At 34.3% G+C, this 72,089-nt stretch overlaps 2 pseudogenes; both read left to right on the plus strand.

Annotated features, from left to right (window-relative positions):
• The first annotated feature begins 39,999 nt into the window (after positions 1-39,999).
• Positions 40,000-40,418, plus strand: LOC149572557 (uncharacterized protein At4g15970-like; annotated as a pseudogene).
• Positions 40,419-40,867: 449 nt separating this feature from the next.
• Positions 40,868-43,278, plus strand: LOC149572558 (uncharacterized protein At4g15970 pseudogene; annotated as a pseudogene).
• The last annotated feature ends 28,811 nt before the right edge of the window (positions 43,279-72,089 follow it).

Below are 72,089 nucleotides of genomic sequence, written 5' to 3' on the forward strand. Positions count from 1 at the left end.
CTATGAATTTTTAAGGAACTCCTTAGAATTTACACTATGAAGGAAAGAAAACAATATTCAAAACTAAAATGAAAACCATTTATTTGATTGGTAAATAATAGGGAACACAATCCTCTAATGGTAGAAATGATAGCTCAAGGTGAAAAAGGCTTCTAAGGAGATGCAAGCAAGATGATTAAAGAATTTTTTCATTCTTGATAGATAGAATCATACCTCAAAAATCCATCCACAAGTTCAATGAGAGGTTCCCAAAAGTCATGCTTTTCATTGTATGACCTTGTCACTAATGACAGATTTATTGTTGAATTTAAGTAATCGAGTCTTCCATGTAAACTAGACATGATGCCAGTGAAACAAATGTTCAACAATGGAACCATCTGCATGGACAAATAAAAAGTGAAAACAAATGTCAAACCACTGATGGATTCCATGATTTAATCATCATCATATAGATCAAACTATTGAGATATAAGATTTACATAGCCATTTTCTTTACTAAATTGTGAGAGTACATGCAAGAAAAGTGTCACATCGCAACATTCCTGCCCATGAAATGCTTACCAGACCCCCAAAATCATCAAAAAGTGTTGTTGAAATCCTTTGTACTTGGGCATCAATCACTAAGTCATCTAGTTCATGGGAATTGGTCTGATCAGCTAGTCTAAGGGCAAACCTTCTTGGTGGCCTTTTTATTCCAATTCTTACAAGCAATGTACTAGCCTATAAATTGCCTCACATGGTCAGATTCTAGAAAAATAAAAAAAGAATCTCAATTATCCTTCTGCAAAAGTGATTAACAGATTATACCTCACTATCTAGCATCCATATGCTAAAGTCTTCTCTTCTCTGTTTAATTTCAGTTGCATCCCAAATAGTGTTATCAAAGAATTGAGCTCCAGTTACTAAATCATTGCGAATACAATGCAATGAATTGAATTCACCTAGTTTTGGGGGAGATTTTCTTGCAATACATCCTCTGCATTTTAACGACTTCCCCTTTGTTCTTTACATGAGATTGAACTTTGACTATGCATTTTAAACTCCCCTATTTATAATCCATGGCTTGGTCTTTGCTTTGGCCTTTTATAGCGTAACATTCTTGCTTTTTAACATACTAGTTCCTCTAACCCTACCATTTCACTCGACACCTACGTATCTTTTCATGGTGATGTGTGGGTTCTTTTTGGTCACAATATGGATTTCTTCTTTTTAATGCATTGGTTCCTGCTTAACACTGGTCTTCCTTATGATTTAGCACAGAAACTTACTTCTTTGTCTGGTCAAGTCATCCCTACAGCTTGTTCCCTTTTGTTTTCATGTAGTGGGTTTGCCCTGCTTCCATTCTTTATGTGAGATTCCTACTTTTTTTGCAGCATATTCCTATGACTTCAATTGGTGATTGCTCACGGCTTTTGCCTCTTTCATGCCTTCTCTTTTTTACCTACAACTTTTCTTGAGCATGGAGTTCCCTGTTCTTTGGAGGTAGTTTTCACACTTTCAATACATGAGTTCATTTGTTTGACTATGATGTCATGCTCCTTTGATCATGGCATTTCCATCTGGGCCCACTGGTGACTGAGGACACGTGTCGACAAGTCGCTACTTCTCTATACATATAGAATAAGCACCTTGCCATAGTGAAGTAGTGACATCCATTGATTTGATCTTGATCCTATGGATGACAATTACCGCATTGCTTAGAAGAATAGTGGTGGGCCCTTATTCGCTACCTTGCTATACATATCCTCCGAGCAACTCTTCATAGCAAGCTAACGATAACCATTGATTTTACTTTGGTCTTGTGGTAGACATTTGATACAACCCTTGAGAGAAAAATGGTGGGTCCCTCACTAACTACCTCACTATACATAACTTTCACACATCTTTCCATAGTGAGTTAGCGAGTATCATCAATTTATGCTTGATCTGATGATTTAGGATCCCTTATATGCTTTATAAATGAGTGATGAGTCTAGGGCATTGATGATGCAGGAAATTCTGCACTGTTGGCAACAAGAAAAACCCTTTTTAATCTTAGTCATCTTTCCATGTTGCTTGAGGTCCCACAATGTGTTCATTTCATGGTGCCTCGCTATGACATGCGAAACGAAGGCACATTCTCGCATTCCTTAAATTTTGAGTAGTTCTTTATTATGAGCTTGCACTAGCCCTTGATCTTTGAAGGATCTATGGCTGACCAAACTTCGATCACATCTGGCAGGGAAACCTCCTTAACGGAACAACTAGCAGTACATGTCAGCAATCACTTTTCAATTTGGTACACCATAGCATATACTAAGAACTCCCAACCCCACCTTGCTACGTGTCTAAAAAACCACTTGCCCATTTTATTTAAAAGCCTTGCATCTCAATATTGCGGGAATGTGGTACCCGTTGATCTAAAGGAGATCAACGGTTACACAAAATTCATATCACATTGGGCTTTTCTGAATAAAATAATATGGTCAATAAGTTTTTAAACAAGATTTTAAATAAAACCATGCTCGCATAAGCTCGACCTTAGGGTAAAATGATATATTTTCAAAACTATTTTTATGAAAAACTATTTCGAGGGCTTTTCAAAACTAGGGTAAAATAAGGCATGGTACTAGGGTTTCTGAGAAATTCTCTGAAGACAAACCTTGAGAATTTAATAGGATTTCAAAGACACAGAGACTAGGCTATGAACTAGGGCAATCTAAGGGTTTGAAAAATACAAGGAACAAAACCCTAATTTGCAAGACATAAAGACTCAAATGATTTTTCACTAAATTTTTTCAAAATTTCTGCATTGTGAAAAATCAAACTCAAGTGATACTTGGATAGTTATGCGAAGTTTTGGTTATGATGATGAGATTAAGCTAAGAGATGAACTCCTTCCAACTGCACAATTCAAGCAAGCACCTGACCCGATTTTTTTAAAGATTATATAATTTTTTAGGGTCCTCATTCATGTTTGACTATTACCTCATATAAATCAATAATCCACTTGGATATAGAAACTGAGTGACTATTACTTGCCAAATAAGGGTTTAGCAATAATAGCGACTAAGAGTTGTGCAACATAAACAAGATATGGATGGAAGTAAGCATTCATGTATTTTGTGTAGCTGGATAGTCTACAAATGTCCCAAAAGGGATTAGACATATGTCATAAACAAAAACAATGTTGTATGGTAAATTTCAAAATGATATCCAATATGATGAAGCCTCCTTCATGATGTTCCTAATTTTCCTATTTGAATATTGCCACTTTTTTAAATGCAAGGTAAATACCATTCAATCACCTTTGATTACTATATTATCCATATTAAAAGCTTTGATCATTTGGAGGACAAGAAGCGGAGCTTCAACACCTATTTTTCTAGGACGAAGTACCAATGGTGGTCAAGTCTTAATTTCATAATTAAGAGAATGTTGAACAAAAAGAAATAACTTTATATATATATATATATATATATATATATATATATATATATATATATATATATATATATATATATATATATATATATATATATATATATATATATATATATATATATATAATGATAAGCTAATACAACTATTCTTAAAAGACTAGATAAAATTTTGTATTAAGAGAAATTACAAAAAGTTTACCCATAGACTGGTTTGCATAAAATGTCGCATGGCCTGATTTCCTTGATCTCTTGTGGGCTCCATTTGGAGAGGAATTTGATTTTCCTTTGTCTGTTGCAGTTGCACTCCTGTCTCATGAACCAATCAAGGATCTTTTAGAAGTTGATTTAAATGCTACCACAACCATCACTGGTTTGAGCACATGCGAACCTAATTGAAAAGAAACAACACATATAATATCAGCTTACACATAAATTTGGTAATTCCCCAAAAAGGCACTAGAGGATGTAAAAGGCACTAAAAGTGCAATATTGCAAGTTTCTTCTAACAGATCTATTTGAAGTTCTCTGTTGTCATAGAAATTTTGAAGAAATTTAAGGGAATAAGCCTCTCCCACTTTTTGTGATTAAAATGTAACTTGTGGGAGAGGTACTTAAGCCTGTAAATATGATGTTTTTACTATGATTTAGATGCAGGTGACAGTGAACAAAGAAAGGAACAGTGGGTGATTGATGAACAAATAGTGAGGGTGCACTTAGAAAGCACCACATGGTGAATATAGTGATCTAAGGGTTGGAGTGGATAAATGAGTGTTGGGAACAATTGAGGGAGTGTATTGTAAGGTGTCTAAACCATTAGAAAGGTTTTGTGAAACTGTTAAGGGTCTTTTCTAGAGAGCCCTAGGCTAGAAACCCTTAAAACAAGGGTTTGATGACAGAATGCTTAGATGTGAGTGGAAGTTCAAAAAAATTTAGGAATCCTTCTATTTAATATATTCCTTAAGACTATGTCAAGGTTTGGAATGTTGGAAGTAAGAGAAAAAAGGAGTTGCTTTGTAAATGGAGGGCTAATTAGGCCTAGTTACATGTAGGAGCAGTCATAAAAAGGTTCATTAGTCACAGGATGAAAGGATTGAGATTTATAGGGTTTGAAGAACTCAATAAAGGGAATTTGAAAAGGTGAAGGGGTTACTAGCTTGTTTGAGAAGTTTGGAAGTAAAGTGCAGATTACTTGTAGGACAAGGCTAATAGGACAAGCCTATTGAAGGTAGTTTTAAGTTTGAGACAAAACTAATGTTTGGTAGGATTTGGAACTCCTTAGTTATGTTATTTGAAGGGTATTGAAGAATTGTAAGGATTAGGGGAGTATTTGAGTACAGAGATCAAGAGTTGGTATTGAAGTATTGTGATCCTTAAGATTTCTAAAATTACAAGAAAAGGTGTTAAACATGGCATTTTTGGAATATGGAAATATTTGTTTTTAGGGCATTGTATTGAAAGCTTGAGCCGACTCCTTGTGATGTTAGTCATCATAAGTATGGTGCTCAAATGACTTCAGGTATTGAGTGTTCTAGCATTGGTCATTAACCTCATTTTATTTGAAATTGTTTGGTGAAGATTTGCACATGAAATTGAATTTAACCCTAGCTTACCTAGATGGTAGGGTTCTAATTTTTGCAAACCTGGAAGAAGTTTTATTCTTTGAATTGGACATAGGGTTATTCAACATAAATTAATTCAATTGGGAAACACCTTTTTTCTTTGTAAAAGGAATGACCATCAAAGAAAAAATAGTCCTATTTCAAAGTAAAAATGTAATGGCCTAATCCTAGAATTTATATACATTCTAAAGTCTCAATTTTTTTGTCAAGAACAGGATAAAATGTAGGCAAGGTAAGCACATACTTTAGAGAACTGTAGCTTCTGTTGAGTAGCCTGAACAAAATCATATTATATTAATGGGGAGTCTAAAAGGCAAACACCTACCTTAGAAAAACATACTTTTAAGATGAATCCAAGAATAAAACAAGCTACATGAAATGTGATGATAATGAAGACAATTAGAAGAATAATAAACTCATAGAGATAAAAGAGGAAACCCTCTAAATCTAACATCATAACCCAGAATCTGGTCAAATAGTTAAAGGGAAAAATAGTGAGTTACTTTGAAACAATACATATGGATGCCAAATCCTCTCCTCTTCTACCCCATAAATGAAGATAAATTCATTTTGTTGAAATGTCGAAGGCCTTGGTCGATTGTTACTCATATAAACATTTTGCAACTCAAGAGACAATTTGGGTTTAATATGCTTTATCAAGTAAAACTTGCTAGATTTTCTTTGGAGTGTACTCTGGAATTTATTTTGAAAAATATCATCTTTTGTAAATATATATTATACAAAGAAAAGGGGGTCTACTATTTTTTTGTCTTGGTTTGTTGACATTGGCTGCTCCCCATGTAATGAAGCCATGTGGGTCATTATTGAGTGTCAAGGTTATAAATTTGGGATCTGTTCTTTATATTTTGTCATTTTGTAATGGCTATTATAGAGAATGGATAGAGGAGAGGAGTCAATTAGCCTCTAGCCTTCCTAAAGTTCCTTGGATTCTTGATGGGCCAAAGATGTGGAATTTCTTAACCTATAAACTTCCTAAAGTTCCTTGGATTCTTGATGGGCCAGAGATGTGGAATTTGTTAACGTATAAACTTCCTAAAGTTCCTTGGATTCTGGTGAGGACATCAATATGATAGGAAAATAAAGATACATCTTTTTGTAACAGAATACACTTACTTTTTAGACTAAAATGAAAAGGGTTCTTAGCTTTTCTGACCCTCTTGAACATGATGAAAAAGGGTCCTTAGTTTGAGCTTCACTTGGTTTCAAGAACACTATAATATTCTCTACTTAACAAGGCCAACCACGTGAAGGTGGAAGGTCATTTGGCCTCACCCCCCTCCCCCTAACATCAATCTAAAGTACCCATTATCATCTAATTACATACTTCATTCATTCATTCATCCATTTATGAACTATAACATTCAATCAATACAATCACATAACATTCATTAATACGATATAAAATTCATTAATACACAATACTAATCAAGACTTCATTAACACATAACAATATTCATTAACATAAAATAAAAATTTGTATTAATATGCATCATTCATACATAATTACTTAAAACAAAGTTCTTTCATTATCCAACAAGGTTTATTAAAGAAGATTTTTAAAACATAATTTCTTTTATTTGTTTTTCTGAGCTCTCTTAAGAAAAGTGCTCATAGGAGCATCCATATCTGCATCATTCTCCTCCTCTTTTGGCACATGTGATGTCAAATTACGATGGCTCCTTCTCTTTGGAGGAGCAGGAGGCTGCTACACTAAAGGGGGCTCTATTGCAAGAACAAGTGAATGGGATAAATTGACATACTCTTTTTCTTTTTCTAACTATTACAAGTCTGTAATTAAGTATGAATACAACGTAACATGCATTTTTCTTACCTGACAATGCCACATCATGTACATTAACATTTTGATCCGCCATCGCATCAACATGTTGAACACTTGGAACATGGTCCACTCCTTCAACATGATCAACATGCTTTGAAATATTCAAAAAAAGGATAAATGTAAAATTGCAATTGACGATGTTAAATTGTATTCATAATTTCATAATTAATTTCCAATAGCAAATTAATACCTCCATCACTATAATGCATATCATGGCCTTCATCATGAGCAGGTTCTATGGTAGGATATGAAGGCTGCAGTAAAATGTTATGCACATTGTTATGTAGTCAATTTATGTTTAAAACTAATACCAAAAAATAATCTTCTCAACTATTCAATTTCATTTATTTTTCATCTAACCAATTTTCTTATGAGATATCATTTGGTGCATTGGATTCTTGGACAAGGCTTATAGATTCTTCACGTAGGCATGTAGCCACAACTTTGTAGCTTTCCTTCAAGGCAAATTTTCTATCTTCATCTGTGACCTCCACATTGAATTTTGTGCCTTGTATTTTTTGCTTGATAGCGTTAGTTTTCCATGTATGGTTTCATTAAACAAAACTGTTTGCAACATTATATTAAAAAAAAAAAATTTCATTGCTCTACTTACAAGTTGAGACTGGAGATTCATATAGCCACCAGAGCCAAGTTTGTGTTGGCCAACCTTTTCTACTCTCGCTTTTGTAGCCACAGATGTGTCCTGCAACCTATGAACAATTTCAAACATCTTAGATTATATATTTACAAATATCAATAATTAGTGCATGATTACAATGCACTCAATACTATAATGACATACCTCTTTTTTCCCTGTGCTGCTTCATTATCTCTATCTTCACATAGCCTTTTCTCCTTTGCATCTTCTATTATTTCATTCCACTCCATCGGTGGAATCATAAGAGGACATTCATACTTTGGGTTATCCTTAAGAGCCCTTCTATATTGATCCCTCACAATCTTTATATGCTTTGTTGCTCTTTTCAGAAGTAGGCCAGTGTCAAAAATGTTTTTTCCAAATTTCTCCTCAAAAGATGCAATCAACTAATTTTTTAATTCCACAACATGTACATTCCACCTTTTTAAAAACAAATAGATTGTTCGATCAATAACATTAATATATTACAATAAATGGAAGAAAAGAAAAATTATGTAGCAATGATATGAAACTACATACCTTTTACGTATGGTGGGTCCAAATAGTCTCAACGTCATATGAAAAAGATGTTCAAAGAAAGCATTATTACCTTCAAAAACATAAAGGATTTATCAGTCCAAAATGAGTAATGTGAAAGTAAACTAAATTTACACTTTAAATAATAACAATTTTAAAGCACCTGGAAGCTTTTGTTCTTTTAACAGAAACATAGTTTTCTTATTCAGCAATAATGTCCCTTCATACAAACCATTACTAATTACACGAACTACTCTAGGAAATGGATCAACTTCAGTACTACTGCTATGTGTTGGTCTATCAACTGAAACATCATGACAATTAAATGACAATTCTAGTACTGCTCTCTGTGGATCTACCTCCCTACCTATCTCCATGTCTCTCTATGTGTGGGTATATATATGTATGTATGTATGTGTGGTGTGTGTATGCATGTGTTTGTGTGTATGCAGGCTTCTATAGACATCATTTAAGCACTGATATGCTACTTTGTTGTTCATCAACTTGTAGAGATACATTACAAATAACACATTACAAAATATAGCAAAACAAGGTTTTACCAGTTCTAGTGGGCATAGACGAAGATGTGTGCATGGTCCTTGTTGCTGACAATGCACCAGGCAATACTGGACCACCAACCAAAGGAGGAGTCCGCACTTCATCATGAACTGAAGAATAGAATATTGTTAGCAAAGACATTTGCAATGGATAAAGATCAAATGGGATACTAGCGAGAAATGTCCACAAAAAAAGAGGTAAGAGTTATAATGTTGATCAAAACAAACAAAGTGTTACTTACACGAAGGTTGTGCACAACAACGCTCACCATGTTCACCGTGTGATGTCGCAACTGGCACATATGTCTATACAAGAACACATAAAATTAGAGATCATGATCCATAGGATACTATAAAATATTAATATCTATTGAACTTATATTATTGCTTTAGTCGAGTTACTACTTACTTTCAAAGATTGGATTCTATAGTCCAATTCTATTCTTAGTGCCTCTTTCTCCTCACTTCTGTCACCCTCGATGATAATGTTAACAAGTTCATTAGTGTATCTTTGCTTAATTTTCTGGGTGATGAATATAGGATTAGTACTAAGGGCAATGTCATGTAGATATGATGCCTGTATTTCAGATTGCATTTGATCAGTGATCATTCTAGCTTTTTCCTATCATTTGTGACATCAAATATCAGTATAATTTCATCAAAATAACTCCAAAGCCATAAAGAAAAGAACATAATAATATGACATTTGTTTCTATATTAATATTAAAATTTATAATAATTAATGTTTACCTCTATTGAAGGTGTTTGAGATGGTGCATCTATATCACCCTATGAAAAAAATTAGTAAGTCTTAGAAATCAGCAGCGAAATTAAAGTAATAGACTTACCAAAAAAAATATTAATAATAAAGTAAATTGTATATGTAAATCATTTGTCTTAAGTTAAAAATTTAGTGTAACTAATGTTTATATCTAAAAAAAAATTTGACATGTTCTACTTAATGTTTATATGTGCACATATGGTTTGAAAAGAAAAATTTGGTCATACAAAACCCCATCATAGTTGACATTGATCCTATCTAGACATTTAAATTATCATCATGATCTTCATCCATGTCATCATCATCATCATCACCATCATCGTACTTTTCACTTTGATCATCGTTGTCACCACCACCATCTTCATCAGCATCATCATCATCTTGACCACTATCATCATCATGACCATCATCACCATGATCATCACCATCTTCATCACCATGATCATGATCGTCATCAGCATCATCATCATCATTATCACCATTATCATTAAAATGACCAAAATCATCACGATCTTCTTCTTCTTCATCACTGGGTAACAATCGTTCCTGATAATCATTTACTTCCTCTTGTGCTTCTTCAATATCTTCTTCTTCAATCACATTATACTTTACCGGCTTTCCTCTTAGGTCATGTCTAACAACAAATGACCAACCTGGTTTGTGTGGAACACCAAAGTAAAATACTTGCTCACATTGGCTTGGAAGAACATATGCTCATCTCCGACTGGGTCAAATGACATTGTATTAGTCATAGTAAATCCACTATCATGTTCAATAACAGTCCTATCGGGATCATTTCAATTTAGTCGTAACCTAAATCATTTGATGACAAATATAACTATTTTGAATGAATTAAAGTTGCACTCAAGTATATCATCCAAAATTCCATAGTATCGATTTTCAGATTGTTGAGGATGTATATTAGTTCTAGATGAAATATTGGTGACTGCAAAGACAACACTTATCCCAAAATCACACATTTTCTTTGTTTCATCTAACTTTTTGTACAGAATTTATAACCATGGTAGTACATAGCTTTGTGGTGTTTGACCTATAATTATTCAAACATGTCAAGAATCTTCTCATTGATATGTGAGTTGATATTAAACTTATGTCTCATGATTAGTAATCTTATGCATACCTTTGTATCTCTTAAGCCATATATTAGGTCAAGTACCATTGGCATAACATTGGGATCTCCATTACGATGAGCTTCTTTAACCAACAATGCAACACCATCCCATGTCAATGAGCGACCATTTTCTTGAGACTGTTCAATCCATACTGTCATCCAATCAAGATTGTTTGCAATATACAAGTGCAATGCATCCCACTCATGACCAACTATAAAGAAGACAATTACACCAGTTAGAAACAACTTATATATATTGATGATGGATAAGAATTATTAAATTATAAAAAAAAAATTATAATTACAACTCACCCTCCTCAATCTACCTTTCCTCGTCTGGTACTCCCCTTTGAATTTGTCATTACAGTTGGGATCCCAAATGTGATCTACATGGATATTTGCTACAAACTTTGGAAGATATTCACTATTATACACCATGGTCTAGTATATCATATATCCCTCTATCATAGAACCCTCAGGATGTGCTCTTTGTCAAACTGAGGCATTCATAAATTTCAAGTGCCTCTCAACCATCCACATTGATCTAGCTTGTACAGGTCCACACCATTCAATCTCCTCAAATTGATGTATGAGATAGTGTTCTTGAGCATTGAAAAATGTTAGAGGTAAAAACTTTTACATTTCACACATAAGTTGTGGAATTTTTTTCTTCCAATAAATTTTATATCTTTTTAATCAATTTCTTTAGATGATAACCACTTAAAAGAGATTCAACACACAAAAACACATAAAAGAGATTTCAAATAAAATTATATAATAGATTTTAGATAAAAAGCTACAAATCTAAGAAAAAACACTTCTAACCTCATGTATTTTCCAAGATTATATATAACTTGTTTAATACTGTTGTCAAACTATTGTGGAAGGGATAGAAGTAGGACAAACTGCAATCATTAAAAAATGATCATTTCAATATATTATTAAATAATGCAATTGGTACTACATTCAATCTTACAAATATACTATAAATAGAGAGTATGTCAATCATGTATTTTCAACTTTGGCCAAAAATCACATTTCTTTGATAGAAGAGTGCTTATATTTGTAGCAAATCTTCTTGGAATTTTTTCTTTTTTTATGACTTCTTTTAATGCATCACTTTGTTACCCCATTAATAACCAAGAAAGAGCACTTGTATTTATGCGGTCTCCATTGCTATTTGATTCAATGAAAATTTTTAGTGCATGATTGTATTCATGAATGTTAGTACAAATTTTGGCAATTTGTTCTCTATCATGCCTTCCATCCAACATTTTCCATAGTGTCTCTGTTACATTCTTTCCAATATGCATAGCATCAAAAAAAGTGCGATTGGGAGATTCTTATAGTATGGTAACCTACTAAATTGAGTAGGATAAATTTACATTCCTCTAGGAAGTTGGTCATTGATGCCTTGATGACCTTCACGATCATCAATTAAAGCACTAGTAAATATAAGACAATATCAAAATTTAAATTTTAAATTTCGGATGACAAATTGGACATTACATCGATGATTTAGTCAATTGTATTCCAACTTCCATAAATGAAGTGTCATTCTTCATGGCCTTGATGATGTCTCTTCTTTCCCATTGAAAAGATATTTTTCAGCAATTTGATACCTATGATTATTGTGGAGAAAGTGTCTAAACTCATCAAACACCTACTTTCCTAAACTTCTTGAATGATGACATTTCATCTTTGGACCACAAACTGGACATGCAAATTTTCCCTTTGTCTGAAGACCTAAAAGATCGTGTATAATTGGATCATGTACAATTATCATGTGCAGCTTAAGCATTCAATAGTAATGTGTAAGCACTATAACAGACCAAAAATATGTGATCTTAACAATATAACATATCACAAAAATGAGTTAGCCCAGGGGCATCATGTATTGTCCTTACAAGCATTGCATGGAATTGAAATTGTCAATGTCCTATAAGTCTAGAGATGTCATACATAGTGATGTCATTCTATAACTTCAACAACTTGTCAATTAGGGGTTCAATATATGCATTCATATCTTTAACTTGGTATTTACCTAGCGATTGAATGAACATAAATATTATGTAATTATTATAACCATTTTCATGCACTATTTATAAATTAATTTAGATAACTATAAAATAAAAAAAATACCTAGCACAATCATTGACAACAATATGTGCTCCCTCTTTATGGACATCCAAGGAGGAATGTTATTGTTAATAACAAAAATAGGCCACACTGAGTAAACAGACCTCATATCTCCATATGGATAGACATCGTCCACTGCCAATGAAAGCTTCAAATTATGAGGTTCTTCTTTAAAGTGTGACCATGTTTCTTCTATCTCTTTAAATGTAGAACCATTGGCTGACATTCACATAATGTCATCCTGACTTTTATTGTATGCATGGTAATCCATAAATTGTGCCAAGCCAGTGCACCTGAATAACCGTTGAAGACATGGAATAACGAGAATGTACCGAAGAACCTTGTGAGACACTTTTTTTGTTATTTGATCTAACCGATATCTACTAACATGACAATCAGGGAATTTTGTTGCAAATTCATGTTGTTTATATAGAATGTGATCATTAGGAAACGCATGTATTGTCTGATACTTCATTCCAATCTGATCCATACTGTTAGATAATTCTCGATATGAACAAGGCAAAATGTTTGATGGTGGTAACAAAAACTCACTAATCAACCTATAATAATAAATATGCATTGTTAATATAATGAATAGTAATTGTATGCTAACACTGAAGACGACAAAAAATGACATACTTTAGCATACGTGACATTGCTACATTGGATATACCATTCATAACCTTTAAGTTCACCAACAACACTATAGCCGAGAGTAGAGTTGTTTGGGAGCCTTTGTATAAGGGCTCATGTGCCTTCTTAAGTAAAGGTATATCAAGACCATCTTCATCATCATTATTAGATTTTCTAGTACCATCATTGTGAGCCTCTTCATCACCTACCCCAATACCATCTTATTTAATCGTGTCCTCTAGCACATTATCATCTTCTTCCATGGGAATGTTATCCTCAGCTTGGATATTCACACCTCCATGTTCATCCAATAGGAAATCCACATTCAGCAATGGACAAAAATTGTGGCCCCCTTCAACATGACCATATTGCCTACAATGACTCTGGGTTGTTGTGATTAGAATTCTTTGATTCTTTAAGCCCTTACACTTTTTGCAAGGACAATAATATTTATTAGGTTTTCTTCAGAACTAAGCCCACAATGTAGCCATTGTCTCATTATTTTTTTCTGGGTTCATATTGTTAGGCGTGGTCTTTCTTCATAGGAAAATATACCTGCAAATAAATTGGACATGTTCTAGTTAATGTTTATATATGCACATATGGAAATTGTTGATTAATATTTTCAAATGTAACTAAAATGATCCTATAATTTCTAGAAGGCCTAGATGTTTGCAAAATGTGGATTTATAGACAATGTATCTTAGTTATTTGCAAAAGGCCTCAAAGAGATGTCACAAGGTGAAAGTTACTTAGGTGCTAACAATAGCATGCCATGACTAATCCTGATAGCAATGATTAATGTGATTAATGCATCAACTAATGAAGATGAATAAAAGATTGAAACATATTAATGCAATCTTCAATCAAGACCATGTGAGCTCAAAAGATGGGTAAATCTCAAAAACTTGTGAGCCTAAGATCATTACAATTTCAGCCATGAAATAATTGAAATTGAAATTTGTTGAAAAATAGGCCTAAGTGGGTTGGCCTAAGGGTCAAAAGAAGAAATCAGATTTCACTTAATTAGAAATCAATTAGCTTATGCAAGTTTGGCCTCATGGTGGTTGTACAATTTAAAAAAACTTAATCCTTAGACCATTTGAGCCTAACATCAAGGGACATGAATTTAGGACTCAAACGTCTATAAAGGTTGGATGTTGAAATTCTTTGGAACATCCAAAACAATTCCATAAGCATATAAGAAGAGTAGATTGGCGAGTTCCACCTTGGAGGATGATTTTGGAAAAGAAATTAGAGATCAAAATATCTAAACTCAAATGGATTTAGTGTTTAACTTAGATTTTATAAAGGAATATTATATTTGGAGGGTTCAAATTCTTGTAGATTTGAGTTTAGAAATGCAACATTTTGTTACAAGCAACAAGGTAAGTGTTGATAAATATTTTGTGGGAATCATAGGTCTGGAGGTGTTACTAGGTGTTGGGAAAATCATAGGTCTGGAGGTTCCATCTGAAGGAGGATTATATTTTATGACAAGGAAGGTCATGTGTTGGATCCATTGGAAGGATTAGGAAACATTTGGAAAGGTGAGTTTGGTAAAACCATTGGTTTAGGCACCTACGAAGGAGGGTTTGTTGGTTGGGTGTGTAAAACTTGATGGAATCTCCTATGAATTTGAAAATCCTTTGTTTTGGATGATAAGAAAACTCTATTTGAGGTTAGATGGTTTGTGAGATGAGATATGTTAGTGGTTGCTTTATAACAGAAGGGCTAAAAGAGGGTTAATTATGGGGCCACAGTGTTGGTTTGGGCATTTGGTCCAAGGGAGTAGCATGAGAATTTGAAGTATGTTTTATAGAATCCAAAATGGTATCTGGATATGGTCTTATTTTTTTGAGAGTTTTGGGAAAAGTGAGAGAAAAGTGTGAAAAACCGATTAGGCAGGGCTGATTAGGAAATAGGCCTAGTGAAGGGCTTGTAGTGGGTTTTTGGTATCAGATAATAAGATGATCATTTGGAAACCTTGGAAATAGGTTAGTTGAAGTTGTTTGAGATGTGTGAAGGTGACAGAAACACCTACTTGAAGTGAAGTCAAGATTGGAGCCTATTGAGGCATTGTGGGCATTTGATGGTTGTTGAACAAGATTGCTTGGTGAATCCATTTGAGGGACATGGGGTGATTTCTAAGATGTAGAGCCTATGGTGGCACAAGAGAATGGTATGTGCACTCTAATAAGGTTTGGAGTTGATTGGATCAAGGAGAGTGATCCTATGAAGAAGCTTGATTGTGTTATGAGAACACTAGGAAAGTCCCTCTTATTGTGAATAACTAAAAGTCCACATAGGTCTCTGTATCAATGTCGAGAGATAAAGGTAGAATGATTTCAAGGCAAGAAAGCAAGCTCCAATAATTCCTCTTTAGAATTGCAACAAGAGTCCTAAGCATTCCAATCCAAATGATTGTGTATCAACAAGATTTAACATAAAATAATCCTAAGAACATTAAGTAAGTTAAGCTGAAACATATAAGAAACTGATGAGAGAAATTTTGTTACTTTTTACCTAAAAATAAAACTAGTTGAGGAGGCAAGGGTGCATGAGTTGTGAAAACTTAATGTGCTTCTCAATTAGTTTCTGTGGATAACAGGCAAAGTCTTCACATACCCTCATACATTTTAATATTGAAACACAATCAATATTTTGTTGATAGTGAATGTTTAGTAAAATGAAGCAGAGAAAAAGAAACACAGTTGTAGTAGAAAAATAAGGTTAAATGTAGTAGTGATCATTGAAAAAATTCCAACAAGATCACCATGAACCATCTGAGAATCAAAAAGATCAAACATAGAGGCAACCCAGTGTGCCATCATGCTCTTACAATCTTATCTTGATTTTCTTCCTATATCAAGATAACCACATTTTCTCACTGTGATGTTGACATTCTGATCTGATACAAGCCACAAGAAATTGGAATTTTTTTAGTGTTTTCATTTGGGAATCTTGTTAAGGAAAATATATGGTAAAGGTGATGATGAAGCAAGAATGATGAGAATTCCATTAGTTTCCTAATTTCCTTTCTTATTCATGTGCACTATGTTGTAATGTTATTATATTATCTAATCTACTATCCCCTAGTTCTTTATTTTATTCATCTCCAGCTAGTCAAACCTCTTGGACTATTATATCCATTACATATTTCCCTCTTTAAATTTTAATAAACCTTCATCCTATATAAATGCAACTATATTTTCTAGGTTTTTGTCACAAAACATCCAACTACTCTTTGGTGATTTGCTAGTTTACAAAAATTGGTTTTGCCAATATGGCAAAACAATCCCAAATTCAGTTTGGTTGGGTTCACTGTACAATATAATATATAATTTGATATTCCTATATATATTTATATATAACAATTTATATGTAAATACAATAATGAATAAACTAATAGGAAGATATATATTTCACATCCCTCCTATATATCTTTATAGGATTACAAGAATATTATATTAATTAATCATTTTACTGATTTATATATAAATTTGTTAAATAACATGATTTTGGGTTGCACATATTACACACATGTCATTGGCTGTCCAATGGGGAGTGTAGATTATCCAAAACATCCAATGCTATTGCTGTCAACACAATGAAAAATTCCTCTGCTTCGGGTCTATCCTACCAAACTCTAGCCCACTTGAAGCATTCAAACATGGTTGTTATGAATTGGAGAACCTTCAATAAAATTTTAAACAATGGGCACCCAAAATTTTTTTATTAACAACATTTTGAGCTCCTATACCTACAACATTTTCTCCTTCACACTCTCCATGCTTTCTTTTTTGTAGATGCAAACAAATTTGTACTGGTCTTGCAACAACAACACCAAATAAATCTCAAATGCTTCGAATGTATGAGGATCACATGGATGCAATGAGTGCGAGGTGGACTATTTGTAATCACTAGAGATGAGCTCTTGTAAACCACTACTCTTGCTATTGTTTCAAGATCGGTACTAATTAAACATCACATAATTTGACATGACGAAAAATACCACCTAGTTGTTAATGAAGGAACTGATAAAATCTATGATCAATGGTTCATAGGGCACATAATTTGTTGAAGGTTTTGCAAATGGCATGGCAAGCTAAGAAGGCTTAATCTTGGGCAAAACTTTATGGTCAAGGAAAGTTGGATCATCACGGAATTGAGTAGGCAGAACTTCTAGGAAGCTACAATACTTCAACCTTGTAAGTGTCACCTCAATGCAATGTGTACTAAACAAACAATTTAAGTTGATGAGAAATGGTTGTTATGAATTCAACTTGTAAGAGTCACATCAATGCATTGGGTATTAAACAAACAATTCAAGCTGATGAGTATGGGTTTTTATGAACGACAACTCATGAAATATGCATTAAGTCCTAATAATGCATCCTAGTTAAAAGCAAACGATTGGTATTTATGAATGAAAATGGAAAAGAAGAATTAAGTCCATAACCAAAACCTTCCGAGATTTGGCATCACCTAGAAATCAATGAAAGTTATATCTTTATTTTCAAATCCAAGCCCCATCCTATAGGATGAAGGGAAGGTTAAGAGGGCATCAATAATAATAATAATAAATCATAGTTCATAGTGCACCCTGTGGATTATCTCTCATATTCTACATAAATAACGAAGAATATAAAATATTTATTTTGTTCCATATTCATATTTGAAAGACTAGGAGAGTTTCATTAGGACTAGCTACCCTATAGTATTCGAAAGACTTGTAACATATTATTTATCAAGGTACCATAAATAAAGATGAATACCTCACATTGAGTATGAGTATCAAGACATTCATTCACAAGTGGATATAATATATTAATCAAGATCAACATTTCCCCAATAAGTGTCATCAACTATCAATTGATACTGTGGTATGAGTAGAGTTTTGGTTTAGAAGTATTCTCTTATAATCAAATCATGAGTGAATAGTCCCTTATTCTTAGAATATATATAGAGAAAGGACATTACAAGTATAAACTACCACCATTACAAGTATACAAGTAAATATCAGAGGAAGAGTCAATAACTAATAGTTCCATCCATAGATATCTGAATGATTCTTTCCATAAACCATTATAAAGAGTCTGATCTATTAGTAAGACTAGAAGATTATATTTGAAGGAGATTCTAAAACAAGATTCAGTGATAAGATTATTATACAGTGACTACATCAAGTCCTTACCAAAGCTAGTGACCATCAGTAAATAATTTAATTACTTTTCAAAGGGAAGAAAACTATAGCTGAAGAAATATTGATTATGTGTGAAGAAAATACTCTGGCAGATACATAAATCTAATATGCAAATTATATTATTTAAAAAAATTGTTAATTGGGACAAAAATAACAATTGAAATGATGTATAACTTTTTCTACTCAAGTATGAGAATGACTAGAGAGAGTAAGGAAAGTAATTTATTGTCTTAATATTCAAGGGCATATGATTAAGGATGATTAAGATCCTATATTTATTTTATTTCTTTCCAAACAGCAAATAATTTGAACAACTAGTGCATATTGAACAATTCTCTGTTGATTAATGCCTAGATCCTAGAAACACTCAAAAATATGTTATACATCTAAGTCAAATGTTCAAAGATGCAGTGGAAGATATTACAATAAGAAACTGCACAAGAAGAAAAGAATCTTGCCTTGTTTGTGAATAACGTCAAGAATCCTACCTTGTTTTGTGAAGAAAAGACATAGTGGAAGATAATGTCAGCCCTGGCTGAGTAAATGCCTCCGACTGCAAGGAAGAAGATGCAAAAAATGCACATAGTGACTGTTCTTGCCCACATCCATTGCTACAGTAGATTTCGAAGTCTTCCCGTGCATACAAGTTTCTCATAACAATGAAAGAGGGAAACTGAATTTTTTCATTTTAACGTATGAAGCCCATGTTGGTCAAAATTTTGACCAACACAGGCTTCAGTTAAAAAAAAGAAGATATTTTTTCTTGCATATACCAACCAATCTAAAACATTTTAATAGATGGTCAAAAATTTTGGTCTAAAAATTGGGTCAAATGTACTAGTGTAAGGATGTTTTAGTTCGGCATGCTTGATAATGTTTGAGTGCTCAATGGGATGGGACAAGCTTGGGGCTAGTGTTTACCTGGCCACTTAGAGCTTATAGAATAGACAGTTCAATCCCATGAAGAAAGGTGAGAGAGATTTGGCAGTTGGTAATTTTGTATTGGCCAACACTACAAGTTTCAACATCACCCGAGATAGCGCCACAAAATAAAAATGCAATAAAATCTTCAAAAGGTGAGAAATTCTATTGTATATCTCTAAAACAAAGTCCTATAGCACTTGAAATTGCATCCATACCTTACACAAGCTCTGAGATATGTCCCATCTAAGATCACTGCCCTATGGCATTTAGTGACTCTTAGGGATGTTTCAGTTTGGTGTGCCTGAGAATGTTTGAGTACTCAATGGGATGGGACAAGCTTGGGGATAGGGTTTACCTAGCCACCTAGAGCTACTAGAATAGACAATTCGATCCCATGATGAACGGTAAGAGAGATTTTGCAGTTGACAACTTTGTACTGGCCAATACCACAAGTTTCAACATCACCTAAGATGGCGCCGAAAAATCTAAACAGATTAAGATCTTCAAAAAGTGAGAGATATTATTGTAGGTCCCCACAACATGGTCCTATAGCACCTAGAATTGCATCCATACCTCACATGAGCTCCAAGATATGTCTCATCAAAGATCACCGCCCTATGGTTTTTAGTGACTCTTAGGGACCTTTTAGTTCGACGTGCTTGAGAATGTTCAAGCATTCAATGGGATGGGATGAGTTTGGGGCTAGGGTTTACTCGGCCACCCAGAGCTAATAGAATAAATAGTTTGATCCCATGATAAATGGTGAGGGAGATTTGGCAGTTGGCAAGTTTATACTGGCCAACACTACAAGTTTTAGCATCACCCGAGATGGTTCCCCAAAATCAAAACATATTAAGATCTCTAAAAAGTGAGAGAGATTATTCTAGGTCTTTGCAACACGATCCTATAGCAGCTAGAAACACATCCATACCTCACACGAGCTCCAAGATATGCCCCATTAAAGATCACTGCCTTATGGCATTTAGTGACTCTTATGGATGTTTTGGTTTGGCATGCTCGAGAACATTCAAGCACTCAATGGGATGGGATGAGCTTGGGGCTAGGGTTTACTTGGCCACCCAAAGCTAATGGAATAGATAGTTTGATCTCATGATGAATAGTGAGGAAGATTTGGTAGTTGGCAACTTTGTACTGGCCAACACTACAAGTTTCAGCATCACTCGAGATGGTGTTGCAAAATTAAAATAGGGTAAGATCTCAAAAAAGTGAGAGAGGTTTTTGTAGGTATCCACAACACGGTCTTCTAGCACCTAGAATCACATCCATACCTCACACGAGCTCTGAGATATGCCCCGTCAAAGATCACTACCCTATGGCATTTAGTGACTCTTAGGGATGTTTTGGTTTGACGTGCCTGAGAATGTTTGAGTGCCCAACAAGATGGGATGAGCTTGGGGCTAGGGTTTACCTAGCCACCTGGAGCTAATGAAATAGAGATTTTGATCCCACGATGAACGGTGAGGAAGATTTGGTAGTTGGCAACTTTGTACTGGCCAACACTACAAGGTTCAACATCACCTGAGATGGCGCTATAAAATCAAAATAGAGTAAGATCTCCAAAAAGAAAGAGAGGTTATTGTAGGTCTCTACAACATAGTCCTATAGTAGCTAGAATTGCATCCATACCTCACACGAGCTACAAGATATGCCCCGTCAAAGATCACTACCCTATGGCATTTAGTGACTCTTAGGGATGTTTCAGTTCAGTGTGCCCAAGAATGTTCAAGTACTCAATAGGATGGGATGAGGTTGGGATTAGGGTCTACCTAGCCACTTGGAGCTAATAGAATAGACAATTTGATCCCACAACAAATGGTGAGAGAGATTTGGTAGTTGGTAACTTTGTACTAGCCAACACTACAAGTTTAAGCATCACCCGAAATGGCACCACATTATCAAAATGGAATAATATCTCCAAAAAGTGAGAGAAGTTATTGTAGGTCTCCACAACATAATCCTATAGCACCTAGAATCACATCCATACCTTGCACGAGCTTTGAGATATGCCCCATCAAATATTGCTGCTTTATGGCATTTAGTGACTCTTAGGGACATTTTGGTTCAGCGTTCTCGAGAACGTTCAAGTAGTCAATGAGATGGGATGAGCTTGTGGCTAGGGTTTATCTAGCCACTTGGAGCTAACAAGATAGATAGTTCGATCCCACAATGAACAGTGAGGGAGATTTGGCAGTTGACAACTTCGTATTGGCCAACACTACAAGTTTTAGCATCAATCGAGATGGCGCCGCAAAATCAAAATGGACTAAGATCTCCAAAAAGTGAGAGAGGTTATTGTAGGCCTCTACAACATAGTCCTATAACACCCAAAATTACATCGATACCTCCCATGAGCTTTTAGATATGCCTTGTCAAAGATCACTACCCTATCTCATTTAGTGACTCTTAGGGACATTTCCCTGAGAATGTTTGAGCACTCAATGGGACTAGAAAAACTTGGGGCTAGGGTTTGCCTGGCTACATGGAGCTAATGGAATAGATAATTTGATCCCATGATGAATGGTGAGGGATATTTGGTAGTTGGAAACTTTGTACTAACCAACACTACAAGTTTCAGCATCATCTGAGATGGCACCACAAAATCAAAACAAAGTAAGATCTCCAAAAAGAGAGAAAGGTTATTGTAGGTCTCCAATACATGGTCCTATAGCACCTAGAATCACATCCATATCTTGAATGAGCTTTGATATATGCCCTATCAAAGATCGTTTCATAGTGGCATTTAGTGACTCTTAGGGATGTTTCAGTTTGGTGTGCCCAAGAACATTCGAGTGCTCAACAGGAAAGGACTAGCTTGGGGCTAGGGTTTACCCAGCCACCTAGAGCTAAGGGAATAGAAAGTTCAATCCCACAATGAATGGTAAGGGAGATTTGGCAGTTGGCAACTTTGTATTGACCAACACTACAAGTTTCAGCATTGCCTGAGATGGTGTCGCAAATCAAAATAGAGTAAGATATCTGAAAAGTGAGAGAGGTCATTATAAGTCTCTACAACATGGTCCTATAGCTCCTAGAATCACATCAATACTTCACACGAGCTCTGAGATATGCCTTGTCAAAGATCACTACCCTATAGCATTTAGTGACTCTTAGGGACATTTAGGTTCGGCATCCCTGAGAATGTTCAAGCACTCAATGGGATTGGACAAGCTTGCGGCTTGGGTTTACCTAGCCACTTAGAGCTAATAGAATAGATAGTTTGATCACATGATGAATGGTGAGGAAGATTTGGCAGTTGACAACTTTGTACTAGCCCACACTACAAGTTTTAGCATCACCTGAGATGGCATCGCAAAATCAAAATGGACTAAGATCTCCAAAAAGTGAGATTGTAGGTCTCTGTAACATGGTCCTATAGCACCCAAAATCACATCCATGCCTCACACGAGCTCTGAGATATGCCTTGTCAAAAATCATTACCCTATGGCATTTAGTGTCTCTTAGGGACATTTTGGTTCAACATGCTCGAGAATGTTCAAGTGCACAATAGGATGGGACAAACTTGGGGTTAAGGTTTACCCGAACACCTGAAGCTAACAAAATAAATAGTTTGATCCCACAATGAACGGTGAGGGAGATTTGGCAGTTGGCAACTTTGTACTAGCCAACACTACAAGTTTTAGCATCACTTGAGATGGCACCACAAAATCAAAATAGAGTAATATCTTCAAAAAGAGAGATTTTATTATAGGTCTTTGCAACATGGTCCTATAGCACCTAGAATTGCATCCATACCTCACACGAGTTCTAATATATGCCTCGTCAAAGATAGCTGCCCTATGGCATTTAGTGACTCTTAGGGATATTTTGGTTCAGCATGCTCAAGAAAATTTGAGCACTCATTGGGAAGGGACAAGCCACCCAAAGGTAACAAAATATATAGTTTGATCCCATGATGAATGATGAGAGAGATATGAGCAAGATATGTATGCCTAGACCACTTTGTGCAAGATATGAGTAAAAGTTGCTAATTAGGCAAAATTGGGTCTTTTTGAGTTTTTGGTCAAGATAGCCTAGGATTAGGTGTTTTTAGTCATTTTTTAATAGTTTGGAACCTTTTCCAAGTCTGAGAAGTGAAATCTAGTGAATTTTGCAAAAGTTGCACTTTTTGTGCAAAATTGCAAAAGTTCTAGAAGTTGCTTTAAAATACAAATCTGAATGGAAACCTTCTAACCTTTGAAAAATTGTTTCCCATGCTCATATTCTAGAGAATGGATAGTTACAACTTTCCAAACTTCCATTTGCAACTTTGTTGCAAAAATTGCAAAAGTTGCTCAAGCAACATTTTGAGCAACATTGCAACTTTTGAGCAATTTTTGCTCTTTACATATTTAGGTCAAATGGGTCCATCTAGGACTATTCTAAGACCCTAGTTAAGATTCCTAGGATGTATTAGGTAACCAAATACCTTATTTTCCCATGAAAATTGAAAGGCAATAAATTAGCAATTAGCTACTACCTACAAAATTTCAGATAGAAAAGTAACAAGTGCTATAGAATTGTCCACAGAGCAATGTGAAGTGAAGCCTCAAATTGGCTCATTAGTAGGCAAAGAATCTACTCATGTACTTCATTCTAGCACTACAGATTTTTCAATTTGAAATGCCTATTCATCAATGGCCTTGCATTTACAAGACTTAGGAAGCTAGGATACTCAAGCTGGGCATGATCCCTCAAAGTTCTCATCAAAATATATTAATGATCTTAATAGAACAAAAAAAAGCTCATTTCCACCTTTAAATGAAGACTTGAATTTAAATGGAGATTGTCAATTCCCAAACATGTCCCAGTTAAGTAGATGACTAGTGTAGGAGCACCCATTCTAGACTCATCAAAGAAGGCACCTAAGGGTCTAGATAGTTCACTTAGGATAGGTTTTGATGTAGTAGTGCATGGTGGAAGCTTCTAAAAGGCAAGCCACTAGGCAATTAGATAAGGTTGGAATCCTTCAAATTTCCCACAAAGAGGGTTTAGTGCTGGGACACTTATCACAAGCATCAATAATGAACTTATCACATGTTATCACAACCCAAACAAGGTAGGGAACCTAATCACTAGGTTTTCCTAAGTTCAAAAGCACCAAAACATAAGGATTCTCCAAAAGCTTGATAAGGAAACTAATGCAGAGAGCACAACTAAAAAGCTTCAAATGGGCTTCTCACTCTTGAAATCAACCAACTAGCTATCAAATATTTAACCTTATTACAAGGTTTCAGCACACTCCAATCCTCCAATGGATCAAAGAAACATGCTCTCCAACTTGACCAAGAATCCAAGGACAAAGAACCAAACTTGCCCACTTTATGGGTTTTGCACAAATCTCCCACAACTAGGTTAATACTAGGAAATCAACCTAGAAGTTTGTCCCAAGGGTTCTAAGAGGTCAAATGATCCTAGGATAGGTATTTACCATCGACTACACCACTCATTTGAATTATACACTTGCACAAAGCCTCAAACCCCAATTTGTCCTGGTAGCCTTGTCAGCCCCTTTTAGCCCTCCAAAAATGGTTTTTGGGATCTAACTTCACAAAGTTTCAAACAAGATGATTTTTTTTAAAGGTTTTTGAATACCCTTTTCAAAGTTACTTTTCACCCCAAAGCATCAAGTTCTAGCCCCACTTTGACATTCCCTTTCCTTCACAAAGAAACACAGACCTAAGTGATCAAGTTAGGCTTGGTTTACAAAGCAACCAGTAGGAAACGACATCGTGGAAATGAACTAAATGCTCAAAAGGTTTGTAAACACTAAAATAACTTATTTTCAAATGCTCAACCCTTCACCAATTCCCAAACTCCAGCCATTCACAAATCAACATGCTACAAGAGGTCAAATCCTTCATGGTACTTGACTTAGGGCTTGATTGGAAAAATCACAAAACACATCCTTTGATCTTGAAACCCTGAAATATTCAAAAGGACCCTACTAAATACCATTTCCCAAGTGGCCATGAAATTTCAACCAAGGAAATTGCAGGTAGAGGCCCATCTTTTCTGTGTGCACCAAAATGTTGTCCTAAAAACCTAGTTTCACTAAAAATGCAATATCTTGAGTTAAAAAAATGTAGAACAATGAGACCAAAAGAAAAATAAAGTTGATTCAAATATATATCTCAAAAATCTATCACATCTAGTCTAAAAGTTTGTACAATTCGTGCAGTATGCAAAAAATAGTAAAAATGACTCCAAAGCTGAATTTCTTTCTTTGCAACTTCTTCCAATCCATACATTAATGCCCTCAAGACCTCGCAAATGAGGTATATATATCTCCTATGTCTATTTTAATGGTTACAACCAATATTTTAATAGTTATAACCCTTTTTCCACTAAGTTGCAAATTTGAGCAACTTTGCACAAAAAGCATAATTTTTTACATTTTTCATGTGATTCCACTTCTAGGACTTGGAAAAGGTTCCAAATTAACTAAAACCAACTAAAAAAAGTAATCCTAGGATTTCTTGACCAAAAACATTAAAAATCCCAAATTGACCAAAAATGTTAAATCTCTAACTCTTGGGGTCACTGGCACATGTCCCAACGTCTGTACTAGTTTGTACCTCTCTCTCTCTCTCTCTCTCTCTCTCTCTCTCTCTCTCTCTCTCTCTCTCTCTCTCTCTCTCTCTCTCTCTCTCTCTCTCTCTCTCTCTCCCTCCCTATTCAATATAATGAACCAACTAGATTTGATCTACATTTTAATGTCTCAAGTATTGCCTCATGGTTTGACTTGTGAACTTTCCAAAAAGTCTTATTAGGTGGTTTTTCACCATAATTTATCAAGTGGACATTTGATGTGACAAAAAGGTTCGAATAATGAAGAATATTCCTCTCTATTTTCCAATCCTCAAATAACCACATGTTAGGGTTCTTCATAGAATATCGTCTAAGCCATTTGTCAGTTACAACCACCGCATCAATATGGTACCTTAAACCTTCACCATCTATAATCGAGTAATCCAATTTTTGTTTAGCTTGGACACAACAACACAAATAATAATCTGTCCCTTCTTCATTGTCTTTAGGTGCAATAACTACAAAAATATGGCTTGCAGTGATAAATGTACAAAATGTAGTCATTAATTTAGAAAATGCTTAGGTAAAAATTATAAAGTTACATATTGAAATTATATATATATATATATATATTACTAGATTGCACTAAATCAGACAAGCAATCAAAGTCAATGGAAAAATCCATCTCTACCATTTCCAGTGCTTGTGGGGGACAATAGGTGTCAATTGGGTCCAAAACCCATATATCCCATTTGTCTACCCATTCAATCGACTCACAGTCATCCCAATTTTCCTTTGCACATGATGGAAAATAGTATGCCATTTTTTAATGTGTGGATACTACATGAACCTAGTGCAACTCACTTGTTCCTGTTAGTGTGCAATAATCCTCATATGGTGCAATGTTAGTATTATCTATCAACCAAAAAAATTTATGAACCGTAGACTTACCTTCCTCACCTAGACCCATTGTAGCATTACACCACTAGACAATGAATTTTACATCTATCAATGTTGCTCCATCTTTGTACTTTAGTTATTCATGAGCTAAGGCTCTTTTGATGCATGCACCTACACCATCATGCTCTCCCTTTCCATGACCAACCTCTCTGAAATTCCATATATATTGAATTATAGACAACCTATGCATCCTACTCAACCAATAGAATATTCATGCATTCTTGAATTGAGATACGCAATTGTCTGATCAAATAATGTGCTAACGATATGGTATGTCCCAGTTAGCCAAATCTCCATAAAATAGTTGAAAAAAACCATGTACAAACTTCGTAGAATGTGATCGATCATCGCTGATGTAAAAATGGTACTCCCTCAAAATCTTCCTATCATCTTCTGTACTTGTAGGTGAATGCATGAATGTTATGTGAACAAATATGGAAACTTGTTGAGAAGTATAATACTTTTCTTGAATCTCATTTTGTGGTTGTAGTGTGTAGGTCTCTGTGAAGTCTACAACCAAAACAATGGTATCCAGTGGAAACTTATCCCTACACAACTTGAATTGCAAATCTAGCCATTGAGCTCTATGTATATGCCTTGAATACTCAGAAATAATCTTTTCATGAAAAATCTTCATGAAATCATACACTAGAATTTTTCAATAATTAAATCACATCCTTTACCCTGTTTCCCATCTTTTAGAGCATATGTCACTGTCTTATATTTTTCCTAATCTACTATTTCATTTCCAATTGCATGTGTACTATCCATATGTTCACAAGTTGATAACAGTTTCAAAGAATTACAAAATAAACATGTACCATCCAAGCATGATGTCTTGTAAAATTATTGCCCATCCCTTATTTCACATAAAATTTTGGATATGAATTCCCTTGAAGATCTTGGTGGCTCATTCATGTCACAATCTTACAAAAAAAACTTAGAATGCAAAAACACACATATATGCCTAAAAAGATCAAAATGGTTAGAAAATTCAAGATGTATCCTACAAAAACAAGTTGTGTGTGTGTGAGATTTATCTTCACATAAAAAGATTTACCCATCTCAAAAAATCTTTGACTTATTCAAATTTGAGGATACATACCAATAAATTTTGAAAAAAATTGTGTCTAAATTGAGTCGAAAAAATGTTTCGCATGTGGGTCGCGAGTTTGGCGACTAATCCTCCTTCTTACAACATATCTTTGATTAGGAGAAACACGTGTGTTATTTTTTCAAAAATCTTCGATCAATGATTTCAAAGCTTCACTAATTTCTTTATCCTTTCGCAATAGTCTACCGATAAATTTCCATAACTCATTTTTTGTTGGATCTTCCAATCTCTTATGCCTTAACATGGCTCTCCTTAGAGTACCTCTACCAATTTTCAATGTTTTGATTGTCTTTCTCACAAGTCAAGTTTTCTTTATTTGGGTACTTAATATTGTTGATGTAAGTACTTATCTTGTGATATTACTATTTGGTGTGTGATTTAGAACCCACTTTTTCATAAGCACTCATTAGATTCTTTACAATGCTTTTTTCATTTGAATCGTCCATCGTTCTTAGCCCAAGAATCTTCATGATAGGCCTAAATTTCAAATTCTTCATCATTTCAACAAATAATTGGCATTGACCTATAATATTTAATTCTTCAAACAATAATCTTCACATACGATTAACTTTTCTTTAACAAGTATGCTTGCTAATCTTGTTAGGCATTGATTTCAAAATGTTAGTATCAATATAAATCAAATATTTTGGTCTTCTAAAATAAATTCTAGAAGATGTTATAATCTCTTCCATCCTCTCAACATTTTGAAGATCAACATAAGGTTGAGTGCTTTACATACCTTGAACCGAAGATTATGTGTCTTGGCAATAAGATGCAAAAGATGGAATATCACCTACTTGATATGTTGATGGTGTGCCTTCAACATGACATGATGGAGTGTGTACATTGTTGGATCTACAAATTAGAGTCTCTTCAACATGAGATGATTATATGACTCCAACATTGGAAGATGGTGTAGCTTCACAATTCAATTCTTTTCTTGAGCATAACAATCTCATTCGTTGTCATTGTCTTTCCAATTCTTCCTCTTTATTTCTTCGTATCAATGGTTCTTGTTCCTCTTCAAAAGTCAATTCTTCATTATTTCTTTGCAATTTTCTTTGTTCATGTAGTAGTTTCATTTTATCTCTTTTAATTTCCACCTCTCTCTCCCTCTCTTTTGTTGTTTGAGTTTTTGGTTTCTTCCTTGGCATGATGATGATTTCTATATGTCAAATTATTCAAACATCTGAATTACTTACAATTTGTAAATTACAAATCATTCAAATACATATACAAATTACAATTATTTCAATGAATACACAATTTATATTAAACAACTTGTCAAATTTCTAACCATTTCCAAATAAAAATTCATTCAAACAAACAAATTTTGATGAATTCACTATATATTAAACAACATGTCAAATTATAATCAAATTTGTCTCTATATACCAACAAAGAATATTTAAAAAGGACTGAACTAACCTTTTCTATAGAAAGAATATTCAAAAAGCCTTCAAATAGTGTATCCAATGATTGAATTTGGTGTTTGCTAGCTTCAAATAGAATGAAATAATATTCAAAAAGCCTTCAAATAATTTTTGCTAACTTCCAACAGCTTGAAACTCATGTTTTCTGTCGGAGCTACATAATGCACAATAGACAAAAAGAAAAATATGGATCAACAGGTACCCAAACTTGCATTATGACCATTTTTTGGTGTTCTCATATAGTGCATATGCACTATGTGAAGAATAATCTCTCCCTATCCTGCCGTCCTTCATCCCCTACACTCTCTCTCACTCTCTCAATCCTCTCCCATCCCCTACTCTCTCTCGCTCTCTCTCTCTCTCTCTCTCTCCTCTCCCATCCTCTACTATCTCTCACTCTCTCTCCTCTCCCATCCCCTACAATCTCTCTATCTATCTCCCTCTCTCACTGCCTACTCTCTCTCCCACTGCCTACTCTCTCTCCCACTCTCTCTCCCATCCCCTGCTCTCTCACTCTCTCTCCTCTCCCATCCCCTACTCTCTCTCTCTCTCTCCTCTCCTATCCCCTACTCTATCTCGCTCTCTCTCTCTCTCTCTCTCTCTCTCTCTCTCCCCTCTCCCATCCACTACTCTCTCTCTATCTATCTCCCTCTCCCACCATCTACTCCCTCTTTCCCATCCCCTACTATATCTCACTCTCTCACTCTCACTCTCTCCTCTCTCATCCCCTACTCTCTCTCTCGCTCTCTCTCCTCTCTCATCCCATTCTCTCTCTCTTGGGCTACTCTCTCAATATGTATCTCCCTCTCCCACTCCATCTCCCACCACCTACTCTCTCTCTCTCACTCTCTCATCCCCTACTCCCTCTCTCTCTCTCTCTCTCTCTCTCTTACACACACTCCCATCCCCTCTCTTTCTCTCTCTCACTCTCCCTCTCACACTCACTCTCCCACCACTACTCTCTCTCTCTATCTATCTCCCTCTTCCACTCCCTCTCCCATTGCCTACTCTCTCTCCCATTCCCTACTCTCTCTCACTCTCTCTTCTCCCATCCCCTACACTCTCTCTCACTCTCTCTCCTCTCCCATCCCCTACTCTCTCTTGCTCTCTCTCTCCTCTCCCATCCCCTACTCTTTCTCTCTCTATCTATCTCCCTCTCCCACCGCCTACTCTCTCTCATCCCCTACTCTCTCTCCTTTCCCATCCCCTACTCTCTCTCACTCTCTCTCTCCTCTCTCATCCTGTACTCTCTCTCTTGAGCTACTCTCTCTATCTATCTCCCTCTCCCACTCCATCTTCCACCACCTACTCTCTCTATCCCACTCTCTCTCCCATCTCCTACTCTCTCTCACTCTCTCTCTCCCATCCCATACTCTCTCTCTTACACACACTCCCATCCTCCCTCTCTCTCTCTCCCTCTCACATTCTTTCTCCCACTACTACTCTCTCTCTATCCAAATCCCTCTCCCATCACCTACTCTCTCCCATCCCCTACTCTCTCTCTCTCGCTCTCCCTCAAACACTCCCTCTCCAACCGCCTACTCTCTCTCACTCACTCTCTCCCATCGCCTACTCTCTCTCTCACTCTCTATCTCCCACCCCCTACTCTCTCTCTCTCTCTCTCTCTCTCTCTCTCTCTCTCTTACAAACACTTCCATCCCCCCCTCTCTCTCTCTTGCTCTCCCTCTCCCACTCCCTCTCCCACCACCTACTCTCTCTCTCTCACTCTCTCTCTCTCTTACACACACTCCCATCCCCTCTCTCTCTCTCTTGCTCTCCCTCTCCCACTCCCTCTCCCATCGCTACTCTCTCTCTCTCTCTATCTATCTCCCTCTCCCACTCCCTCTCCCATCACTTACTCTCTCTCCCATCCCCTAGTCTCTCTCTCACTCTCCCTCTCCCACCCCCTCTCCCACTGCCTACTCTCTCTCTCTCTCTATCTCTCCCATCCCCTACTCTTTCTCTCCCTCTCCCTCTCCCACTCCCTCTCTCACTTCCTACTCTCTCTCTCTCTCTCTCCCACTCCCTCTCCCACCACCTTCTGTCTCTCAAACTCTGTCCCATCCCCTACTCTCTCTCTCTCTCTCTCCCAACCCCTACTCTCTCTCTCTCTCCCATCTCCTACTCTCTCTTTTCCACCCCCTACTCTCTCACACACTCTCAAACTCTCTCCCATCCCCTACTCTCTCTCTCATACACACACTCCCATCCCCCCCTCTCTCTCCCTCTCCCATCCCCTACTCTCTCTTTCAAACACATATTCTCTCTCTCATCCCCCCCCTCTCTCCTCTCCCATCCCCTACTCTCTCTCTCTCACTCGCACACTCTCATCCTCCTTTCTCTCTCTCGCTCTCACTCTCCCACTCCCTCTCCCATTGCCTACTCTCTCTCTCTCATTCTCTCTCATCCCATACTCTCTTTGCCACACCCTACTCTCTCTCTTACACACACTCCCATCCCCCCTCTCTCTCCATCCCTCTCTCCATCCCTCTCTCACAACCTGCTCTTTCTCTCACACACACTCTCTCTCCCATCTCCTGTTCTCTCTCGCTCACACACTCTTATCCTCCTCTCTCTCTCTCTCTTGCTCTTGCTCTCCCACTCCCTCTCCCACTGCCTACTCTCTCTCTCTCTTATCTAGTACTCTCTCTCTACCACCCCCTACTCTCTCTCTCTCTCTCTCTCTCTCTCTCAATCTCACACTCTCTCCCACCCCCTACTCTCTCTCTCACACACACTCCCATTCCCCCTCTCTCTCTCCCTCTCCCACTCCCTCTCCCACCACCTACTCTCTCTCTCACACATTCTCTCTCCCTTCCCCTACTCTCTCTCTCCCCTCTCCCATCCCCTACTCTCTCTCTTTCACAAACACACACTCCCATCCTCCCCCTCTCTCCTCTCCCATCCCTTACTCTCTAGATCTCTCACACACACTCCCATCCCCCTTCTATCTCCTTCTCCCACTCCCTCTCCCACCACCTACTCTCTCTCTCTCTCTCTCTCTCTCTCTCTCTCTCCCATCCCCTCCTCTCTCTCTCTCTCCCCCCTATCCCCTACTCTCTCTCTTTCATAGATAGACCATCCCATCCCCCCTACTCTCTAGATATCTCACACACACTCCATCCCCCCTCTCTCTCCTTCTCCCACCACCTACTCTTTCTCACTCTCTCTCTCCCTCTCTACTCTCTCTCTCTCTCATCCCCTACTCCCACTCTCTCTCCCATCCCCTACTCTCTCTACCACCCCTACTCTCTCTCACACTCTCTCCTATCCCCTACTCTCTCTTACACACACTTCCATCCCCCTCTCTCCCTCTCCCACTCTGTCTTAGGCTACTCTCTCTCTCCCCTCTCCCATCCCCTACTCTCTCTCTTTCACACACACTCACTCCCATTCCTCCCTTCTCCCTCTCACACACACTCCCATCCCCCCCTCTCTCTCTCTCCCCCTCTCCTACTTCCTCTCCCACTACCTACTCTCTCTCTCTCTACCACCCCCTACTCTTTCTCTCACACTTCCTCTCTCTCCCATCCCCTACTCTCTCTCTCTCTCTCTCTCTCTCTCTCTCTCTCCCATCCCCCCTTTCCTCTCTCTTGCTCTTGCTTTACCTCTCTCCTTCCAAATTTAAGTCTTAATAATGCGTGGACACTAAAGCACACATGCACTATAGTACACACACACACACACACAATGTAAAGCTTTGCATTCTACCAAGCCTAAGGCTTGGTTTTGCCTTTTGGATCCAACCCAAAGGTTTGGAGTCTCTAAACTGGTCTGAGATGTGTTTTTCTACAAACATACAAAAAATGATTATTTTTCTTATGTGCTCTTCTTCAAGTTTCCTCATGGTTGAGCATCGATAAAATTAGGTTACATGACATTGTAGCTTTCTGTGTTAGCTATTTAACCATATAATTTATTTTTATTTGAACTATTTCAAGCCTTTTAGCTATAATTTCTTTTGAATGTATGTCTATTTTTTGACAAAAACCAACATGTACTAATTGGGTTGTAGATTTTAGCTCGTTCATCAAATTTCACAACAACTTAGTTTTTTAGAAACTAGACTCCATTCTACACACTTTGAAAAAAAAGAAGTTTTGATTTTAGATTAGTTTTCAATCATTTCTAGGGGGAGCACACAAATATTTCACATTTTTGGGATGTGTCCAATTAAAATATTCATAAAAAAAATACACATTATAAAATTATCTAAAAAATCTGGGATAAACTACATAGTGTTAGGTAACTTTTGACTAGAGCGATTAAAGAATTTTAAAAAAAAAATTATAATTTTAGGAGAGCCACACTTTTGTACTGTGTTATGTTTTTTTCTTAATAAATAGTACCACTTTCTATGGCCTACTTTTTTGAGGATCTAAAACTAAACCATTTTGAAAAAAATTTAGTGGATTAGAAACTAGATTCAAAGGACTACTATTTTTGTTTTTGTCATATCTTAAAATTTTGAGTGTAACTATCTTCAAATTCTTGATGAAGTTCAAAAATTACTGATTTTAGAAAAAAGGTGTCCACTTATACCCCATTTTTGGCACCACAACTTGGTGCACTTACCCCACATGCCTTTTGTAAGTTATTGTATTTCAAATACAAGCCAAAAGAGTACTGACAAATGTTCTAGAGTGGGTTCCAAATTCATGGGATAATAGAGAAACCTTTCTAACAATTTTTTTCAAATTTGTCTTGCAAGTATGGTAGTTTATGACATGATATTCCTTTCAAACATTTTTGATGAAAAATTTATGTGCATAATCATCCATACCATCTATGTTCTACTTCTTGGTCAATTTGAGGTATAAAACTATATTTTGGCCAGTACTCGATATAGACATCATCGATGCTATATCAAATCAGATCCTTTGCTTCACAACCAAAACTGCTTTGTTAAAGCATTCAATGTATTGACTAACATCATACCTGATATAATATTTAAAGTAATAAGCCTTGTTAGACCCAAGTCGAGTGATCGTTCTCGTTGAATTTCTCATTCAAACAAATCTACCATTCTCAAATTCAATGTAACCCAATCTATAAATGATGGTGCAAAAATTACTTCAATTTGATATGGAGTCATCCCTTTCTTGTAAAAATTATTCAAATGTAACTATTCAAAGCTTCTATTTTGAACATCTTACATTTTTAGAGCTCTTATTCAAGGTTGGAACATTTAGTTAAACAATTTGCGAGCTACCATGATAAATTCATCTGTTGAAATAATTGCAATACCTCCTCATAAACATATATAAACACATACCTGTGCAGAGGTAGACCTGAAAAAAATTCATATTGATTTTTGTGTAATTCTCATTTTGGGAAAATTGGAATTAAGATGAGAATTATAGCAATTCCACCTATTTAGATGGAATACCAAATCAGGGTTTGGGGAATAAATGGGTATACCAAATTCTATTTTTTTTCCAAATCCAAATCCACTTTTGCAGACACAAAAAGTGGATTAGAAATTTTTAAGAACTCTAAATACCAATTCCATTCTAATTCTAGCAACCAAACGGGCCCTAAGGGAAGGGGAATGGAAATTCATCCCACCTCCTCCCTATATAAAACTTTGGATTCTTTTTTCAAAAAAAGAGATGTTTTAAAAGATGAACTTTTAAAATAGGAGGGGCAAGTGAACTCATAAGTCATAGTCTTTTTTTTTATATTCATTATTGTTTAGTTTTTTTGGAGTCTATTTAAAATTAGATCTATTCATAGATTAGTTTTTCTTGTAAACATTACAAAATTGTTTGTTTGCAAGTTAATTTAGTTAATTTAAATTGTTTTATATTATAATTTATTTATTTTTTAATTTAAAGATAAATTATATTAAATAAAATTTGTAAATTCATCACACTAAATTATGTTTGAATTGACTCTTTGTTATAAATTGATTTATTTTATGAATTAAAATTTTCTTTGTTAGAAGTATGAATAATTTAAATAATAATTTAGTATGATTAAAATGAATTATAGTTATAATTAATGCTAACATTTTTATATGGTCAAAAGAGAGCTTATGCATTCACATATTGTATGGTTAAATTGGATGTTATTAATGCTTGATTTATTTATCTTATTTATCTGAGATTGACTTTGTGTTTTATCTAGTTGGGAGTATTCTTTTGTTCCTTTTGGTTCTGTCCAATAGTAATTATGCTAACTTTAGAACTGGTACACTAGAAACTTGAGTTTTATTGTCAATGCTATATATATATATGAATTTATGATTCATAATTTTCCTGTGCGAAACTATTATTTTACTTATTATTTGAAAATAACTATTCTAATATTTTATGAATGAACACATCTTTATGACCCAAACTAAATATTAGAAAAGTGATTTGATTTATTGAAGTTTTGGGTATTTGTTTCGAGTCTTGTGATGTTTATTTCATATTGGTTTTATGAGAATTGTATAGTTGACTAACCAGGATGTACACTATAAGCTTTTGTAATTCTTTTATGATGTTTATTTGTTCTAGATGTTGTAAAAAGCTTATGTATTAAACTAGAAGTTACATTTATGAGATATTCTTTGTGATGCATTTATGTTACTTGGGTTGGGAAAACCAACTTGTTTTCGGGCTACTTATTAAGGAACGAAGTTTGATCATTAGTGGGTGTTGTGGTATGGAACACAACTGTGACTTGTATGTTTAGGGAAGGTTGTTTAGGTGCATGTCTTTGGGAGTGGCTTACAGTAGGGGTCTAGGACTCAAAGTGGTCAATGCTAGGGTAATCTATTGCAAGTTATGTAATAAGTGATAATCTAGTAATTAATATTTTGGGAAATGCACTAAATAGATAAGTTAGAGATATTGCCCGACCCATGCCTTGAGTTCTTTTATAGGCTAAGGATGGGAATGAGATGATAACTAGTGAGAGGTATGACTGGTTTTTCTCATCTTTATGAGAGGGTATTCTAATTCCTCATGTGTCATGTTGAGGGTTTGGGATCCAAAGTGACTAGTCCAGGGCAACTCAATGCTTGAGGGCCTGGGGTATAATGAGAGACTAGTCCAGGGTAACCCAAGTAATTTGACCATGTGATGACACTCTCTAGTATGTAGCCTAACTCTCCTCTATAGATTTTATTTGTACCTTTGGTGGTGTAATTATTGTAAGATTTCCTTATTAATGAATGTAGTTATTATTTCTGATGTATTTAATTTTGGTGTTTACCTTCATTGATGGTGATTCATGGATAATGTACTTTTGACATGGGGTTCTTGACTTGAAGTGGATATCTTTTATTTGATCTACTCTTGGTATATGTATGATGTTTTTTTATGTAGTGGTGGTATTGGATTGCATGTTCTTTCTATAGAGTTATCTTTCCTTCTTGAGTAGTATGTATTACCTTTGAGGTAGTTTTGGCTACTAGGAATTCCTTGCCTAGGAATGCTTTTTGACTAATTAGCCATATGTGGATCGTTCATTATCTTCTCTCCATGGTGGGAGTGGAAGCCTGACTAGTTGCCCACGTGGTTGGGAGGTAGTGTCTTTTTACCATTTGGGTACCCCTCATATTGCCAATTGTTGGATGTTCATTGCAAAGATGTACCTTTAAATCATTCTTATTCCTACCTTGAAGACTTCTCTTTAGTTGATGTATTTATGTTATTATGTATTTTGATGTATCGTACCTATTCAATTATAACCTGCAATATGTGGAGTGGATGTTATTTATTGGATGTAATTTCATTGTATTAGTTATACTTATGCATTTTCTTATGTGATTATGTATCTATTACTTCTTTATGATCATGAGACATTACACTTGAGACTTAAACATATTAATATAACTTCTTAATGTAACTCAACATGAAGGAACCTTGAGGAATTGAAACTTGATTTATAATTTCTTCTATGTATTGGATGTGCATATTCATATTGCTTCCACATTGATGTTATCTTGATGTTGCTTTAAATTTAAAAAAAATAGTTCTGTAAATATTGTAACATAATAGATTTATTTCTCTTGGGTTCCCAAGTAGGGCATTACAAAAGGTAAATGCTCCTAGTTTTAAGAATATATATTCTCCTACATCTAAAGAAGTCACGAGTCATGCTAGGGAGGTGGTTATACAAAAGCCTCCTAAAGTTTTGAAATAATAGAAGGCTCAAGATGACAAGAAGAAAGTTATTGTCACAGCTACATGCCCGATTGCTCAGACACCACCAATGTAGTTAAATATTTCTCCTTCTTCTTTAGGATAAGATCTAATAAATTCTTTTCTAAGTGAAAATACTACAATGGATGTTTCCTCTTCCTCTGAGCAGCAAAAGGTTGAACCATTTAAGATTAAGATGAAAAAGCCAAAAGGCCCATAACTGTCAATAAAAGTACACAAGAGATTGAAGGATAGACATTCTGTCATGGCTTCAACTTTGAAAACATTAGAGGAGGGAGAAAAACTTGAGAAAGAAGAGGCCCCAGTTATTTGTAGAACGAGGTCTACCATTGCAAAAACCCATAGATTCAACTTAGGAGATCCCTCTTGGGAGGATATTTCTAAGCTCTCATAAGGAGGTTCAAGCGAGGTTGCCTCACATGTTGTCATTCTAAAATTGGACTCAAAAACCAAGTAAGGGAAGGAAATTAATGATCCCTTATGGCCGAATGATTCTGATATGTCATATTTTGGAGCCATCTTTAAATTCAAGGAATCAACTCTGGATTTTCAATGGGACTTGGGTACAAAAGACATCTCCTTGCAAGAAACATTTAGAAATCTTGGCGGGGATGAAAGTGAACATGAATATATTCTTTCAAAAATAGAAGTTCCTTTAGAGATAGAAAATCAAGTGCCTCTACAGGTAGAAATTGATGTTCCTTCAAAGTTGAATGAAAGATCAAACACACTACATTTCTAGCAAGATTAACCATTAATTAGTTACCTCCAAATAAAGAAAACAACCTCATTATTGTCAACATCCTATAGTTGTGCCCTTTTCTACAAACATCCTAGAAAACTATGAATAAGCCCCAATTCTCTCTTATTTTTCATCCATGACAACCAATCTTAGTCTTTACATGTTATTATCTTATATTATCATACAATATTAAAGTTTGAATTTTTAAAAAATATTTCAAACTCTTTTTTATAGAGTCCTTGTGAGAATTTATGTATTTCTTTATTCCCTCTTGCTACTTTATTTTCCATTTTACTTATCCCTTTCCAATGAGATTTTCTTCATTCAATAGGTACTCATTTCTTAATAGATTTATCCTTGAAAAGTCTATGAATTCAACAATTATTTTAGATTTATCCTTGAAAAGATGAAGATCAAGCCCCTAATGACGTTGCTAATCGCTGCACTGTTCCCAACCTGCCTGCCTATCCTAGGGATGACTATGGTCTCCATGATCGCAATGAACCACCCCTCTCTGCTGACACTGCTTTGGTAGCCTGAGGGGTTGCTTTATATTTTTTTTTGATAAATAGTTGTTGATTCTGGCTTCGGTTGTGTGAACTCTCGAAGGTTGATCTTGTATCCTCCAACCCTTTTTTGTGAATTGTAACTAGTGTATTATTTATTAATAAAAAAAGACTATTCATTAAAAAAAGTCTATGAATTCAACAATTATTTTATTATTAATAATTTCACATTTTATATAATCTATTATGTCAAAAACCAATCTTCATTCCATAAAAAACTAACATTCTTTCTTTAATTTATGATGACATTGATAATATAAATTATATTTCAAATGCAAACATTTTGTTTTGCTATTTTTTTGGATCCACTTCCAAATATATCCAAAGAGTTTGTTCTATCATTCTTTTATCCTAATTATAATTTGTAACCTCTTGAATTTCTTCTCATTTTCCCTATATTTAGATCTCTTCCTCTAATCTAATCTCTGTTGCTGACATCCATATTAGCCATGAAATCTCTTTTACTCTTCTGACATTTCTTTGTTGATCCACTTTTATTGGCTAGATGAATTTAGGAGAATTCAGAATGAAACATCTTGAATGCTCAGATGTACATGCGGTTGTAGTTTGAATCATTCGTATTTTACAATAGAATAGTGTTATACATATTTGATATTTTGTAATGTCCACTCAACATTGGGGCTTACAAAGTCAATATGAATATTTCATCAAAGTAATTAATTCTCTTACGTAGACGGCGTGACATCGACTTAAAATTATTTACAGGAGCGGAGAAATTACCAAAAATAAATTATGTTTCTATTATGCTTATAAACTGACATTTTCCGAAATGTAATCGGTTGAATAGAGGTAACAGAGAGAAATTTTCAGTTGGTTAATCTTTAAAAAGCTCGTTAGTCAAAATAGAAATTATCATATCAAGGGAAAATGAGAAGTAGTAAGTCAAATCTCTTTCATAGCCTGCACGGTAATGATCGTGTACGTTATAGTTTATGGGTATCTCTGGATTTTTATATGTGATTTAATTTGTTTTGTACTGAAGTTTGATATTTGAAACAATTTCGAGAGATATGGATGTAAGCAAGCGAGAGAGCTTTTTGGGTGTGGTCTGCTGTGTTTTGTTGTTTCTTACTCTGCTCTCCAAAAGGCCTATTTTTAATGTCATCCAAACCACATCTCATGAAGGAGAGCTGAAGGATCAAGATTTAGTAAGTGAGATCAAATTTGAATCTTTGAAACAAAAAATAATATCTTGGAGAATGAATTGTAGTTAATTGTTGATGAACAGGATGAGCTTACATTAGCTCTGAACAAGGCTTCCATGGCGAACAAGACGGTGATAATGACAACAGTGAACGCAACTTGAATGGAATCTGGCGGTATTTTCGAGTTGTTTATGAAGAGCTTTGAAACTGGGGAAGGAACAAAACTACTGCTAAACAATTTTCTGGTAGAGAGAGTTAGCCTCTCAAAGGGGACAGACAGATGAGTTTAAGCGGTTAAACACACATCACTTATTTTTTTTTCTTTTAACAATCTAAGCTTAATTTTGATTATTGTTCTTAGTTTCTATGTAAATGAATGTGCATTTATTTAGAAATGGTTAAATGAATATAACAATTTTTAATTGGTAAGATAACCATATTTTAAATGAATTTCACAAATGTAGTTTCAAATGATTTGAGAAATAGTTGCATTTTCTTTTTTAACCATTATAATTTATATTCCTTCCTTACCTATTAAAGATTAAAAAGAAAAACAATTGTGCCATTTAGTTCTTGTTTTAGAAGAATTAAAATAAATAAATTGGAAGTGATATTTTAATTCTTTTTATGGCAACCCTCACGTAATTCCTTAAAAAGCTATTTTAAAAAAATATGGGATTGGTTTTGGCATTATGGGGAATGGGCATCATTTAATGGCAAATATTCATGGGTAATGGAAAGGGCTATTTTCCACCTGGTGCGAGTAGTTTCTCCTCTACAATTGGGAGGTAATGGAGAGAGGAATGATAAAAGGAAGGAGGGGGAATTGATTTGGAGGGGAGAAGACAAAAGTGGATTGGGTGTCGGAGGGGAAAACATTTGCATTTGAAGAGTTTGAAGGAGCAAACCTTTTCTGAGAACATACATAGCAGGAGGAAGGCAGATAGCTTAGCATCGAAAGGATACCTGGGTTTCCACTATTTTCTTACCTATTCCATGCAGAGGTTATGATCTTGTAGTTTTTTAGTGTGGAAATTAAGAAATGGGTATGCTTTTCAATGTTTTTTTTTTACAACTTAGTTGTGGAAAACGTAAGTCTTTTTAAACACCCTAACCAATTGCAAATTTGGAGTATTTTTCTTTTGGTAAACTCTTCCTTCAATAGTTGTTTGACCATTTTAGTTAAAACTGTGGGCATCCCAATGTATAAACGTTTGAGACTTGGAAACCCCAACTATCGATTGTCTCTTAAAAATGAATAGAACTGTGGAAGAATGACTATTATAAAACTTGAAATCTGTTGAATTCTTCCTTGCAAGATTTGACTTACTGTGGAAATTATCTCCTAATTATCAATTGATGAGCTTAAGGGGCTTTCTAATGAATGGTTCATAAGACACAACACTTCATGAAGGTTTTGCAAATGGGGTTGCAAGCTTTGGGTTTAACCATGGAGGAAACTTCGTAGTTAGGTGTGCTCAAGCTGGAGTAGTACTGGGATGGGTGACATCCTGGGAAGTCCCGGTGCTTCACTCCTATGAGCATCACCTAGATCCAATGACTGCTAAGTGTTCCATTTATTCTCAGGAGAGATGGATTCATGTTGAATCACTACTCATGAAACATGGGTCAATGAGTTTGACTCAAAATCACACAGTTAAATCCTGATAGTAATATCACAATTTCAAATTCATTACGGTTTGACTCCATGCATCTTGTTGGCAAATTTAGTGCTTGGGAAAGCCATCTTTTATTACCTTAGTAGAAATACTGTTATCTCTGACATTTTGTATGGTTAGATATGCTTACTTTATTTGAAGCATAGAGTAGATATGTTGACTTGTACATATGGATAGATATGCTCTTTTTGTTTTCTGCATATGTAGAACGTGTTGATGTGTAGAATGTTATTTTATTTCCCTACCATATATCTTTGATTAGGCTACTTATCACATGGATTTCTATAGTAAGTTTCACAGCTGCACTGGATCCATCTGATCCATCTTGTTCTGGGAAGCTAACCTTCTCATGCCAAGGTCGGGGTGTTCTTCATGTCAGGAAGAACCCCAGGGGAATAATAACTCTGTGGTTGGCATGGTAAAAGTTCTTGGGCCACACCCTCATTCAAATAGCAGATGGATGTCGTTCATTGGCTAAGGAACAGAACACTCAGAAGTAGAACAACAAACACTTGGAAGTTGTAAATGCCTATTGGTTGATCACTCATTCTTTCTTTATGATGTATATGAAATTTTGGGAATGTACATATGTACCATATTTAGTTATGTCCACATTTCATTGAATGGATGTAATGAAGACTTATCTTTTGAGCTTTTTTTTTTTTAACAACATTGTTATTGGAGTTTGTAATGAACTATGTAATCTTTTTTAGTTATCTAAATAAAATTTCTTGACTTTCAATCTCCATTGTTGATGTGTATCTTTGACTTTCCACATTTTTTGTTTTATGGATGATTTGGCATATTGTTGTTAGAAGTGGTCTTTACACTACAGTTTTATGTTTTCTATAACTTTTTTTTTTCCTTTATCAACTCTATTTCTAAGATAACATTTACTTGCCCATTAGAGATTTACATTTTTTATAGTACTTTCTAAAGATTTGATTTTTTTTCATAGGATTTAGATATAATATGGCTCAGAAACCCATTTGAGAGATTTTCAATGGACATAGATTTTGAAACATCACGTGACAAATATTTTGGGAGTCTAGGAAATATTTGGAATGATGAAAATACAGGATTCATATTAGTCCGTTGGAATAACAAGACTATTTAGATGATGGAGTTGTGGTATAGATCTACCATAGTGAGGCCTAAAATGCATGACCAGGATGTTTGAAATGCCATCAAGTTGTCTTAAAATACTATTGAAATTGGTTTGCATGCATGCTTCCTTGATATAAAGTATTTTAGTAGATTTTGTGAATCAAGCAGGGATTTGAGTGTGGTGTGCACCATGCATGCAAATTATTGCAGAGGATTGAAGGCAAAGCTTCATGATTTGAGAGAAACTCTTCAAGACTAGACCTTCTTTTGATCTAGTGGATTGAATAGCACAAATGTGCATTGGAGAGCAAGGGAGGAATGTAGACGTTCTTGGCTAGCAACAACATGCTACTTATAAAATATGAACTTGTATTCAAATCTATTCTAACCTTTCTTTCCTATCCTTGTTCTTGACAACAACTCTAATGTGTGTGTGTGTGTGTGTGTGTGTGTGTGTGCGTGCGTGCGTGCGTGTGTGTGTGTATTATTGTCCTCAAAATATTGCAAAGGGAAAACAATTTTTATTGTCTTATGTTTATAATTTATCATATTTTTTTATTGATTTATATAATTTTAATATTAGGAAACAAAGATCAATTATGGGCTTTATTGTTGTCAAATTCCTTTCAATTATGCTATATGTCATTGGGTATGCCACTTGAAAGGAGTTGTAAATGTCATATATTGAATACTTTTAAGAGAAGAAGCTAATTTCTTTTGAATATATTGCCATTGAATACACTACCAGAAATCAAGATCTTTGAACTTGTTTAACATTATTATTTTTCTTTATTTTTGATATTTTTGACAGAACACATAGAAATAATTTTTTTTTGAAGGAAAATAAATTGACGAAATTATCTTAAAAAGGAGAAATGGGAGTAACATATTTTTCACAAAAATAGTAAAAATACAACCATAGGGAACTTGGAAGGAGGAAGGAATCATCTAGGACATTAGTGCATTGCTTAAGTGTTTGCACATTCAATTGTCATATGTATGAACAACATACAAAATAACATCAAATGTGAAGATTCAATCCTAGCACTCAATAAACCTAAAAAATTATAGATAAATTAAATATGCCAACAAATTAATTATAAAAAAATACATAAAACCTAAAAAAATTCAATAAATAAATCTATATGGTTTAAATGAATAGTATAAATAAATCTAAAAATATAAAATAACATGAAAACATATCTACACATGAGTGTTGTCAAAGTACTTGCAACCACAAAGGAGAGGTTGTGCATCCACAACTCACACCCTATTTTAGCCATTTGGTCTTATAGGGATGCCCTTTTTCGCTTTCAATTTTCTTTGGTTTGCTTGGTTCTAGTCATTCTAGTGTTGAGTGAGTCCGATTGTGGGCTTTTATGCTTCCAATATTTTGACACTTGAGTAATTAGAGTTTTGACATTTGTCTTGTTTCCCTTCTTTTCTTTTCTTTTTTTGTTTTGTTTTTGTTTGAGTATAGAAGGATAGCTTCAAAATTTTGGGGTGCAAGGTAGATATTCCTTCTTCATAACCCTAAAAATTTCAAGCCCAAAAGTTAGAATCCACACTTATCCTTAATCAGGGGCAAGGCCTAGGTTTGGGGTTAGTCAAAGGTCCTTAGAACCCCTATGCTCTGACACCTTGATGTTCCAACCTCTCCTTTGGAATTAGGGTAATGTCAAGCCAAAGGACTGGTGAGGCTATGAAAGGCCATTGGTCATTCATTTTCTCACAAAACATGTGAGATTCTTTAGATTTTTCTCAAGTCCTACTTTATTGAGTGATTACCATAACCTTTACCAACAAATATTACTACCTATTCTACATAATCTTATGCTTTTAGGTTGTTTATTTTTGCATGATTTTTGGTTTGTTTCTCTCTCTCACCTTTGGTAAGGTTTTTCTTTTCATGTATTTTATTTGTGTATGTTAAGATTTAGGGTTTACTTGGGATTTTTATTGTCTTTATTTAATTTATTTATTTGTTTTTTTTTCCCTTTTTTTCTCTATTTCCTTGAGTAGAATAAGATTCACTATTTTATGCCCTAATGTGTCAAATAAGCTATAGTAACCAATCCATAATTCTACAAGGTCTTGGGGTTTCTAAATCTTTGATCCCCATAATCATCTAGTAACCCTTTTTTCATAAACATGCAAAGTAGCTTAGAGTTTCATGACATGACATCAAGGCATCAGGGTTTTGTGTTCATTGATCCACGAAAGGTAGATTTGGGTTCTCATCCTATATCCCTATGACATGTTAACTAAAAATCATAGGACGTCTCTAATGCTGAAAATGGGAATCAAGGGGTTCAATGTCCCCAAAATCCTGACATGCCTTGTATTTTCACTGGTATTAACCAATTAATTGGGGTGTTGGGCTTCCAAGAACCCTAATCCTCAAAAGGAGAGTGAGGGTCCCTCAAGCCTTCAACCTCGATAATCACTAATCTTGTCCTACGTACGGATCAGGGTTTCACTATGTCAAGAATCCTTATACCCACACCTAAAAACCATGAAATATGTTTTTCATAAGTTTTCATCATTTTATTGAGTATTTAGATCATTTCTATCTTGTTTTTTTTTTTAAATCTCTACTCTCAAGTCTTAGGTGTTTAGTTTAGTTTCTACAAATTAAATGCAAAGTTTTTTCTTAGTTTTGGATTTCAATCAAGCATGCTCTTGTTTGTTTTATTATAAGTTTATTAAAAATACTTATAGTCCTTCTAATGAAGTACAAATTCCTTGACTATGACCCACCCTCAATGTTAGGTAATCTCTACAACAATATTATAACACTCACATCAATTATATGGGTTTCAATGAATTCTTTAAAATATTATTGAGCCCAATAGTATAATATTTGATCCTTCTTCCATGGTCCATCTCAGGAAAATGCATGTAGTAGGTCACTTGGTGTCTATCCAATCCCCATATCTCATCATGGTAGTTGCATAAAATTACAATCCAATAAAGAGGAGAGTTAAGAACAAGCAAGGGGATGATGTGTTAGATATCAAGTTAGATGCTACAGAAGATGTATTCTATATTCCCCCAACAAATCAATGTGTAACTATATTATTTTAAAGGGATAATGGTTGCTATCGACATCGCCCCAATGTGAGAATTTCTCAATTAGAATTATAGATGGCTAGGTTTAGAAGGAGGGAAATTTAGAAAAAATTGAACCTGCACATGAATTATTTAATGGAAGACATGAAGAAGCACATCACTATTCTAGGCACAATATCTGGGGTAACTCAAGCCAAGAAGCTTGAGACATGAATGGTATTATTAATTAAGACCATCAAGATAAGGTAGATAAGGATTGATTAGGGTCAAATCATAAGTGAAAATTTGGATCAATAGTTGCAAAGATTCAAGACTGATCATAGGTTTTATGACTTTATACACAGTGTACCTTCTAAAATCCCATGCAAACTATTTAGGATTATTAAAGAAATTATCTCCTTATGATTGTAACTTTCAACAAGGTAATGTGTTCTTATTTAGACATGATCCCCATGTCGAGGATAATTAAACCACATACATAGATGATTATGAGGTCCACATTTTGGACTACTATAGAATGACCCTAAACTTGGTACAAGTTATTATCAACCTCCATATTCTAGAAAAGATCACAAAAATAGATTTGAAGGGTTTTTTTTAGATATCTATGATACAAATAAGGTATATAGAAATCCAATTATAAAGGCAGTTATAAGTACCTCAAAATTTGATGATATATATCATAGGATCAAACATACATTTTGTCTTATGATGTTCATTGGGTTTACAAGATATTCTAACTAGAACCAATTTTGATGAAGCCCTCGGTATACCCCCTAACTAAGATACAGAAGGAAAGGGGGAAGAAGGTGAATTCTCCTACTTCCAAGAAGGCATATTCTCCAACACCTAAAGAAGTCACAAGTTATGTTATGGAGGTGGCTATACAACACCCTCTTAAATTTTTGAAGGAACCAAAGGGTTAAGATGATAGGAAGAAAGTTGTTGCTACAACTACATCTCCTACAACTCAGAAACCACCAATGTAGTTAAATATTTATCCTTCTTCTTTAAGATAAGAGAAAATTAATGCTTTTCTAATTACAAATACTACAATGAATGTTCCCTCCTCCTTTGACAAGAAAAAGGTTGATCCCTTTAAGATTAAGACAACAAAGCCAAAAGGTCCATAGCTACAAAAGAAAGTACACAAGAGATTGAAGAAGAAATATTATGTCATGGACTCAACTTTGAAAACATTAGATGAAGGAGAGGAACTTGAGAAAGAAGAGGTTCCACTTATTTTCTTAATGAGGTCTACCATTGCAAAAATCAAAAGGCTCAATTTAGTAGATCCCACTTGAGATGATATTTTTGAACTCCCATTAGGAGGTTCAAGTTAGGTTGTCCCACATGTGGTCATTCTATAATTAGACTCAACAACCATGTAAGAGAAGGAAATTTATGATTCCTTTGGGTTGAATCATTTTGACATATCATATTTTGAAGCCATCTCCAAATTCAAGGAGTCCTCTTAGGAGCCTCAATTTGACTTTGGTACAAAAGAAATCCCCTTGCAAGAAACATTTAGATATCTAGGCGAGGATGAAAGTGAACATGAAGATATTCCTTCAAAATAGTTCAGTTCCTTCATAGATAGAAACACGTGTTTATATTGGTAGAAATCAAGGTTCCTTAAGAATAAGGGGTTCTTCTAAAGATTGAATGTAAGATCAAACACACCACATTTCTATCGAGATTAATTATCATGAAGTTACCTCTAAAATAAAAATAATAATCCCATTAATGTTAGCATCCTATAGTTGTAGCCTTTATTATAAACATCCTAGAAACCTATAAATATGTCATTTTTCTCTTTTGTTTTTCATGCATGACAATCAATCTTAGCCTTCACATACTATTATCTTATATCATCATACAATATTGAAATTTTTGAGCTATTGAAATATTACTAAATTTTATTTTTATTTTTTGATATTTAAAGCTCTTTTTCTAGAGTCCTTATGAGATTTTCCCTTTTGTAACTCTATTTCTTAATACCCTCTCCCTACCATAGTTTCCATTTCACTTATCCTTTTCTCATTAGGTTTTCTCCATTTAGTAGGTCCTTATTTCTTAATAGATTTATCCTTGCAAAGTTCATAAATTCAATAGTTATCTTATTATCTATAGTTTCACATTTTATACAGTATATTATATCAAAACTCAAATTTCATTCCATAAAAAAAAAAACTAAAGCTATGAATGGAACACCCTTCTTTAAAGTCTATGATGAGATTGCTAAATATAAATTACGTTTCGAATGCATCCAAACATTTTGTTTTACTATTTTTTGGGTCGACTTCCAAATGCATCCAAACAGTTTGTTTTAGTATTCTTTTATCCTAATTATAATTTGTAACCACTTGAATTCCTTCTCATTTTCACTATATTTAAATATTTGCCTCTAATATTAAGTCAACTCCCATTTCTTATATTTATTCTGATAGTATGTACTCAAAGACAGGATTCATTCAATCTAACATTATTTCAATTCATATACTTTAATATCATTTCAACACACTCTCTTTATTTTAATGCGGTTCATTTAGAACAATCCATCTTACATGCCTCTTACAAACAACATGCTCGAAACCTATTAGAGCTGACAAGTAACACACAATTGACATCAGATACGAGTTTGCATCAAGCTATGAAGTTCTAAATCAACAAGGAAAATTGTGGTCTCCAAAAGTTACTCAATGAGTAGAAATTTAGAATCTTTAGAATCTTTGCATATAAAAAATTTCATGTTTTTGGACTCTTGTTATATACTATACACGAGTTGACCTTGATTATTATATGAATCACTCAAATGAAATACCTACATTAAAAAATCAGAGACTTTTGTGGATTTTCAAGAATGTATGCATTCCTCCCTAACTCTCCAATTCATATTTCTGCCATTCAATCCACCGAACTGAAAATATGTCCAAATCATGAACCTTGGCCTTCAATCCCTTACAACAATTTGCAAAACCCACTAAAATACTGTGTATCAAGAGAGCGTGGTCACATATCTAGTCTAGAAATATTGTCAGAAAACTTTATATCATTTCAAAAGTCCTACTCTCCATCCAATTATTCCACATCTCCATCATTTCAAAAGTCCTATTGTTTGAATGGAGCAACATGAATCCAGTGTTCTCCCAATTTATTGAAAATAGAATCAATAACAATCAAAGTCGATGAAATTTCCAATTAATTCTCTTACGTAGACGGTGCGGCATCGACTTAAATTATTTACAGGAGTAGAGAAATTACCAAAAATAAATTATGTTTCTATTATGCTTATAAACTAACATTTTCTAAAATGTAATTGGTTGAATAGAGGTAATAGAGAGAAATTTTTAGTTGGTTAATCTTTAAAAAGCTCGTTAGTCAAAATAGAAATTTTTAGTTGGTTAAGGGAAAATGAGAAGTAGCAAGTCAAATCTCTAGATTTTTATATGTGATTTAATTTGTTTTGTACTAAAGTTTGATATTTGAAACAATTTCGAGAAATATGTGTTGGAATATTTAATGCTATTGACATTTGCCCTTGGAGCCAAGCACCCACCTACCACTCTGACGGACTCCAGAACAAACATAAAACATAAATGTGGTGGGTGAGTTTTGAAATCAGGAAAAGAGGGGGAAATATATGACAAAGGGAATGTCTTAAATTCATTTGACTAGATTCAGAGTGTGTGTTCAACTAAACAAAAGAAGAGAGTCAGTTCAAAGTTCAGCAGAGCAGAGAAGGAAGAAGAAGAAACTGATTAGAAGATCCAATCTCTCCAGTTGCACGTGTTTCCCCTGTTCACTCTGTAAGTTTGTTATTGTTGGATTTGTCCTATTGAAGCAGTGATTTCTCTAGGCACCATTGTATGCAGCCATTAGAGCTGTAAGTTTAAAGTTCATTGAAGTTTGAAGTTTTACCAGTTTAGGATTATTTTAAGATTTTCTGGTTGAAGCTGAATGCTCCTAGATTTTGTAATATTTTTAATCAAAGTTGAATAGAAAAAACAAGTAGGCATACTTGAATCCATTGCTCTTCATCTATTCATTTTTTTTTGAGAAGTTTATTGTTGAATACTTCAGCTTGGCTCTCTGTCTTAAGTGGTAAAAATATTAAGTATATGAAACAGAACACTCGACATCCTCTTCTATTGTTTATCACTTTCTAGTGACTGTCAAGCATTACCTTTGAGTGCCAAGCTCCTCTTTTGCTGAGCTAACTTGGCACCTACTGCCTATCACTTACCACCTTCACATGCCGAGCAACCTGTCACTCGGCACCTTTACGTGCTGAGAAAAACTGGCACTCGGCAACAATTAGTGCCGAGCAAAATTTTTAAGTTGTGATTTATTTCTCACATGGTATCAGAGCTTTGAGGCCCCACATCCATAGTGAGTTAGGGCATTTATTTTCTTGGGATAATTGACATGGTAGTAGATACAAGAAAGATATGGCAGCAGCCACCATCTTTTAATGGGAAAAATTATGATACATGGGCAAAGAAAATGAAAACCATTATGGTTGCAAATGATTTATAGGAGTTTGTTATAAATGGTTTCAATGATGTGACAAACCCAATGTAGTATGCTGCCCTCACGAATGCACAAAAGACTCATTTGAAAGAGTTAAGGAGGAAGGATGTAAAGACATTAAGTCTTATTGAAGTAGCAATGACAGAGACAATTTTCCCCAAGATTGCAGTAACAAATTATACAAAGGAAGCTTGGGATATCCTTGAGATGAAATTCAAGGGGACTGATAAAGTTCGTACTGTAAAGCTACAGAATATAAGGAGGGAGTTTGAGAACCTTCAAATGAAGGAAAATGAATCAGTTGCAGATTTCAGTTAAAAGACCTCCAATGTGATTAATCAACTAAAATCAAATGGAGAAGACTATCAAGAGCAGAGGATAGTGGAAAAGATATTGAGGAGTTTACCTCATAAATATGACAATTTGATCATGACCGCAGAAGAGGCAAAAGACCTCACTGTTTTGACAATGGATGAGTTGATGGGTACTCTTCAAACCCATGAGCATAGGATCAATAGATCTACATCTTCTTCTTCCCAAGAGTAAGCATTCAAGGCTCAATAAAATCCAAGAGGAAGGGAGAGAGGAAGAAATGGTTCAAGCAGAAACTCCAGAGGTAGAGGCCAAGGTAATGGAGGACAAAGAAATGCTGCAACAGAAAGCTCAGGAAAAATAGATGGAGCAAGTAGCTCACAAAATACTTCAAGAGGAGGTAAGAAAAACTACAACTCAAATAGGAGTAATGTAGAATGCTACTACTATCATAAATATGGGCATTATGCAAGTGAATGCTAGAAGAAGCAAAATGATCAGTCAGAACAAGAAAATGTGGCTGATGTGAACATGGGAAGTGGAAACAATGCCACTGCCTTCATCATGTGTAATGTTGGTGAAGAAGGAAGCCCTGAGGTTTGGTACTTTGATAGTGGATGTAGCAACCACATGAGTGGTAATGAAACCTTGTTTTCATTCATTGACAAGAATTTTAAATCTGAGATTAAAATGGGTAACAATGGAACACTACCAGTTGTGGGCAAAGGCTCTATTATGGTCTGCACCAAGCAAGGTGAGAAGAAGGAAATAAAAAATGTGTATTTTGCCCCTGGTATGAAGCACAATTTGATGAGCATTGGTCAGATCATTCAAAATGGATACAAAGTGTTGATGGAGAATGACAAGTGTGTCATTCACGAAAAAGATGGGAGCAAGAATTTACTTGCAGCAGTTCAAATGGCAAAGAATAGAATGTTTCCCTTGAGGATTGAGACATGTTTCTCATCTCAAGTTAGTGTTGCACCTCCCACACAATCAGCTCTAAGGAGTGTGATTAAAGACCCCTCATAGCTATGGCACCTCAGGTATGGTTATCTTGGCTATGCTAGTTTAAATTTGTTGTCAAATAAAAGAATGGTAGAAGGTTTGCCACGTATAGGAAATTCATGTGACAACTGTGAGGCTTGTATTTTGGGTAAGCAACATAGGCTTCCCTTTAATTTTGGAAATTCTAGGAGGGCTAGATATCCATTAGAGTTAGTGCATACTGACCTAGTTAGTTATATGCAAGTTACTTCCATTGGAGGGAGTACTTATTTCATGACATTTATTAATGATTTTAGTCGTAGGACATGGGTTTATTTCTTAAAGAATAAATTTGAAGCATTTGATAAATTTGTAGAATTTAAAGCCCAGGCTGAAAGAGAATGTGGACACTATATCAAGGTCCTAAGATCAAACAGAGGAGAGGAGTATACCTCCAATTCTTTTATAAATTTTTATAGGAAATATGGCATAAAGAAAGAGCTCACAAACAGCTATACACCACAATAGAATGGAGTGGCTGAAAGAAAGAATAGAACCATTGTTGAAATGGCAAGGAGCATGATGAAAGAGAAAGGTCTCCCAACTAAATTTTGGGGAGAGGCTATGGCAACAACAGTTTACCTAATTAATAGATGTCCTACGAAGGTAGGTCATGATAAAATTTCAATGGAAGTATGGTCACGAGGAAGATGGATAGTTGAACACCTAAGGGTATTTGGATGTGTTGCATATGCACATGTGCCTAAAGAGAAAAGGCAAAAATTGGATGACAAAGGTGTGAAGTACATCTTCATAGGGTACAACTTAGAATCAAAGGCATACAGATTGTATGACCCATTGAACAACAAGATGATTCTCTCAAAAGATGTAGAATTTCTTGAAAATTAGTCATGGTATGGACCAACTAATGAATCACCAAGCACCTCAAGTAAAGTGCCAATTATGAGTGAAGAGGATGCTGATGAACAGAAAGAAGGAGGAGATAGAAGAAAAGGCAAGAAACCTCAGTCATTTTTGAGCTCCTCTAGGCATGACCAAGTGTTAATGCCGAGTACCAGTGAAGACCGAGCTGGTCGACAAAGCAGTAGTAGTGAAGATTCTAATCCCACACTCTCCTCCCTATTACCAAGAAAGACCAAGAGTCTTAGGGAGATATACCAAGATGAAGGGTATGAAGATTATGATGAGAGTGTTAATTTTGCATTATTTTCTCATTGTGATCCAATATATTTTCAAGAAGCTATTAAGGAGAAGAAATGGTGTAAGGCCATGGATGAGGAAATAGATGCTATAGAAAGAAATGAGACATGGGAGCTAACTAAATTTCCTCCCAAGAAGTAAGTGATTGGAGTGAAATGGGTTTACAAGGCCAAATGCAATGATGAAGGAAAGATTGATAGGCATAAGGAAAAGCTAGTAGTCAAGGGCTACAAACAGTAGTATGGAAGAGATTATGATGAGACATATGCCTCGGTTGCAAGAATGGAAACTGTGTGTGTTGTCATAGCAATTGCAGTTCAGCAAAAATGGAAGGTATTTCAAATGGATGTGAAGTTCGCCTTCCTAAATGGTGTATTGAAGGAAGAAGTATATGTAGAGTAGCCACCTGGTTATGAAGTTGCAGGTGAACAGAATAAAGTATATAGATTGAAGAGAGCTCTCAATGGGCTCAAGCAAGCTCCAAGGGCATGGTACAGTAGGATTGACTCATATTTGATGAGCAATGGCTTTAGCAAAAGAAATGGTGAGCCTACTCTCTACATCAAGGTAGCAAATGGAAATGTGTTGATTGTTGTCTTGTATGTAGATGATTTGATTTTTACTAGTAATAACAAGGCATTAATTGATGAGTTCAAAGAGGCCATGAAAAATGAATTTGAAATGATAGACCTAGGTCTCTTGAAATACTTTCTAGGCATAGAAGTAAAACAAATGCATGATGGCATTTTCATCTCTCAAGAAAAATATGCAAGGCAGATCTTGGAGAGATTTAAAATGTAGAATAGTAAGGAAATCCCCACACCAATAGAAGTAGGTCTAAAGTTGAGCAAGGAAGACTCTAGCAAGAGAGTGGATCCAACACTATACAAGAGTATGGTTGGAAGTTTAATGTATTTGACTGCAACTCGACCAGACCTAATGCATGCAGTAAGTTTGATTTCCAAATTTCTGGAAACACCAAAGGATTCCCATTGGCAAGTAGGAAAGAAGATCCTAAGTTATGTGAAAGGTACCAAGGGATTTGAAATTTTGTATACTGCAACAATGAATTCAAGTTGTTAGGTTATACAGATAGTGATTGGCCTAGAAGTATAAATGATAGGAAGAGTACTTCCAGATACATGTTTCATATGAGATCAGGTGCAATTTCATGGGCATCCAAGAAACAACCTATTGTTACTCAATCTAAAGCAGAGGCTGAATACATAGCACCAAATGCATCAGCATGTCAAGCAATTTGGTTTAGGAGGATCTTGACAGATTTGAATGAAAGGCAAGAGGATGGAACCACAATTTATTGTGATAACATTTTCTCAATTGCATTGTCCAAGAATCCAGTCTTCCATGGGAGAAGCAAACATATAGAGATCATATATCACTTCATCAGAGAGTTGGTGGAGAATGGGGATATCAAAATGGAATTTTGAGGGTCTGAGCAATAGCTAGCAAATTTTTTTACTACGCCTCTAGGTATTGGAAGTTTTGTATACCTAAGAGAGTGTCTTGGTGTAGTTGATTTGGATCAACATTGATCCTTGTTTATTTGGCTCGGGACAAAGGGGGAGTGTTGTAATATTTAATGTTGTTGACGTTTGCCCCTAGAGCCAAATGCCCACCTACCACCCTAACGGACTCCAGAACAGACATAAAACATAAATGTGGTGGGTGAGTTTTGAAATCAGGAAAAGAGGGAGAAATATATGACAAAAGGAAAGTCTCAAATTCATTCGACAAGATTCAGGGTGTGTGTTCAACTAAACAAAAGAAGAGAGTCAGTTCAGAGTTCAGTAGACTAGAGAAGGAAGAAGAAGAAACTGATCAACAGATCCAATCTCTCCAGTTGCACATGTTTCCCCTGTTCACTCTATAAGCTCATTATTGTTGGATTTGTCTTATTGAAGCAATGATTGCTCTAGGCACCATTGTATGCAACCATTAGAGCTGCAAGTTTAAAGTTCATTGAAGTTTGAAGTTTTACCAGTTTAGGGTTTTCTGGTTGAAGCCGAATGCTCCCAGATTTTGTAATGTTTTTAATCAAAGTTGAATAGAAAAAACAAGCAGGCATACTTGAATCCATTGCTCTTAATCTATTCATTATTTTTTTTTTGAGAAGTTTATTGTTGAATACTTCAGCTTGGCTCTCTGTCTTAAGTGGTAAAAATATTAAGTATATGAAACAGAACACTCAGCATCCTCTTCTATTGTTTATCACTTTCTAGTGACTACCGAGCATTGCCTTTGAGTGCCGAGCTAACTCGACACCTACTGCCTGTCACTCAACACCTTCATGTGTCGAGCAACATATCACTCGGTACCTTCATGTGCTAAGTAAATTGCCACTCGACACCTTCATGTGTCGAGAAAAATTGGCACTCAGCAACAATTAGTGCCAAGAAAATTTTTTAAGTTGTGATTTATTTCTCACAATATGGATGTAAACAAGCGAGACAGCTTTTTGGGTGTGGTTTGCTGTGTTTTGTTTTTTCTTACTCTGCTCTCCAAAAGGCCTATTTTCCAGTAGACCATCTCCAATGTCTCCAAACCACATCTCATGAAGGAGAGCTGAAGGATCAAGATTCAGTAAGTGAGATCAAATTTGAATCTTTGAAACAAAAAATAATATCTTGGAGAATGAATTGTAGTTAATTGTTGATGAACAGGAGGAATTTACATTAGCTTTGAACAGGGCTTCCATGGTGAACGAGATGGTGATAATAACAATAGTGAATGTAGCTTGGATGGAATCTAGAAGTCTTTTTGAAGGCCAAGCTTCATGATCTGAGAGAAGCTCTTCAAAGACTGGATCTCATTTAGATCTAGTGGATTGAATAGCACAAATGTGCATTGGAGAGCAACGGAGGAATGTAGACGTTCTTGGCTAGCAAACAACACGCTACTTATAAAATATGAACTTGTATTCAAATCTATTCTAACCTATTCTTTCTGGTCCTTGTTCTTGACAATAGCTCTAATATTTTAATACATAATTATGTATATATATTGTCCTCAAAATATTGCAAAGGGAACAAGATTGTTAGTGTCTTATGTTTATAATTTATCGTATTTTTTTATTGATTTATATAATTTTAATATTAGCAAAAAAAGATCAATTATGGGCTTTATTGTTGTCAAATTCCTTGCAATTATGCTATATGTCATTGGGTATGTCCCTTGAAAGGGGTTGTAAATGTCACATATTGAATAATTTTAAGAGAAGAAGCTAATTTCTTTTGAATATATTGTCATTAAATACACTACCAGAAATCAAGATCTTTGAACTTATTTAAAATTATTATGTTTCTTTAATTTTTAAATTTTTGATAGAAAAAATAAAAAATAACTAATATGCTTAAAGAAAATAAATTGAGAAAATTATCTTAAAAAGGAGAAATGGGAGTAACATATTTTTCACAAAAATAGAAAAAATACAACCATAGGGAACTTAGAGTTGGAAGGAGGAAGGAATCATCTAGGACATTAGTGCATTGCTTAAGTGTTTTCACATTCAATTGTCATATGTATGAACAACATACAAAATAACATAAAATGTGAAGATTTAATCCTAGCAGTCAACAAACCTACAAAACTCTAGATAAATTAAACATGCCAACAAATTAATTATAACAAAAAATACATACAACCTAAACAAATTCAATAAATAAATCTATATGGTTTGAATGAATAGTATAAATAAATCTAAAAATACAAAATAACTTGAAAACATATCTTCACATGAGTGTTGTCAAAATACTTGCAACCATAAAGGAGAGTTTGTGCATCCACAACTCACACCTTATTTTGGCCACTTGGTCTTATTGGGACACCCTTTTTTGCTTTCATTTTTCTTTGGTTTGCTTGGTTCTAGTCATTCTAGTGTTGAGTGAGTTTGATTGTGGGATTTTATGCTTCCAATAGTTTGACACTTGAGTGATTAGAGTTTTGACATTTGTCTTGTCTCCCTTCTTTTGTTCTCTTTTTCCTTTCGATTTCCTCGTTTTTTGTTTTGTTTGAGTGTAGAAGGCTAGCTTCAAACTTTTGGGATGCAAGGTAGATATTCCTTCCTCACAACCCTAAAATTTTCAAGCCCAAAAGTTAGAATCCACACTAATCCTTAATTAGGGGCAAGGCATGGGTTTGGGGTTAGTAAGAGGTCCTTAGAATTGGGGTAATGTCGGGCCAAAGGATTGGTGAGGCTATGAAAGGCCATTGGTCATTCATTTTCTCACAAAACATGTGTGATTCTTTATATTTTTCTCAAGTCCTACTTGATTGAGTGATCACCATAACCTTTACCAACAAATATTACCACCTATTCTACATAATCTTATGCTTCAAGGTTATTTATTGCTGCATGATTTTTTGGTTTGTTTTGCTCTTTCACCTTTGTTAGTGTTTTTCTTTTCATTTATTTTATTTGTGTATCTTAAGATTTAGGGTTTACTTGGGGTTTGTAATGTCTTTATTTTCTTTAATTTTTTATTTATTTATTTTTTCCTTTTTTCCCCCTATTTTCTTGAGTAGAATAAGTTTCACTATTTTATGCCCTAATGTGTCAAATAAGCTATAGTAACCAATCGCTAATTCTATGAGGTCTTGGGGTTTCTAAATCTTTGATCCCCACAATTAGCTAGTAACCATTTTTTTAGAAACATGCAAAGTAGCTTAGAGTTTCATGACATGACATCAAGGCATCAAGGTTATGTGTTCATTGATCCTCAAAAGGTAGATCTAGGTTCTCATCATATATCCCTATGACATGTACATTAACTAAAAATCATCAGGCAACTATGATGCTAAAAATGGGAGTCAGGGGGTTCAAGGTCCCCAAAATCCTGACATGCCTTGTGTTTTCACTGGTATTAACTAATCAATCAAGTTGTTGGGATTCCAAGAACCCTAATCCTTAAAAGGAGAGTGAGGGTCCCTCAAGCCTTCAACCTTGATAATCACTAATCTTGTCTTATGTACAAATCATGGTTTCACTATGTCAGGAATCCTTGTACCCCACACCTCAAAACCATGAAATATGGTTTCCATAAGTTTTTATCATTTTATTGAGTCTTTAGATAATTTCTATGTTTATTGATTTTTTTTGTTAAACCTCTACTCTCAAGTCTTAGGTGTTTAGTATAGTTTCTACAGATTAAATGCAAATTTTTTTTCTTAGTTAGTTTTGGATTTCAATAAAGCATGTTGTTATTTGTTTGATTATAAGCTTATCAAAAATACTTATAGTCCTCAGAATGAAGTACAAATTCCTTGATTATGACCCACCTTGAATGTTAGGTAATCTCTACAAAAATATTATAACACTCACATCAATTATATGGGTTTCAATGAATTCACTAAAATATTACTGACCCCAGTACTATAATATTTGATCCTTCTTCTGTGGTCCATCCTAGGATAGCATGTGTAGTAGGTCTCTTGGTGTCTATCCAATCCCCATATCTCATCATGGTAGTTGCGTAACATTACACTCCAATAAAGAGGAGAGTTAAGAACAAGCAAGGGGATGATGTGCTAGACATCAAGTAAGATGCAATGATAACTTTAAGAAGCCCCTCCCGAAAAAAAAAGTCTAAAATGTTGGCGAATCCAACATTTTGTGGGTAGGAAAATTTTAATGTCGAGGGCAATTTTTTTGTTCCATATAGGAAAATAAAATATTGTATGTTGGCGATGTTTGTCTTGCCTTAGCAAAAATCATTTTAAATGTGGCAAATTAATTTTTTTTGGCCAACAGATAAATAAATGATGGCTATTTTTTCCCTTGCCAAAAATGAACTAATAATGTCAGAGACGAATTACTTGTTTTGTAGGAAAATGAATAATATTGGTCTTGGCTAATCTTCAGTGGTAAACTAAAAAATTATTTAATTTGAAAGCGAAATTTGCACATGTATTGGCTAGTGACTGTATTAAGTGCTAAGCAGTCACTTCAACTATCAAATTGTGTACTATCGTAGGTGTGTTATTAATAATGTCATAACATTGTTACGTTAGTGCCACTATTACCAAGTCGGCTACCGTCACTTTTGTATTGTTAATAGTAAATACAATAGTTTTATTGACCATTGATTACTTGGAGATCAATGATAAGAGATGCATCTCCGGCCACTCGCTTGAAAACACCTACAGTCGCATGTAATTCTCTGGAATGGAGACACATGGAAAGGTTTGCATGTAAATAATTACTCAATGTTGGGCACTATCAACTATTCGACATTAGTGCCAGTATATTTCAGCTTTTCACACACTTAAAATGAATAGGAATATGAAAAATTAAGACATGAAAGATCGCGAACGCAAAAGAATTAAATGCAATTGCCATAATGGAAGTGCCATTAAAAAGCCTCTTCAATTCCTCTTTCATTATCATTTCTCATATTCTTTAGACTTTAATCTAAATTTGGTTTGCAGTTACAGTTTGCAGAGTTTCTTGAATCTTAGTCATGGATATGCCAATTCGCCTCAAATGCACTACAATGGCTTTGCAAAAGCCCTTTTTGGGCACTATCCTTGACGATGTCCTTGCCATAGTTTGCAAGGTAGATGCCCAGAGTCCTTTTATTTGCCATGCTATATTCATGGTACTCAGCCATGAATTCTTGAGAGATGATAAGAGGTACCATGTGTCCACGAATATTACCTCCCACTTCCTCACATCTCTTCTCAACCTTGGAGGTAGTCATATAGACATGCTAATGCTTTTGCATAACATTTTTAAGGAAACATTTTTAGAAGATGATGTCAAAATTCTTGTATTGGCCAAGTAGATACTGAGGCTGGGTATTGGCATCCCTTTTACATATGTAGCAGACAAGTGTTGGGAGGAAGGCATAGGGTGCATTATACATAAGAATTCTTTCTTGCTCGGCATGAACGAATGGCAATTGATTCGCCATCAGAAGTGGGCGTAGCTTGGAAGGGATTTCCTACAGAAATGGGTTTTGTTGGACGACATCAGTGAGATCGACTTCACATGGTTGGATGAGTTTAGCGACATCATCTTCTCCAATAGATTCCTCATAGACAAACTTGAAGACCTTTCTGCTTAAAGGCTTCAAACTCTCAGCCCCTCAACCCACTCATGCTTCCAACCTCCCTAGTTCCTTGTTCCCTCAGCCTTATTTCTAAATATTGTAACTTGTTTCCTTACCCGTTGCCCTTAGGGCAAAAAAATATTTTAAAGATATTTGTATTTTCCTTTGGATTGGGCCTTGCCCTTTTTCATAAATTACGAAATTATAAAACCATGTTGATTTTAATCAACTATTTTGAATATCTATGCTATGAATTAGTACTATGTACATTGTACAGTCTAAAATTTTATCAATGAAAATAATAGTTTTTGGCTTCTCAAATTGTTGTTCTTGTTAGTTTACGACTTTATAAGTTTATTTTTCATTCTAGATTCTCAATGCACTTTTGAAATGTTACTGTTAGTCTGTGACTTTGTTAAAAATAGTTCACTATTAATAATTAAATATTTTTGTTTAATTTGATTGGTTAAAACAAATGGAGCTTCAAGAAAAACTAAAGATTAATAGATTATAACCTTAACAAAGTTAAATATAATTTTGATAATTTATGTGTCAAATTTTGATTTCATACCTATCTTGTCACCTATTTCTAACTTTTTTTTTCATTATGAAATCTTTTAAATGATGAAGAATAGTTTATAAACAATTATCACAATTGTTAATATATGTTAAATTTTAATAATTTATAGATATTTTAACTATATTATATTTTAATTTTGAAATTAAATAATAAATATGAATAAAAATATAGCATTTGCAATTATAAATTTAAATTGTAATTATTTTATTTACATTATTATTATTTCATGATATCTTGCACCAATTTTATTTTATAAAATTTAATATATCTTCATTGAATTTTTCATATTGTCTTTACAATAAAAAGCTTATGATAGAAAAGAAAATCAATTCTCTAATAGAAAAGAAAATCCTTTATTTATATATTAAAACTATTATAATATTTTTTTTTTATCAGTAATAGGTTCTACTCGAAATCCCAACCGCTGCATAAAAGAAGGATCGACGACCCAAGATGAATTTCGGGCCAATTTGGGGAATGCTTTCCCATGTGCCTAGATTCATCTAGAATCATGACACGTGTCTAGTCATTGCCAATCGAAAGACTCGATTAATATTTTTATTTTTTTAATGTAAGTGCATTGGTTTATATTTTATATTGTAATAACGTAATTTTTTATAAATTATAATATGTTTTCTTTTGTCATTCAATTAAAAATAATATTACTTATATTATATAATCATTTAAGATTTATTATTATTATAAAAATATTATTATTTTTATTAATAATTATTTAGTATATAATAGAACATATAATATAATTATAACCATATGACCATATGATATATATATATATATATATATATATCAATGATTATATAATATATTTATGAATAAAATTTAAATTTAAATTAACATCGTTATAAAAAATATAATTATATTACATTTTTATTAATTAAAATATTTTATATATTATAATAAATTTATTAAATTTAAATTAGATTTATATTAACTCTAAAGGCAAGTACTAGTGGCACTTGTTTCATATCTTGCACAAATTTTATTTTATAAAATTTAATATATCTTCATTGAATATCAATAATTAAATTAACCCAAAATCGAGACATGTGTACTACAAGATTCTACCTGAAAATTAAAATCTAACCATTGACTAAAAGAAATATCGGTGACTTGAGATGAATTTCGGGTCAATTTGGAGAATGCTTTCCCATGTGCCTAGATTCATCTGGAATCCTGACACGTGTTCGGTCATTGCCAATCGAAAGACTCGATTAATAATAATATTATTATTAATTATGTTTATAAACAACAATTATCACAATTATCAATATATGTTAATAATTTATAGATAATTAAACTATATTACATTTTTATTTTGAAACTAAATAATAAATATGAATAAAAATATAATATTTGTAATTATTTTTTAAAATTTTATTTATTTTATTTAAATTAAACTATTTTCATTATAATTTATTAATAATTTTTAGTACTTGCTGGTAGCTACTAGGCTTAGGGCTAAGAGCTAAACATTTCATTTTCAATGTGATTCATTAGTGTTAATATTTTTATTTTTTAATGCAAGTGCATTGGTTTATATTTTATATTGTAATAATGTATTTTTTTATAAATTATAATATGTTTTTTTGTCATTCAATTAAAAATAATATTACTTATATTATATAATCATTTAAGGTTTATTATTATTATAAAAATATTATTTTATTTATTTATAATTATTTATTATATAATAGAACATATATATCAATGATTATATAATATATCTATGAATAAAATTTAAATTTAAATTAACATCATTACAAAAAATATATAATTATATTACATTTTTATTAATTAAAATATTTTATATATTATAATAAATTTATTGAATTTAAATTAGATTTATATAAAAACAAAAGGCAAGTACTAGTGGCACTTGTTTCATATCTTCTACCAATTTTATTTTATAAAATTTAATATATCTTCATTGAATATCAATAATTAAATTAACTTGAAATCGGGACACGTGTGCTACAAGATTCTATCCAAAAATTGAAATCCTAACTGTTGACTAAAAGAAAGATCGACGACCCGAGATGAATTTTTGGTCGATTTGGGGAATGCTCTCCCAAGTGCCTAGATTCATCGAAATTGTGACATGTGTCCTTGACAAGTGTCATGATGTTATGATTAATAGATGCATGATGGTATCACTCCAGAAATTCACCTGAAAATCATATCAAATTATAGATAATTAAATTCTATTTTTATTAATTAATTTATTTAAAATGAACAAATTTATTCAAATGTATATCAATGTAATAAATTTTTTCTTTTTAAATTTTTTTATTATTGTTATGTACATTACTAAATTATTGAGTCTTGACTCTTTATATCATTTACATGTACATTATACATACTATTAATAAAGTACCTAAAACCATTAATTACTTAATACTTTCTTTTTAACTATTAACCCTACCTTGTATGTTCATTGTTTATAGAGTCTGATACAATAGAAATTTCAAATTTCAAATTTTCTCAGACTGGCAGAATTCCATTTTATGTTCTAAAGACTGAAAGTGTAAAACTTGAGTATCAAACGACAACACCAATTATCTAATCTCGATTCTAGATATTTAATTTTTTAAAAACTTTTTTCATTGCAATTTGCAGCAATAGAAATCTTGATTTTAACTATCTTAGGTTTACACTTTATAATTATTTTAAATAGGGCCTGAAGAAGAATGTTGTGTAATAACTAGTAGTAGGCATGGGTAAAACAAAGTCAAAAACCTCCCATATGAGTGCAAGCATAAAGAAAAAGAAACACATTATAGAAATCAAGAAAGTGCTACAAACCTCAGGTTTCACTGATGAATGTCATGATATTTTTTATCCTATTATCCATGGAGATTTAGGAATAATGGGAATTAGGCATTCATTGTTTAATAAGTGGAAAGATTCAAAAAAGGGGAGAAATTATTACAAATATAACAACAGTATTGGTGCACATACAAATAAACTAGCTGCTTTGGTTACTAGATTAGCAAACCTCACTGTACCCGAAGTATTCCCTTGCCCTGAAATTATGATGCTATGTGCTCAGAATTATGATGAAAATGGAAAGGCAATTGTAAACCAAAACACTTAAGAGGAAATTTTATCCATAACTGAGAGTGAATTTTTCACTCTATTAGACCTAGGGCTAGGGTTTAAACTAGAAAGCTCTAACGAGCGCATTGACTCGGATAAACTAGCATAGGCTTATGACAAACTAGAAAGCGTTTTTCAAGATTCATTTATTAAGAGTTTAATAAAATCAAAGTCCTCTAGTTCTACTAGTGTTACACTGGACATAGACCATAAGCCTCCTTATCAATATGATATTTTTGTGTCATGGGTTCAGAATACTATTTCTTTGTTATCATTTTGTTTGAGATTGGATAGTAACAAGGAAGTGGGGGCTAGTGTTCTTAAAATGATTTATAATATCCATTATTGAAGTCAGTTAGTTAAGTAGGTAGATGTAAGATATAATTTTGTTCAGCACATTATTGAATCTATGCAACAACAATTACTGATGATTAAATAAAGTACAACTACAAGCAAGACAAAGACATTTAGGTTCACAAGTTACTTATGCTACCTTCTTTTATCAAAGCATCACCTAATATTTGAGACAGAGAACAACAAGCTTGATATTGAGGTCTATAAGTTTGATGAGAGAACCCAGAAGAAATTAGAGACTCCAAGTCCAGTATATGAGTGGACACATAAGATGAGGATGACTGATGCAAATAAAAACTACAACCATTTTGAGACTTCTTTTTGGCACCTATTTACCGAAAAATCATAAGCACTTTGATGCCTAGATTTCCTATGTCTTGGAAAGATTGCATTCAATTGGGAAGTTAGATTCAATTGGCTAACTAATTCTTCATGGAAGAGTTCATTGTCTTAAGGTTTATGATTCAATAGTTGAACCCTGCAAACTTCCAATGCATGTTACAGAAAGGGTTTTTGCACTAGAATATGTATGGTAGATGGAGAGCACATATGAACTTTTCAGTGGACAACAAAAGAAAATGATATTTCCTTCCTTGCCTTTCACAATGGGAGGCTTCACATTTGAGAGAAAGGCTTTCAAAGTGGCAAATGAATTGGTGACTTTTTTTGGCTTTGATTTTGTTAGTCACTAGAATTATGATCCACTGAACATAATAAAAATGAGACTTATTTCCAATGGGAACTCTGCAAGAAAATATCAACATCAAGAGATGCCATTGATAAAAAAAGTTTAAAAATAAGGATTCATGGGATGAGGTTAAGAAAGAGATGGAGAAACATGCAACAGAGAATAATATTTCAATGCAAGAACTGTCATCCCAAATTACAACATTGCACAAATTAGAGCTTCTGATATACTTAAATTTCTACAAGAAAGCATTTTAACCTTCTAAGAGGTCTATGCTGAAAGAAATTAAAGAGGCATGTGCAATTGAAATGTAGTGTCAAACCAAGATGACTAATTTCTGGAAAATGAGGCAAAATTTGGGTGAACCAAAGACATCAGCTAGTTTTGATGAAATTGAGGAGGATGATTTTTTTTAGCAATTATTGGAATATAGAGCATCCAACTGTACTATATGATTTTGGCAGTGACAATGATAATGAAAAGCAGAAGGACCTTGAGTCTGATGTTGACATTCAAGGTAATTAGGATTCTAGGTCAACTAGGGGTAGAGATATTGTTACACTTCAAATGAGTGATTCTATTAAACAAATGTATAGTAGAGGGGCAACTATGAAAAAAAAAAGGGTTATTCAAGTATAGGGCCCATTGGTGCAAGTGGTGAAGGGATTTGGAATCTAGTTCTAGTAGTAGACCCACCCAAAATAAGATGTAAACCAATCATTGGACTCTATAAGAATGAAGATGATTCATCTAGAAAGGGGAAAAAATATTATGCCTTTGCTTCTAAAGATCATCCCAAAACATTATTTTTTAAATCTTTGAATCCATTTGTAGTTGATCCCATTGGCACTGGCACTAGCATGGATGGACCTTGTGCAAAAAAGCAAAAAGTTATGACAATTGTACCACCAAAAATATCAGCGGTTACTTCACCAATGTATTCACCAATAGCTTTTGTAAAAAACCTAGAAAATAGTCCTAAAACACTAGGATTTGGAATGGGCCATCTTCAATCTATTGGTAGTCCTCAAAATACAATTGTAGGTGGAGTAAGTTTAATTGGAGATGGAGGAGTACACAAAAATACAACTAATAATTCACTTTTCAAAAACTCAATTGTGTTAGCAAACCTAGATTTTAGTTTGCACAAGTTTGCATCAAAGTTTGAATAGACAAGTGAATGAAATATGCAAATTATGAAGACTTTGAAAAGTGATGCAATTGCTGAATGTCAATGATCTACTGACAAAATATTTCCAACATATGATCCAAACAATGAAATGATGAACTTCATGGTTGTTATGCCCCTAGGTAAAGATAATAATCCACCACAAAATGTAATAAATCCTAATGATATACAAGTTACCAGTCTTCAAATAGATTTGTCAAAAGTGAAAAATATTGACAAAATCAATATATCAAAAGAGAGCAACAAAATGGTTTACTCTACACTTCTGAAAGTGAAGAGGGAAAATAAAAGGCTTACAAAGAAAATAAAAAAGTTACAGGTAGACCTTGATAATGTGAAGGTGAAGGAGAAAGCAACAGACAATAAGTTCAAAGAATTGCAAAATAGGATAAAGAAATCATCTCCTACCAAGGCAATTGTCCAGTAAGAAAAGATGAATGAACAAGTGCAAAAATTGACTAAAGAATTGGATGAGTGCCAAAAAAGACTTCAGCATGAACAAGCCTCTACTACATAGTTGTTCAAGTCTATAAAGAGTAGTGCACGGGTCAACAATAAATTAAAAATTGACTTGGACTATGCTATCAAGGAAAATAATATTTTGAAGACTGAATTGGAGAATGAAAAGAAACATTCAGTGTCTAGGGAAAATATGGTTTTTAATTTGCAAAAGGAATTGGGGAATAAGAAGAAAAAAGAAGAGTCTAGTGCAAAACAATCAACAATTTGAATAAGAAATTGGAGAATATGAAACAAAAAGAGGAGTCAATTACAAAAACTATCAGTAATTTGGAGACGGAATTGGAGAATGCAAAGAAAACAGAGTCTAGTGCTACTGCAAGCACTAAAACAATCCACCACATGAGGAGGGAATTGGAGAATGCAAAGAAAAAAGAGGAGTTAGCTACAAAGAAACTCCTCAATTTGAGAAAGGAATTGGAGAACACAAAGAAAGAGGAGTCTACTGACTCTACTCAAAGACTCCATTATTTGAAGAAGGAATTGGACAATTCGAAGAAAAAGGAGGAGTCCACTACAAAGACAATCCTTGATTTGAAAAGGGAACTCGAGGATGACAAGAAAAAAGAGGTAACTACTATAAATACAATCCAAGATTTGAAGAAGAAATTGGAGGATGAGAGGAAGAGAGCAACTAATTGGTAAGGGCAACTAGAGGAAATACAGAAAAAAGAGTGAAAAAGAGATGTTTGAAATGAAGAAAAAGATGGAGAATGTAATGGCAAAAAATAGAACAACCTCTTCCAAAGACCATCATGTGAAGGATACTATAATAAACATGGTTAAGCTTATCAAACAAGAAAATTGGGATAAAATAATGAAGAACAGTGATAGTTTGTTTGAATGGCTTGATTTAAATCGCAATATCAGACTTGTCTATGAAAATGTAAAAAGTGATATTGTGGGTAAAAGAAAAATCTTCACCAATTCCTTAAAAAAACTTTTTGACCAAATTTTGAATAAAGTAAAGAGATCTAGTGACAGGGATTTGGAAAAGAATGGAATAAACAACCACTTGAATGCCTCTGTAATGACCATTAAAGTCGGTCACCATCGTGAACAACTAACGAAAATAGGTGACGCTCTCAAATATACTTCCAAAGAATTGATGAAGATGAATAACATCATACTAAACTTGCTAACTGTTGGATTACCAAATCCAGCTGGCTCAAACGGCAGATTCATTAGAAAAGAAAATTATATGAAAAGTTTGCAGGACAACATGAATTATGATTTAGGCACCTTGCCTAAGGAAACCACTCCAGAAAGAATTGCAAGTTGCATTAAACCATTATCAACAATGAATGAAGTTATAGATAAATTCCTCGATTCATGTAAAAATATCTCTCAGAAGTATTTATTGTTGATGAGGTTACAACTATTTAGCTACAACCTTAAATAAATGGAACTTCCAAATGATGCAGAATGGAGCGCCCTAAAGAAATTCTTTGAAGTCAGGTGATCTTCTCAAACTGATGTTGTTACTATTTGCTTTCATTGGCAATCATGGCTCACAGCTGATAGCACCAAGAAGTAACAACTTAGTAAGTGATTGTACTATAATTGTTTTGTTACTTGTTGCTCATTAATTTCAAATTTTAGAATTAATTTCAACTTTTTTTAATGTTAATTGTTACAGGAATCAAGATCCAACATATCAAGATAGTTGGGCAGCCAGGAATTGGATACTATTACTACACAAAGCAGATAGAAATTTTTTTCCTAGTCCTACTACTTGAAAAAATTGTACAATTGGCAATGTGGAAAATTGGCAATGTGATTGTATGGTACCAAAGTAACAAGAATCAAAATCGGCAAGCTCAAATTGAATCATGAATCAAATCATTGAATCATGTGAATCGTTGTGATTCTTGAAACTATGTTGTATACACATAATGTATTATGTAGTAATAATTTGATTATATATACAATTACAAACCAACCTACAACTATTGTTGCTCCCTTGTGTCTACAAAAGGAGATTCAAGGTCATTTCAATTTGACATTGAGTCATTTGCAAAGGGTTGTAATTGTTTGTTATTGACAATTGTTAAATGTATTATGTTACAGGTTGATTTATAATTATAAATTATAATACAATTTTTTTAAAATAGAGCTTATTCTATTAAATGCATTATGTTACAATTTCTTAAAGAAACTAGAATCAATGAAAATCTTAACACGTTAAAAAAATACAATCAATGAAAATCTCAACATGTAAGTTTCTAACATCAACATGTTCAAAAAATAATAATTTAAACATCTATATAGGGACAATGAATGAAGGCTATAAATTAACTTCTACAAACATGTTACATAATTAATAAGTAGGTAGAGTCTTAGATCAGAGCTACTAGCCTACTACTTGAGTCACACAAAAGTTAGAACTTGAGGTTGAGACATTGCTATTATTGCCATTTTGCCTGGACCAGCTCAGCATCACTATCATCAGAATCCTCCTCATTTATTGCATACAACATTTTTTTACCCGTTGTGTTTTCTTTAGATTCACTATTAGCATTAGACTCACTATGCACGTCAAAGTCAATATCATCTTCATTGCTTCTAATATCAGGATATGAACCACTGCCACGACCACTGCCACTACCACTGCCATTGCCACTGCCACTACCACTTCCACTTGGGTTTGAAATGTTGGAAATCCCTCTTCTTTGACATTAGTTTCTCCAAATGCTGACAGCCCTATCATAAGAGAAATTTTCTACCTCATACCTAGAATTATAGAGCCTCAGACAATTATCCAAATTTTTGTCTAATTTGTTTCTAACCTTTGACTTTAGGAAGCCCAAAGTACTGAAAACTGTCTCATCCTCCACTGAACCCAATATCATTGTCAAACATACATTAGTAAGCTTGAAATATTCTGGTATTGCCTCTCTTAACTGATTTCTCTCACCAAGGTTTTTCCAAAGCTTTGTTACCACTCCCTCTTCTTTTGGGTTCTCCATAAGAGCATATTGTTCCCTCATTATGTTTGCAAAAGAATATGATTGATCTCTCAGTCGAGATTCATCTAAAATTCTATTTATAGTGACTCCATTAATTACTTTAGGTTTGCAAAAATGTTGAATCAAAGTCGTCATCCTTCTTTGAAAATCAGTTGAATAGTTTAGAGACCAATATTGTGGAAAAATAATTGACATTGCTTCAAGCAGTTCCTCTAGAGGGAATCTAAATTTGATTTCTGATGAAAGATTGTAGCGAACTTGCTTGATAGAGTCAAGCACTGAGTCTTTGATCTTCTTGAAGCCTTCACTTGTAACACGTGAAAGTGCCTTCTCTATTACTAATTCAACTTTGCTTCCTACTTCATTGCGGTTGGAGTTAGGGTTGACTCAGGCATAGTACTACATTAGTATGTAAACTCCACGTACCTTGGCATATACCTCATCATTTGCACCAATATGTAAAACGTTCCCAATATTTTTTAAATTTGAGATTTCTAACCAGTTTGCAAACTTTGTTTCATCTAATGGTATTAATTGGTATAGAGTATCCAGGCTACTACATGTCATTTCACGCAGTTTATTATATTTTGCAATGTACATAGCTCTTTGTTGAACCATTTTTATAATATTTCTCATGTCATGTAGCATGGGGAGAATAATTGCTAAAGTTAAGAGTACCTTAACATTAGTTTGGCTTGAATATAGCTGAGAGAATCTATCTTGCACATAGTGGATTAGTCCAAGCAATGACTGGTATTCAAACATTACTCAATGCACTAGTCCATCCAAAGAGATCCATCTGGTATCATTGTCTTTAAGAAGCTTCCTCCCATTAGTAAGTCCTTCAGCAAAGTGTTGAAATTCTCGGACTCATTTTGGACTTCAACAGAAGTATTGGTAAATCTCTTTGATTAGAGATTCCACTTTACTTACACAACCAAAATTGCTGACAATTCCAAAAGCTAGATTCATTCAATGGGCCATGCAATGAATGGGAATAGCATAGGGTGCCAAATCATTCATGATCTTTTTGCAAAGATCGCCTTTATGACCTTGCATAACTAAAGCTCCATCCACTCCAAAACAAGCAAAATCTTTGGCAATCTCCATGCTATCCAAACCTCCAAATTCAATTAGAGTAGTCTTTAATAATTCATATAAATTTTTAGTTGTTGCACTACAATTCAATTTAGCAACAAATAGTAGAAATGGTTGATGACAAATATTGTTTACAGTATAAACATGCATGCACACCCAGAAAGTATTATCAATTGTTGTAACTTCATCTAGAGACAATGCAATGAAATTAGAGTCTTTAATTTGTCCTTCATATCTTCTTTTTCAACCTGTGCAAGACATCTAGCCCATTCCCACCCAATGTTTATTGACCATTGACTATTCAGATAGTTTCAAGTTTTCAAAAAGCACAATAAGGTAGGAATTGAAGGGTAGTTCATCATGGGACGTCCTCTACTCAATATATAAAACACCACACTTAATTGAACTACTTTTCTCATATTTTGCACTTCTGTTGCTTTCCCAATGAAATCTTCAATGGAACCTTTTACTCTAGAACACTTCTCCCGTAATTGCTAGTGTAACTCGTATATTTTGGCATTCCTAATATGCAGATAGTTCTCCTTTTTTTTCCAAGTTAGTATAAATTTTTCAACTCCATCTATAGTTTCCTTCTTGTAAACTTTACCGACATGCTTTTCAATGGTATCAATTTTAAGCCACAACCTCTTCCCCTTCTTTGTTATCTCTATGTAAATCTTACATTTGCACTCTACAGGAAGCTCACCATCAATTGGATTGGGCACTGGAACCAAAAATTTTCCACCCATTCTAACTGAAAATTCATTTTGGATAGATCCCAACAAGATTGATCTTTTGTTGATTTCAATTTTCTTTTCCCCTTTTGTGCATGAACAAGATTTATCGAATCAGTTAGTCTAGGATCGACTCCAACTCTATAATCTTAGTTTGTGACTCCCTACTTAGGGGAAGTGCTTTCAAATCTTGTTCAAGTTCATCCTCAACTGAGATATCAGGTTCACCAACTTGAACTTCAATACAGTTTGAGGGTCCAACTTGTGATGAATCTCCTTTTTCAATAATCACTAGAGATCTAATTTGTGAATCTTGTAGGTTGCCAACATTTCCACCACCAAAATATGTTGCTATGGTTTTGCATTTTGGTAATGATGGCCTCTCTTGGATTTCAAAGATCCTATTGGAACCCCTGTTACCCCTCTTGTTTGACATGGCAAACCGATAAAGGCTGCAAAAATATATCAACTTAGTTGTTGAACAAAAGACTCAACTATTTAGACTACATATAATAACAATAGTATGATTCATTCTCAAAAAAAGGGTACTACTACTATGGTACTACAGTCTACGGTACTACCCAATATAATTTGCAAACCTATAGGCTATCTTAGCATGTGAGATGTCCAGTCACTAGGGGACATTGGATAGTAAAACTAAAAAAACACCAGTACCACTGTACAAGTGGTGTAGTACCATTATTGACATAAAGAATAAATTAAAAATCA

Source organism: Cupressus sempervirens, chromosome 2 (assembly GCF_028749045.1).
Source record: "Cupressus sempervirens isolate cs-2001-9-10 chromosome 2, ASM2874904v1, whole genome shotgun sequence".
Taxonomy (NCBI): domain Eukaryota; kingdom Viridiplantae; phylum Streptophyta; class Pinopsida; order Cupressales; family Cupressaceae; genus Cupressus; species Cupressus sempervirens.